This window comes from Rutidosis leptorrhynchoides, chromosome 3 (assembly GCF_046630445.1).
Source record: "Rutidosis leptorrhynchoides isolate AG116_Rl617_1_P2 chromosome 3, CSIRO_AGI_Rlap_v1, whole genome shotgun sequence".
In the NCBI taxonomy this organism is placed as follows: domain Eukaryota; kingdom Viridiplantae; phylum Streptophyta; class Magnoliopsida; order Asterales; family Asteraceae; genus Rutidosis; species Rutidosis leptorrhynchoides.
Genome location: NC_092335.1, coordinates 583,483,481 through 583,555,569, shown reverse-complemented (window position 1 = coordinate 583,555,569; position 72,089 = coordinate 583,483,481). Strand labels below are relative to the sequence as shown.

The following is a 72,089-nucleotide window of genomic DNA, read 5'->3' as shown; positions in this document are numbered from 1 at the left end:
TTAATCTATTGTCCACTAGTACATTGGATGCCTTGTACTTGTGGGGACAATTGTGTCAGAAGGCGTGCTCTCCTTCTTTCCTCTTAGGTAGCTATTTGCTGGAACACACCAATTCGGTTTGGCACTACCATTTGATTTAAACAAATGGAATGTTGTGTTCCCTAGGTATGAATAAAGTATAACACATGTCTGCACATGCGTTTCACTTCTGCATTCCCACGTGGTCTTGTAAGGTCACTTGTCAGCCGCCGACTCCTGTCCTTTTATACGGGCATTTTAGTAAACTGAACACATGAAATGTGTTATGAATAGTATTGAGCTTATTTAAAACTTTGAGTGTTTATGTCACAATATTAGGGTAGACAAAACAGAGAGTAGTTCATGAAGATTATAGTCATGAAGTTTGATAGAAATCATCATTGTTTACAACAAGAATATTGTAATGATGAATATAAGTTGAAAAAATAAAGTTTTATCACTACTGAATAATATGGATAAAATGATTTGATTATAGGAAGCGTATAAACGAAGCTATTGTAAAAGAGTGAATGAGAAATTAAATGTTCGCCTTAACTTTTGACGTAGTCACGATTGATTTCCGGAATTCAAGGGATTAAAGGAATTCTTCGTAATCCATAAGATTTGATTCTCCGGTAATTAAGGAATTTGAAATTTTCTTTGATTAAATGAGGTGAATTGCTTCAATTGTTGTGTTTGGAATTTTGCTATAAATTAGCTTCTTCCGTTTCATTATCTTCACCACTTCAATACTTTCTTCCTCAATTCATACTTCCAAAGATTGTGAGAATGCTCCATCCAGTTCTTATCCTGGATATTTTTCTGACTATCATTTCAGTCATTCTTCTTTTTCATTTACCACCAGAGGAATTTGTTTTCTTCTACTATTACCTTGGGGTTATAGTGTTTTTAATTCTCCTATGTCTTTACGTTGCAATACGTATTGATATACACGGTTTGTAATTTCGGTATCGTTATCGGGCTACATATTTTCCCTTATATGTCGGAGCTCTTTGCCTTTTTATTCTCCTCTCGACTCTAAGTAAAGCGAGTAATGGTCCAGAATTTGTAGGTATGAAGTTTCGAATGGACCTACTGTTCTAAGCGTAATATCACGATTTGATTTGGTAAATTACCAGAATTACTGAGGATAGAACTATCAAGAATATATTTTCTTGATATGTTCAGAGATTAAGTAGAATGTAAGAGTCGTGTAACATGGCAAATGATGATTATAAAGTCTATGAATCATCATCTTCCATTAAAAATTTAGCATGACTTACTGTAATATAATCACGTTGGCCTGACGTCATTATATTATACTAACTCATGCTTCAATTCTCAACACTACTTCAAATCATTCAAAATTTGAATTTAAATTTTACGGAATATAGAAACTTAAACAGTTTTCCTTTATGATGTAATAAAGATATTGCAAAGAGATAATTAATTGCGGACAAGAATCATTATGAAGATATCTTTAGAAATATCGAGGATATTTATAACGAAAGATACGATGATATTTTAGAATTTCTAAAATCGATGGATAATGAAGAAATTCTTCTGTAAGGATTTAGAATGCGTAAAAAGATCTTCTGTGATTTCCTTCAGAAATAGAATCATCTAGATTCTTTGGTTATAGGTTTAGTCCTTGGGATTTATCCTTGGTCTCCTTCATGTTTTGCTCAATCCGTCTTTCAATACCAGATTTTCTTTTGAGCTTTTCCAACACGCAATTCTTTATTATCAAGCTTCTGGTCATTAAGGCCATCTACAGCTTTTGCTGCTTCATCAGCATTCTCAAGGTTAACTGATCTGAATCATTGATTATCAATCCGATATGTTTTCAAGGATTTTGAAGAATGTACAATGTAATATATTAATGTGAATGTTAGATATTTTTTGGGTATTACCTACCCGTTATAATATTTTCACAATCAACAGCTTGTACAAAAGAATTTTTAAATACAATCTTTATGAAAATATCCATACATATATATTTTCTTCAGATGTAATTATGGATTTAATAAGTTAATATAATATTAAACTCATTTGATTTACGGTTGAAACGAGAATAAATAATCTCCAAAACTTTAGAGATTACATAATCGTCGCGGAATATTTCTTTAATGAAGTTATGAATCAATACTTCATCGTTCATTGTTATTAATATACCTCAGTATATGATGTTGATGCTCGTGGATTTCTTGTGAAATTCATAAGGCACAAATGATGTTTTCGAGAAATTTTCGAGTACATCGAAAATAGGAGTGTAAAATCACACATGCATTTGAATAATACACTTAGTTTATTATGAAATGGAGTTTATTGTACTGAAGCAGTGATTAATGATTGTTAAGTCATTAACGAAGGATGTACATCATAGCGTATTAGTGATATGAATTAACCAAGTAGTACATACTAGTTAAGATTCAAACGTAATAGTTTAGTACGAAAAGATTTATTATTGTTCCAAACCATATATATATAAAGTATACATATATAATTCTTCAGAAAGAATGAGTCAATACATCTTAACTCATTATTACTAATATTCCTTAGTATCTATGGGCGTATGATGTCGATGTTTGAGGTACCGATTATGATGTTGAGACGTGGGATGCTGATGTTGTTGTTGGTGAAGCTGATGTTGTTGGTGGTGATGCTGATAGTACTGGTGGTGCTGGTGCTGCTGCTGGTGCTGCTGTTGGTGCTGCTTGTGGTACTTGGTTAGTAAGTGTGAGTCTAGCTACCAAATCGCACAATATTTCCTCCAGGGTTTCTACTTTACGCTCGAGTCTATGGATTTGTTCTACCCATTCCTCTATAAGGTTTGTCAATTCTTGATATTTAGTTCGAAGTCTTCTAACTTCTTCTAATAACCCTTTCTGGTTAGGATTCGGGAGTAGAGGATGAATATTGTCGTTGGTTACATCGAGTCGACCTTCGAGGCAGAAAATCCTTGCGAAAAGAGTGAAAACGGTATTGCGAACAGGTTCGCCGGTAAGCAGATCGAGTACTCCGACGTTTGGTGGTAAGTTTGGCTCGTGATAAGGAGTACCTTCTTCATTTCTCTATAGGGTGAGTATTTCGCGAACCCATCCCCATTTTCTAAAGAAATCACGGTAATTGATCGGTGGGTGTGCTCCTGTCACGCTATCTTTGGAGCTAGAAGAACTTGAGGAATCAGGTGAGAAATCCATATTATGTGTTTGGAATAGGGTTTGATATGAAATGGGTGTTGAATATTGAATGATATATTCGTCTCCTTGAATACGTATATATAGCAGAAAGATTTCCGTAATTTAAGGAGGAAATTTAGGAAAAGTGTTCGACAAGGTCTATTGGGAATAGATATGCTAAGATATGATTTGTCTATACTCCAATAATGGCAGTATGACGTGTCGAGATTATAAAATGATAAGTATGTAATCTAATAATCTTTCGATTAAAGACTTTCAATTCGTATACTGTGATAACCCAATGACATTTCCCGGTTCTCAAACCGATGCATAAAGGCATAAGGCATATAGGTACGTGATATAACAGGGAGTTATATACGTTTGAGTATGAATTATAGGAGTTTCAAAAATCTTGGATAATATTACATGTAATACATATGTAATACACAAAACCAGGATAGATGACTAAGTGAGTTGTTCTTAATAAGTTCACCACTTATTAAGTGCGTAAGTGACTAAGTGTTGTATGATCACTATAGTCAGGTTTGATATTGTGCACCATACCCAAACATCTATGCCACCGCCGAGTCACTTGAATGATCAATTGTTACCGGTTGGCCCAGGAATTCTCGACCAAAATCTAAGTTTGGCATTCGAAATCCACAAGCGTCCCATAGTGGTACCAAGGATCACCCTAGGCCTTAAGTAGCGTTGACATTCAAGTAATTTCACATTATCGTGTATGTTATAATCTTAAGATTTAAGTATAGTTTCTAAGGTATAGTGTAGCATTTATCAATTAAAGGCAACAATTAAAGGCACTATGGTCAAGGAAAGTTGTAGTCCTACATTGCTAAGGTACCTAATTGTATAAGGCACACATAAAATGCAATCCTGGTTCTCTACAACAACCTGCTCTGATACCAATCTGTCACACCCCCAAAATAGGGCCTAGGGTATTTGTGACTAATTATATCAAATCACAGTTATATAAACGAGAACGACTCTATATGAGACGTTTTGAATAAAATATTTATTAATAAAACAGCGGAAGCATTAAAAGTTTTACATCTAATTTAAACTGAAATAATAATAATAATAGTCTTAATGCAAAGTAAATGTAATGAAATGAAGACTCCATGTAGTAGCATTCAATTCATCAGGTAGCAATCATGGCAATCATCTTATTCGTCACCTGAGACAAAACATGCTTAAAGTGTCAACCAAAAAGGTTGGTGAGTTCATTAGTTTATCAAAATCAATCATTTCGGTTATAATAATAGGCCACAAGATTTCAGTTTCATAAATATCCGTACACTAGCAAGTGTATAAAAGCATTCTATAAGTTGTGGGCACCCGGTAACTAGCCTTAACAAGAGTGTGTACCCCTGAGTTATAATAATATTTGCACCAAATCAAGTGCGTTACGTTAACCTCGAAGTACTAAACACCCGTTCTTCTAGTTTAGTAGTGACTAGAACAACATCTGGGTGGGGGTGTAAGACCCGATAGATCTATCTCTAGGATTCGCGCCTACCAGTTCATAAACCAATAGTTAAAGTTACCAAGCTAGGGGATTTTTGATTCTAACCCATGTAGAATTAGTTTTAGTACTTGTACCTATTTCGTAAAACATTTATAAAACATCGCATGTATTCTCAGCCCAAAAATATATATAAAAAGGGAGTAATGAAACTCACGCATATAATTATTGTAAAACAGTTAATAAAACATTTGCATGTAATCTCAGCCCCAAAAATGTAAAGAGTAAAAGGGGAGCAAATGAAACTCACGCAAAATCAGTTTTAGTGTTTGTATTCATTTCATAAAACAGTTATAAAACAGCGCATGTATTCTCAGCCCAAAAATATAAATTGCAAAGCAATTAAAAATGGAGCAAATGAAACTCACGCAAAACCAGTTTTAGTGTTTGTATTCATTTCATAAAACAGTTATAAAACAGCGCATGTATTCTCAGCCCAAAAATATAAATTGCAAAGCAATTAAAAAGGGAGCAAATGAAACTCACCTTAAATAGCAGTTGAAGTATTCCACGCAAGAAAGGAAAGTAAAGCAAGTAAGTGATCGAGATATCAACTAGAAGTAGTTCTTTAAGAGAGAAATGAGAGATTAAGGTGTAAGTTTGAAATGAGAAATGTATGTGGTATTTATGGTTGAAAATTTTAGGTAAAAAAAAATTAAAATAAAATAAGTAAATCTTAAAAGTTAAAATAAGAAAAAGTATTTTGTATTTTTATTAAAAGTAAATCTTAAAAGTTAAAATAAGAAAAAGTAGTTTGTATTTTTATTAAAAGTAAAATCTTAAAAGTTAAAATAAGAAAAGTAGTTTGTATTTTTATTAAAAGTAAAATCTTAAAAGTTAAAATAAGAAAAAGTAGTTTGTATTTTTATTAAAAGTAAATCTTAAAAGTTAAAATAAGAAAAAGTAGTTTGTATTTTTATTAAAAGTAAATCTTAAAAGTTAAAATAAGAAAAAGTAGTTTGTATTTTTATTAAAAGTAAATCTTAAAAGAAAAGTAGTTTGTATTACTTAAAAGAAAAAGTAGTTTGTATTTTTGTATTTATTTATTAAAAGTAGATATAGTTTTGATTTTTTTTTTGTATAAAATTCTAAAAAAAAAAATTGTTTAATATATTTCTAAGAACATTTAACATTTTATTTCTATATTTTTTTAATTATTAAATACGAATTTTATATAAAAATTATTATTATATTTAGTTTTTATAAAAATTAAAATTTATGATTATTAATTTATAGTTTTTATTAGTTTTATAAGCGTTATAATATTATTTATTATTTAGTTAATTATATATTCTATTAACTAAATAGCAAAAGTAATATAAATATTATATATATATATATATATATATATATATATATATATATATATATATATATATATATATATATATATATATATATATATATATATATATATTCATTGATGTAATTATGTTATATTATATATCATAATCTTATTTATAATATTTATAATTATATTATTTATTTTAAGCGTACGTTTATTCGGTCAACGTTAAATTTATTCGTATATAACAACTCTAGGTATTTTAGTAAAATCGGAAGTCGAAAAGTGAGGGTTGTTATAGTGGAGGATTGTAACATCCGTGTTACATCCGTCCCACATCGGTTGGAGAGGGGAACGAAGCATGCCTTATAAGGGTGTGGAGACCTTTCCTAGCATGACGCGTTTTGGGACCACAAGCGCAGCAGATCCCATGAGAACTCTGCAGTTAAGCGTGCTCAGGCAAGAGCACTACCAGGATGGGTGACCTCCTGGGAAAGTGCTCGTCGTGTTTGGTCGCCAAGAAAAATCCATGAGCAACCTACGGGGGAGACAAAGGTACGTCCCTATCTCTGCAAAGCGGACAATATCATGCTACGGGGAACGTTTTACCTGGGGTGTTACAGAATGGTATCAGAGCCAGGCCCCGGACCAAACATGCACAGCGAGGACGCTGTGTCCCATTAGGGGGGAGGATTGTAACATCCGTGTTACATCCGTCCCACATCGGTTGGAGAGGGGAACGAAGCATGCCTTATAAGGGTGTGGAGACCTTTCCTAGCATGACGCGTTTTGGGACCACAAGCGCAGCAGATCCCATGAGAACTCTGTGTTGGTCCCTTAATAACAACAGGAGTATTGTAGGGGGGGGTGAATACAATTCTTTTCTTAATTAACTAGTCAGTTAATCACGTTTAGTATTCTGTAGTAAATAAGATAGCGTCACAGGTAATTTTCAACTGTTATTCTTTATTGATTAAATCAGAAAGAATCACAACTATCCTTGGCGGAAATGATAGTTGGTTGATACAGATTACCTAGATTATAGCTAAGAGATAAACTAAAGCTATTACACGGTTTTGACTCTAACAGATAAACCCACACCACTAGTTTTTACAATAGTGGATACAACAATATATATAGTAGTTCTATTAACCGTGTAATTAATCTATTGTCCACTAGTACATTGGATGCCTTGTACTTGTGGGGACAATTGTGTCAGAAGGCGTGCTCTCCTTCTTTCCTCTTAGGTAGCTATTTGCTGGAACACACCAATTCGGTTTGGCACTACCATTTGATTTAAACAAATGGAATGTTGTGTTCCCTAGGTATGAATAAAGTATAACACATGTCTGCACATGCGTTTCACTTCTGCATTCCCACGTGGTCTTGTAAGGTCACTTGTCAGCCGCCGACTCCTGTCCTTTTCTGTTCAACTTTGTCTTCGACTTCTGTTGAATAGTGCGTTGATGTAGACCACTCTGGGAAACTACCATGCTTGTAATGGAGCATGGCTGTCTTGTGTTGTATGCTAATATCCAGACTTACTGGTCCTTCATATGCTGAGTCACTTGATATTCTTGATTTGCTGGGTGCACATCCTGTGCTGATTCGAAGAATACATTTCTACCTTGTGCTGATAGACTAGGCAGCATACTAAACACTCGACACAGCTATATTAGCTGACTATACATAAACAAACGTGTGCTGGCTGCACATAACACTTTAGTGCAAATAAATATTGTTTTGTCATAATTAAATCCTTAATTATTTTGGGGACTCAACAATCTCCCCCTATTTGATGATGACAAAACCTATGACTTGAAGAGAAAACACTAAAGCCAGCACTTAGGGACCTAGAGAGAGTAGACAGTAAATTCGTCCCTTTAAGTTTGTTTTGGGATCTTTTGATGAGTTATCTATATCTTATAATTTGATATGATTTTGAAGATAAACTCACTTTACTTACATTACATCAGATATATACAATAATTACAAGATAATTCATAATAAAAAGTAAATTACAAAGATACAAATTAAGCACATAGGAGACTATCTATCTTTATCCCTTTCTCTTTCTCTTTCTTCATCAGATAGCTCCTCTTGTTTAATCTTCCAGGCTTCAGGGAACAGGAGAGGTAATTCAGCAGGGTCAAAAATAGGGATGGAAGGAGGTAGAACAATTCGGCTTCTCCCAGTTGGTCCTTCACCAGTAGGTTGCTTCCCTTTAGGCTTTTGAGCAAGAAATTCATCAACATCAACTACTGGTGCATTCCCAAACTTAGTTGCCTTCTTGAACAGCTGTTGGAGTTCAGTCTTAAGAGCACTCTTGATAGCAATCTCGCCTTTACCAATGAAATACTCCAAGATTTCTATCCATTCACTGAATCCAAGAGTTCTTAAGTCATCAAAACTAATCCTTTCTTGAACATTGTTCTCCCTGACAACATTGAAAGCCCTTTTTGTCCCCCTGTTTACCTTGATAATTCTGCAGGGATTAGATCTTCTATTCATCACATTACCATAACTGCTCTTATAGTAAGTATCAGGAAACTCAATATTGTGATCAGGTACTACAGGAGCAGTGGTAGGTACTTTCTCAGCAGTTTCTATCTTATCAAAAACCTTATCCTGTTCTTTGACAATGGCTCTGGCTAGTTTAAGGGACTCAGCCTGTTGCTTTCTGTCAGCAGCCAATCTGTCTTCAATATCCTGAAGCCTTGAACGTTCAGCAAGTTCAGCATCAGCAGCTTCTCTGGCTTCCCTTTCAGCAGCTAAACCCATCAGATAATCATCATAAGAAATGTTCAGGGATCTTACTACTTCAACCATCTTTCTACCCTCTTCAGTACTAAGGGCAGCACAATACTCCCTTATATCCATACCCAGCTGGAGAGCATCTTCAAAATGAATTCTTTCATCAGTAGTGGAGAGCCTGAGACCACTGTTATTCAAGTACACCCTAATGTCAACGCCAAAGGTTAGTGCAGCAATATAGTGTGGCTGATCAAGAGGGTGATGCAGCAGCCTGACTTGATGAATTCTTTCATTAAGTTCAATTTGTCTTTGTTCAAGCAACTCTGGAACAGTGATCTGAAGTCTGTAGGCATCTCTTTCATCTGGGTTCATTTTTCTGATGTTCGGCTCACCATGGGTTACTGAGTCATCTTCCCAAGTGATATGTTTGTCATGAACCCTTGGGGAAGATGGAGGATACATAGATGATTCATAGCTGCCAGATGAACTAACTGGATGCTGATTGACCCGGTTATCCTGTGTTCTGTCAAAGTAAACTTGAATCTGGGGAGGAAGAGGAGATAGAACAAATGTTTGGCCGTCTCTTCCCCAGACTGTGAAGTGAGCAGGATCAACCGTTTCATCACCTACTTGTTTAGCACCCAGCTCAACCGACTTTGCTGGGTCTTCAACACTTGTACTACCCAGCAGCACACTTCTGGCTGGGTCTTCTATCACAGCACTCCTTGCTGTGTCTTCAATGCCAGCTGACTGATTAGTATCAGCTGGCTCAACCACATCAGTACCTTCATCAGCTGCCTCGAATAGGGGTCCTTTCCTCAGGGGCTGATTGTCCCTAGGAGCAGATTTCACCCTGTATTTGTCAATAGGCCTGGGTTCAGCTGATGGTTCTTGTGTCGATACTGGTTGAATAGGAGGCAGGTAAGGAACAATAGCAAGATGCTCCCCCTGTCTAATAGCATCATCATCATTAAGGATGATTGTTTCTGCTGGCTGTGTTTGTTGTGTAGCTGGCTGAGCAGCAGATGCTGGTTGAGGAGTAGAGCTGGGTTCTAACATAGCATCAACCCATTTCATGAAAATATCAGCTCTAACTCCACCAGTTGACTCAGTAGAATCAAGGTAATCCTTCATCTCAGCAGGAGTCATGTTCCTGATTCTTTCTGCTCTCTGTGCATACAGCTTTGCCCTCTGTTTGTCGTATTTGACCATGAACTTGGCATTTCTTTTTCTTGCCTCTTTTCTGTGTTTATCAAAGGCAGTCAGGTCATCATCGACTTCCATTGCTTTTGGACTCAGCCATCTTCTGTGCATAATCTTACGACGTTTAAGTTCAGCAAAGGCCTCAAACTTGGCATTGAAGGCATCATCTAGTTCCTGCTGTCGCTTTTGATGTCTCTCTAACTTCCTCTTCATTTTACGTTCAATAGATTAAGACAGCACAAAAGCTTCAGCTACAGCCATATCAGAAACATCACTGGGCTTACTGCCAGAACCAATATCATCCACTGGTGTGGCAGACACACTGGGTTGAGTACCAGCAGTTGCCTGTGCACCACCAGCTTCAGTATGAGCGTTGCTGGGCTTAGGGCCAGTGTCTTGACCATCACCATCACCATCTCCATCTCTACTGGGTTGTTTAGGAGCCTTTTCATGTTCATGCTCCCCCTCAGACTGTTTTCTCTTTTTAGATTTCTTTTGAGACTTTTTCTCCCCCTTTTTGTCATCAGCACGGGCAGTAGGGTGAATAGAAGGGGAGACAGTAGCATCAAGATCACTGTCTGACTGAGGAGCAGAGAAGGCAAAATTGTTCCACTCAGCAACCTCTGGAGTAAGATGGGCACCAGGATCCACACCAAATTGTCGTAGCAGAAGATTGGAGGATCTAACTTCATTCCTGGCTACACCCATAGCCATTTGTTCAACGATGGCCCGAACATCACCTTGCAAAGCAGCCATTCGTTGCATGTTTTCAACCATCTGAACATAGGCAGCAGCAGGAATCATGTTAGCCATTTGAGCTTCCTGCGATTCCAATCTCTCGTGTAACACCCTGTTCTCCTCATTTAAGAAAGTATTTCTGCGGTTAGCAGCATCCAAATCAGCTTGGAGTCGGGTGATATTTTCACAGTACTCATTGTGAGAGATAATTCGCCTTTGAAGCTCCTCTTCATCTTCGTGGTGCTTTGTGATTGCTTCGACTGCCACATCAGCAAAAGCACACACCTGCTGGAGTTTAAGATCAATAGGAGTTGTAACAGCCTCTCCAGCAGATCTGACAGCAGCAGAGACACTATCAACAATAGCTCTGCGAATAGTTTCCTCCAAATTTGGTGTGATCCCTTGCAGTGTCTTATAGACAGCAAAGGTGGAAATATCAGCAACCTCATCTGCATTGAACTTTAAGTATGCAGAGGTTGAAGGTTGGTCAGCACAAGCTAACAGAGGAGTATCACCGTGGGGTGGTGGAGATGGAAGGTCAGGAGCTGACTCATCATCATGATCACCATCGTTTTTACCTTCGCCCGAAGGCTTAGAACCACTGATATCCTTGTCAGCATTACTATCAGCATTGTCATCAGTAAGATCCACTGGTTTGTCTTTAGAACCAGTCACGTTATCATGAGTGACTGGTTTGCCCTTACCAGTACCTTCATCAGCATCCTCATCAGAAGAAGATGAGGAGGAAGAAGCTGAGGAAGAAGAAGGTACTGGCGAATCAGGGACATTTTGCATAACACACTTACCAGTAGTAGGATCGATGACAAACTTGAGAGGCCTCCATGTACCAGGAAATGGCGAAGCAGCTGGAGCCATACCAAAAACATGATAGTAAGGCTGTTCATTGATTTGCTCCAGCAGGGCTATCCTCTCATAAATTTCTTCTCTAGCTGGTCTATCAAGCTGAGATAATAGCTCAACCATCTCTTCACGAGGTAATCTGCTGGCTGAGACTATCGCAGATTCGGGATCAAAGGTCAGCTGATCGACCAGCATAGCAATCTTGGGAGAGATTGAAGCTCCCTTGAAAATGAAGTTAGGAACAACTTCATCTGGATCTGGTACCTGCACAACATATGGCTTTGTTTCCTCAGTAACAGAAGCCTTAGTCGAATCAGTAGTTGTGTCAGCAGAGGTACCAGCATCCTTAACATCAGCAACCTCAGCAGTTGGTTCAGTAGCAACCAAAATCGGACCAATAGGATGACGAACTGCCGATTCTGTAAGAACTTGATGTTACATAGAAGAAGAATCAGAAGAATCAGCAGGCTCATCAGACATTAATGCAGGGTCTACTCTTGGCTGGGTGACAGGTTCATCAAGAAGAACATCCTTGACAATATTGTCAATAACCTTCTCAAGAACAGGAGGTTCTTCCATGATAACATCTTCCACACCAGCAGCAGCAGAATCAACAGTACTAGCATCAGCACCACCAGTAACAGAATCAGTGGCACCAACACCAGTAGCAGAGGCAGCAATATCACCAGTAGGAATAACAACATCTTTATTTTGCTCCCCCTCTGCCTGTTCATCTACCCTGCTAAGAACTGAAACAATAGAACAAGTTATGTTAGCAACTGTAGAACCAAATAAATTTGACTCAACAATTGCCTCTGTTTTTGGTCTCTGGGGACAGACTTTTGATTTGGTCAGCCCTTCGAATGAGACAGAAGAAGGTGTCTGTAAGTACAGCGGTGACTCTGCTGACTCATTGGCAACACATGTTGACCCAGATAGTGTAAGAGATCTGGCTGGTAATGATGTAGGAGTGCGACTCTTAACAGTATCCGAGTAACATACTGGCTGTGCAGTCACCTGAGCTGGTTCAACACGATGAGGACCCAGCTCAAGCCTGCTTTGGGGGTCAGTTATGTTCTCTGCTGGTTGTACTGTCAGCAGAGAGTATTGCAATAAGTTCATTTCAGAAAAATGTGGAAGTGCCTGGTTAGACGAGTATGGGTTGCTACTCTTCTTGACACCAGTTTTAAAACCAGTCAGCTTGGGAGCCAGGGTTATACCGTTAACTCCCTCAACATTTTTCAAGTCAGCAGTTAAAAAATTTTCAATTAAGTTAGATTGTTCTGCTGTTTGGTCTAGAAACGCACCAGGTTCCATAGCTACATCCTTTGCAGGAGCAGCAGCTGAGACTGGTGCAATCTCCCCTGTGGTTCGCTTGGAGCCAGCTTTAGCACGCTTAGGTTTGCCTGTTACCAAGAAATAGATGAGCAACGGATTCCAACACTAGAAATGGGTAGTCAGTATATAAGACTAGGGCTGTTCTTTATGATTAGAGAGCACTAGATTCTAATACAACTACTGCTTTACCAGTATATGAGACGGTGGCTGTACTAGTTGAGGTAGCTGGCTGCTTCCTTCGCGTTGCTGGCTTTCGCTGAGGACCCTCCCCCTCAGCTGGTGCAGAACCAGAGGCAGTCGATTGGGTGGCTCCACGACGAGCAGCAAGATACTCGTTCATTGCTGGTGTCAACTCAGCATATGGAGCAGCAGGTACATCCTTTGGCATACCCCCTTGTTTTACTGGGACCTCAAATGATTGATCAGCAATTTGCTGATAAGCTTCACCCAGTTCACTTTCAAATACCAGGCTTAAGAATCGTGGAAATGGAATCAAGTTGGTTCTTACTCTAGCAGTCACCATTTCCCTTAGCCTCAAATAAATTTCAAGGGCGTAATCGATGTTCCTGTTGAACAACAACCCATGACCAAGCTTGAGCTCAAAATCTGAGCATTGGTCAAAGCTTCCTGACTTTTGACTCATGCACTGAGTCATCAACCCAAAGAAGTAGTACCACAGAGGTGGCATATGCTTTCTCAACGGTGTATGTGCCACTGGTCCAGCAAACCCAATGGTCTCCAACACCTCCCTTCTTAATTCGTCACTAGTAGGTGAAGCAACAAATGGTCCACCGGGCAATTGAAGAGCACGTCTAATAGCTTCGACGGTGACAGAGCAATTTAGGGTTTCAGTCACCATGCCACGAATACATGGAACGTTGCCGGGAGTGGTGGCAACAGTGGCAGTATACCAAAATCGTGCCAAACAGGCAGCATAGAATCGGGAAGGTACACCGGTGATGGCTCTTGCCAGAGGTGATTGACGGATGTATTCGATGAGGGCCTCATACCCTTTGTTAACCTTCGATTTGGGAATAGAGAGGGCATGTGCAGCATTGCCTCTAGATAGGCGAATCAGTGAGTGATCAGGTGCATTGGGAGCCCTAATCAGGTTGGGGTGGAGATTGAACAGTGGTCCTTGAACGACGTGTTCTTGAACCACCGGTTCCTCCGGTGCCGGTGCCGGTTGTGGGGCAGGTTGTGGTTGCTGTTGTGGTTCGACTGTTTGAGGTTGTTGTTGCTGTTGTTCCTCTTGCTGGCTTGCAGCACGTGGTGATTGCTGTTGTTGTTCTGCCATTGATGAGTGTAGGATGAAGATTTGAAGATTTGAAAAGATTTTGAGAGTAAAAGTGTGTGTGTTTTGAAAAATGAATAACCGAAGGTTATTTTGTAAGATGAAACACACTTTTATCCGTTGTGATTGGGTGAAAAAGTGCAGGAGAGAGAAAATTACTGTCATCTGCAGGCGCGTGGGCAGATGAGACAGACTGGCACGTTTTCAAAGGGAGACAGACGGTTGACATGACATTTATACGGCTTAAACACTCATTACTCCCATACAGCATTAAATGCATCAGATTTTATTTCAAACAAATTGATTTAAAACCTCAAAAATAATTTTTTTTTTTGTATTAAATACAAAATACTTTTGTTACATTTAATATGTCATGAATTTAATTTAAATCATTGGAAGTAAATGAGTTTCCAGTTTTAAGGAATCATTAAATTTGGAGAGCTATTTATTATTTCATTTAAAACATTTAAGTAACCAAAATATAAAAGACCTTGCTGTGCTGGTTGTTTGACATGTAGGCAGTAAGTAAATAAATGTGACTTACTGGTTTGCCCTACACGTTGTAGAGCCAGCACACCAACAAAAGTTGTCTTTTATTTAAAGCTCAAGCATACCCAGCTCAGAGATGAGATAGTTAAAACGTTTCTCATCTAATGGCTTTGTAAATAGATCTGCTAATTGCTGGTCTGTAGAAATAAAATGTAACTCAACATCACCCTTTTGAACATGATCCCTTATGAAATGATACCGAACATCGATGTGCTTAGTCCTTGAGTGCATCACAGGATTGTTGGTGATAGCAATTGCACTGGTGTTGTCACAGTAGATTGGAGTTTTTGTAACATGAACACCATAGTCCTTTAGCTGGCTTTGCATCCACAGTACTTGAGCAGTACAACTACCAGCAGAGACATATTCTGCTTCAGCAGTGGATGTGGACACAGTATTTTGTTTTTTGCTTGTCCAGCTGACTAGCCTACTACCCAGTAACTGGCACCCACCAGTAGTACTTTTCCTGTCTATTTTACACCCTGCAAAGTCAGCATCTGAATACCCAATTAGTTCAAAATCCTGGTCTTTGGGATACCAAAGACCACGTTTAGCAGTACCTTTTAGGTATCTGAATATTCTTTTTACTGCCAGCAAGTGTGACTCTTTAGGATCAGCTTGATATCTGGCACAGAGACATGTGGCGAACATAATATCTGGTCTGCTGGCTGTGAGATAAAGTAGGGATCCAATCATACCTCTATATTCAGTGATATTGACTGGTTCACCATTTGGATCAGCATCTATTTTAATGGATGCTGCCATTGGAGTTCCTATGTCTTTTAAACAGGTCAGACCAAATTTCTTTAACATATCTTTGATATATTTATCTTGACTTATGAATATTCCATCATCAAGTTGTTTGATCTGCAATCCTAAAAAGTATTGCAGATCTCTTTGTAAACTCATTTCATATGCCTTTGACATACGTTTTGAAAAATCTTGACAATGTTTTTCATTTTTAGAACCATAAATAATATCATCCACATATATCTGTACCAACAAGAGATCACCATCTATCTCTTTTGAGAATAGAGTGGTATCAATTGTTCCAACTTTAAAACCTATACCAGTGAGATACACATGAAGTGTCTCATACCATGCTCTTGGAGCCTGTTTAAGGCCATAAAGAGCTTTGTCTAACTTGTAGACATGGTCTGGATATTTACTGCTTACAAAACCAGGAGGCTGTTTGACATAAACTTCTTCTTGCAGCTTCCCATTCAGAAATGCAGATTTAACATCCATCTGAAATACTCTAAAGTTCATCCTAGCAGCATATGCTAAGAACAATCTGATAGCTTCCATCCTAGCCACTGGTGCATAAGTTTCCCCATAATCCAATCCTTCTTCCTGTCTAAACCCTTGAGCAACCAATCTTGCTTTGTTTCTGATAACGACACCATCTTCATCCATCTTGTTTTTAAACACCCACTTAGTACCAATGATCTTCTTTGTCTTATCCTCAGGTTCAGGTACCAATGTCCACACTTTGTTCCTATCAAACTGAGTAATTTCTTCTTGCATTGAACCAACCCAGCTAGGATCTTGAAGTGCTTCCTCAGGACACGTGGGCTCAATGGTAGACACAAAATTAACATGCATACAAAAGTTACTGGTAGCATGCCTCCGTGTTTTAACACCACTCGCAAGATTACCAATAATCTGCTCAATCGGATGCTCCCTTGTCCATTTGGTGTTATGAACAGGTGAGCTGGTTGTAGAACACACAGCATCTTGATCATCAGCTGGTTCAGATGAGTGAGCAGCAACAGAAGGTTGCTGATCAATATCAGTAGAATCAGTACCAGCTTGTGATCTCTCAGAACCAGCAGACCTAGGCTCAAGTTGCAGCACTTCAGTAGAGCCAGTAGGTCCACTTGGTTTAGACACAGATGGAACAGAATGTTCCATTTCATCATCAGAGAACCCAGCAGCATGGATTGGTGAGGGTTGTGCTGCTGGCTCTTCATCATTAAGAGCTTGCTGAGTAGGCTCTTCAAACAGTAACACTTCATCTTCACGATCAGTAGATGAAGCAGAGGCAGTTTCATCGAATGTAACATTAATGGATTCTTCAAAACAACCTCTTCTTTTGTTGTAGACCCTATATGCCTTTGACATGTTGGAATATCCAAGGAATATACCTTCATCAGCTTTAGCATCGAATTTGCCCAGCTGATCCCTATTATTTAGAATGTAACAGGGAGTGCCAAATACATGAAGAAATGAAATTGAGGGTCTTCTTCCTTTGAGAACTTCATAAGCAGTTTTCTGATGTCTTTTCACAATAAGAGATCTATTCTGGGTAAAACAGGCAGTATTCACAGCTTCTGCCCAGTAGGAATTCTTCAACCCAGACTCAGCCAACATAGATCTTGCTGCTTCAATGAGAGTTCTGTTTCTTCTTTCTGCAACACCATTTTGCTGAGGTGTTCTCACAGCAGAGAAATTTTGGGAAAGACCTTTGTCAGCACAAAATTCTTCTAATGTAGCATTTCTGAATTCTGTACCATGATCACTTCTTAGTTGCTTCACCAGTTGCCCATTCAAAAGCTCCATTCTTTTGATAAAATTGATGATTTCATCACCAGCTTCACTCTTTTGCCTTAGAAAGAACACCCAAGTGTATCTCGAGTATTCATCAACAATAACCAGTGTATACTTCTTCCCACTACAGCTGGCCACATTCACTGGACCAAATAGATCCATATGAAGTAAGTGAAATGGTTTCTCAACAGATGAGATTTGCTTTGATTTGAACGAGGCATGGTGATGTTTCCCCTTTTCACAACCAGGACACAATCTGTCCTTCACATAAGACATTGTGGGTAGCCCAGACACCAAACTTCTACTGGATAATTTGTGAATATCTTTGAAGTTGAGATGTGAGAGTCTCTTGTGCCATAACCACTTCAGGTTGTCTGCTGCCTTCGAATAGAAACAAGTATCAGTTGTTGTGACTGCTGTGTTCATGTCAATTTGATACATGTTTTCATGACGTTTTGCAGTCAGCAGTGGCTTCCCTGTCTTATCAAAAATAGTACCAATTTTCTTTCTGAATTGGACTATCTTATTCTTGCTTGTCAGTTGGCTTATGCTGAGTAAGTTATGTTTAAGCCCAACTACATATGCAACATTTGAGAACGTGACATTCCCATTTGTCAAAGTACCAAAACCCTTTGTGTAACCCAACGAATTATCTCCATACGAAACAACTGGACCATCCTTTTCCTGATAGTCCATCAGCAGGGACTTACTTCCGGTCATATGTCTCGAACAACCACTGTCGAGATACCAGATTTGCTTGTTTTGAATGCCCTGCACAATAACTTAGAGATTAGTTCTTTTTGGGAACCCATCCTAGGATGGGTTCTGAAGGAGTCACCTTTGATGACTTCTTCTTTTCTACTGGCTTGCTAGAAGAAGCAGCAGATGGGGTTTGGGTTTGAGTACACTGGTTAGCCAGGTGAGCTTTGCTGCCACATTTGTAGCATTTTCTCACTTTTGGCTTTTGTGGCTGGTCATGCACAGATCTAATAACGGCAGTAGGATCGGGTCGACTTTTAGTTACTGCCTCAATTAGCTGGTCAAGCTTGGCTGTCATTATCTCAGTGATAGACAGCTCATCAGTCGAGTCAATTTTTGCTTTTCCCTTATGGGCAGCTTTCCTTTTGGAACCAGTACCATGACCATGGCGAACTGTCTTTCCTTTATCATTTGACAAGTTAGCGTGGGAAGTTGCTGGCTTGTCTTCTGATGCTGATGAACCAGTAGGTATCTTAACTGCTGCCTTAGATTTGCCAGTATTTCGTTTCACTGGCTTGTCTGCAGCTACTGGGTGACCAGTAGATTGGTCATCAGCTGGCTTAGCACTGGTAGAACTCGAACACGAAGGGGAATCAGTTGGTTTAACTTTTCTCAAATTGTTTTCAGTGATTTCCCTTTTAATACGTCTTTCTTTCGGAGTCATGTAGTGGATGCTTGAGGGGTCAGTAGTCTCATCAATTGAGTTACTGGCTTCTCTTGCTCTAACTTCATCCTCCAAAATTTCTTTCATGGCAAGTGGTGGGGACACAGTAGGTCTAACAAATTTGTTTGTCACAACCTTTTTACCTTCAACTATCTTGGCAAAAGTATTTGGCAAGACAGCTTCAGGATCAGTTTCAAGAATCGGGTCCATGAAAGTAACTTCTGCAATAGCAGCAGCAGCAGCATAGTCACCAGCAAAGAAGGCTTGAACTTGGGCAGGCACCTGCTCGTTAACACATTTAGCTGTGCGTTGAGCAGATGTGCACCATGAAGCAACAACTCTTTTGAGATTGTCCAGCTGGGTCTTGACTTCTGCTGCCTCAACGTGAAGAGTTTCTAAAGCAAAGTTTTGTTTTTCAAGTTTGGAAATTGTATCTTTTAAGATCTTAATTTCATCATTTTTGCCTTTGAGTTTTTCATTTAAAGATTTGTTATTAGATTTCAAACTCTCTTCACGTTTGCAGCTTCTGCATAAATCAATTCTTAGGTAGTCAAACATTTCAGCTTTTTCATCATCAGTATAAGTTCGAAAATTATCAACCTTATACATCATTTCAGTTTTCCATTGAGGAGAATCTCTGTTTTGATCAGCTTCCCTCATATCAGCCAAAAACGTACTACCACCATCATCCTCATCAGACTCCTCGACCTCTTTGGCCATCAAACACAGCTTTTTACCAGTAGCATAACCAGCACCATCATCATCAGTATCACTATCAGAAGATGAGGACGTGCTGGCTTCATCCCAGTCATGATGTTCAGCAACTAGAACCTTTTCTGGCTGTTTACCCTTCTTGTCAGTCTTTGCACTTTCCTTCATCTGAGCTTTCATAGCTTTGTACTTGTTTTTGTACTTATCAGCTTTTGAGAAAGAGTTAGCATGTGACGTGGAAGGTTTCTTGGACATGCATTCAGCAGCAAAATGTCCAACCTTCCCACAATTAAAGCACTCAGATTTAGGACCCTTGACTGACTTGCTGTTGTACCTAGCATTTGGCTTTTTGCTCCCTTTGTATGACTTGCTGGTTCTACTACGATTGAACCTTTTGAACTGCCTAGCCAGCAGAGCCATACCTTCAGCAAACCCTTCTACATCACTTTCATCTGTACTGCTTTCTTCAGACCCAGTACCATTTTCCTCAACACTATCAGCTGACTCTTGTTCTGCCAGTAACTTTTGAACCAGTAAAGCTTTTTGAGCTTTCTTCCATTTAGCAGCAGCAATAAGAGCAGCATCATCATTTTTAGATGATTTTGAAGTGGTGGGGACAGACCTAAAGTTTTCTTTCATGTTAAGTTCAAACTTGGCTTCTGCCTTCTCATGATTCCAAAGGGAACTGTAGAGAGAAGACAGGTTAAAGTTCTTTAGGGTCTGTGTGGTTCTTAATGGGTCAGTAACAGGTTTCCATTTACATGGCAGTGCATCAATGAATTTGTTCACTTGTTCAAATTCAGTGTAGGTTACATTTAAAGTGGTCAGGTCTGCTATCAAAGAGTTAAACCTAATGAAGGTTTGCTTAAGGGTTTCATTCTTATAGGCAAAGAACATTTCATATTCTCTTTTAAGAGCAATCATCCTGTTCTGCCTAACTTCTCCCATACCCTCATAGGTGACATCTAGGTAGTCAAGCATAAGCTTAGCATTTTCTTTTCCCTTGATCAGTTTGAACAGTGGGTTAGGCAAAGTTATGGCTAACAGGGTTCTGATTTTAGGGTCAAGACCAACTCGACGTTTATCCTCATCATCCCATCTAGAGGGAGTGAGAATAACCTCTCTGCCAGGGATGGCAGGAGTGTCAGCTGTTGCTGGTGCACTACCAACTGTCTCAGTGGGAACAAAAGGGCCATCTTTGGCAATTCCAGGCATGAGTGAATCCACAGACTCAAGATGGAGCATGAACCTTGCCTTCCAGGTTTCATACTCATCTTCATCAAACTTAGGTGGTCTGTTAGACGAGCCATTCTCAAGGTAAGCTGAGTTTGAATACGAAGCCATAAGAGAATTCAGATCCAAGATATTAATTATCAAGACTGACGCTCTGATACCAGTTGTTGGTCCCTTAATAACAACAGGAGTATTGTAGAGGGGGGGTGAATACAATTCTTTTCTTAATTAACTAGTCAGTTAATCACGTTTAGTATTCTGTAGTAAATAAGATAGAGTCACAGGTAATTTTCAACTGTTATTCTTTATTGATTAAATCAGAAAGAATCACAACTATCCTTGGCGGAAATGATAGTTGGTTGATACAGATTACCTAGATTATAGCTAAGAGATAAACTAAAGCTATTACACGGTTTTGACTCTAACAGATAAACCCACACCACTAGTTTTTACAATAGTGGATACAACAATATATATAGTAGTTCTATTAACCGTGTAATTAATCTATTGTCCACTAGTACATTGGATGCCTTGTACTTGTGGGGACAATTGTGTCAGAAGGCGTGCTCTCCTTCTTTCCTCTTAGGTAGCTATTTGCTGGAACACACCAATTCGGTTTGGCACTACCATTTGATTTAAACAAATGGAATGTTGTGTTCCCTAGGTATGAATAAAGTATAACACATGTCTGTACATGCGTTTCACTTCTGCATTCCCACGTGGTCTTGTAAGGTCACTTGTCAGCCGCCGACTCCTGTCCTTTTCTGTTCAACTTTGTCTTCGACTTCTGTTGAATAGTGCGTTGATGTAGACCACTCTGGGAAACTACCATGCTTGTAATGGAGCATGGCTGTCTTGTGTTGTATGCTAATATCCAGACTTACTGGTCCTTCATATGCTGAGTCACTTGATATTCTTGATTTGCTGGGTGCACATCCTGTGCTGATTCGAAGAATACATTTCTACCTTGTGCTGATAGACTAGGCAGCATACTAAACACTCGACACAGCTATATTAGTTGACTATACATAAACAAACGTGTGCTGGCTGCACATAACACTTTAGTGCAAATAAATATTGTTTTGTCATAATTAAATCCTTAATTATTTTGGGGACTCAACACTCTGCAGTTAAGCGTGCTCAGGCGAGAGCACTACCAGGATGGGTGACCTCCTGGGAAAGTGCTCGTCGTGTTTGGTCGCCAAGAAAAATCCGTGAGAAACCTACGGGGGAGACAAGGGTACGTCCCTATCTCTGCAAAGCGGACAATATCATGCTACGGGGAACGTTTTACCTGGGGTGTTACAGCAACGAACGAAGGTAATTGCTTATGCGTCTAGACAATTGAAGATTCATGAGCAGAATTATACGACGCATGATTTGGAATTAGGCGCGGTTGTTTTTACATTAAAGACTTGGAGGCACTATTTATATGGGGTCAAAAGTATTATATATACCGACCACAAAAGTCTTCAACACATATTTAATCAGAAACAACTGAACATGAGGCAGCGTAGATGGATTGAGTTATTGAATGATTAAGATTTCGAGATTCGTTACCACCCGGGGAAGGCGAATGTGGTAGCCGACGCTTTGAGTAGAAAGGACAGAGAACCTATACGGGTCGAAGAAAGAAGGGAATTTGAAAAATGAAATACCCAAAGGGTCGGAGAAACACCTTAATATTCGGGAAGACAGAACTCGATATAGAGCTGAAAGAATTTGGGTACCATGGTTTGGAGATGTGAGAGAAAAGGTACTTAAGGAAGCACACATAAAACCAGATATTCAATACATTCCAGAGCAGGAAAGATGTACAAAGATCTCAAGAAACACTTTTGGTGACCGGGTATGAAAGCCGATATTGCTAAATACGTAGGAGAATGTTTGACGTGTTCTAAGGTCAAAGCTGAACATCAGAAACCATCAGGTCTACTTCAGCAACCTGAAATCCCGGAATGGAAATGGGAAAACATTACCGTGGATTTCATTACTAAATTGCCAAGGACTGCAAGTGGTTATGATACTATTTGGGTAATAGTCGATCGACTCACCAAGTCAGCACACTTTCTGCCAATGAGAGAAGATGATAAAATGGCGAAGTTAGCACGAATATACTTGAAGGAAGTTGTGTAAAGACATGGAATACCAGTCTCTATTATCTCTGATAGGGATGGCCGATTTGTTTCAAGATTCTGGCAGACGTTACAACAAGCATTAGGGACTCGTCTAGACATGAGTACTGCCTATCATCCACAAACTGATGGGCAGAGCGAAAGGACGATACAAATGCTTGAAGACATGCTACGAGCATGTGTTGTTGATTTTGGAAACAGTTGGGATCGACACCTACCATTAGCAGAATTTTCCTACAACAAAAGCTACCATTCAAGCATTGAGATGGCGCCGTTTGAAGCACTTTATGGTAGAAAGTGCAGGTCTCCGATTTTGTTGGAGTGAAGTGGGGGATAGATAGATTACGGGTCCGGAGATAATTCAAGAAACTACTGAGAAGATCATCCAAATTCAACAACGGTTGAAAACCGCCCAAAGTCGACAAAAGAGTTACGCGGACATTAAAAGAAAAGACATAGAATTTCAAGTTGGAGAGATGGTCATTCTTAAGGTTTCACATTGAAAAGGCGTTGTTCGATTTAGTAAACGGGGGAAACTAAATCCAAAGTACATTGGACCATTCAAGATTATTGATCGTGTCGGACCAGTAGCTTACCGACTTGAGTTACCACAACAACTCGCGGCCGTACATAACACTTTCCACGTCTCAAATTTGAAGAAATGTTTTGCTAAAGAAGATCTCACTATTCCGTTAGACGAAATTCAAATCAATGAAAAACTTTAATTCATCGAAGAACCCGTCGAAATAATGGATCGTGAGGTAAAAAGACTTAAGCAAAACAAGATACCAATTGTTAAGGTTCGATGGAATGCTCGTAGAGGACCCGATTTCACCTGGGAGCATGAAGACCAGATGAAGAAGAAATACCCGCACTTATTTCCAAAAGATTCGTCAACACCTTCAACAGCTTAAAATTTCGGGATGAAAATTATTTAACGGGTAGGTAATGTAGTGACCCGAACTTTTCCATGTTTATATATATTAAATGAAATTGATATTTACATGATTAAATATTTATAACATGTTAAGCAATCAAACTTGTTAATACTTGATTAATTGAAATGAGTTTCATGTAGACAATTGACCACCCAAGTTGACTGGCGAATCACGAACGTTAAAAATTTGTAAAAACTTCATGATGATATATATATATATATATATATGTATATATATATATAGTTAACTTGAGATTTTGATAAGTAAGTATCTTACTAAGTATATTAACAATGAGTGATATACATAAAAATGAGTTTATTGAGTTAAGAAACTCGAAACGATATATATAACGATTATCGTTATAACAACGTCTTACTAAATACATATGAATCATATTAAGATATTGATATACTATGTTTAACATGATAAAATGATAATTAAACATATCATTAAGTATGTTAACAATGAACTGCATATGTAAAACAAGACTACTAACTTAAAAATTTTGAAACGAGGCATATATGTAACGATTATCGTTGTAGCGTCATTTTAATGTATATATATCATATTAAGATATATTCATACATCATAATATCATGATAATGTAATAATTTAACCCCAAAGGCGAAGTAGGAAGAAAAAAAAAAGAGATTCCTCTGATGGAAGTTGGAAAAGGAGAATGATTGTTGCGATAGTAAGGATGAGGATAAGGATCAGAACTGGATTAAGCATTTTCACAATCGTTTGGATGTATGAACTAAGAAAGAAAGTATAGGAATGATGAAAATAATGGAACGGAAGAATTTAATTTATAATGAAAATATCGGAGTTACATCTCTTTTACATTTCCGTTAAAGATTTCTTATGTGTTTGCACGCCCTTTTGAGACCCACGAATTCCTTTTCTTGACTTAGGAGCAACACATACAAGATTCGCCACTACAAAAAGGATAATGGTAACCTCACCAGAGCAATCGAGACAGATCATTGCATTTAATTAAAGAAATTTAAATTTCCTCAATCTCGACGAAATCAGATCTTATTCAGATTTTAAAGATTTTCCTTAAATTCCTTGAATTCCGGAATTCAACAGTGACTATATCAAGTGTCAAGATGAATCTTTATTTCTCATTTCACTCTTTTGTGATAGCTTCATTCATACTTTTCGAATAATCAATTTGTTTTATTTGTATTACTCAATGATGATAAAACTCTATTATCAACTCATATTCATCATGAAAACATTTTTATGGTTAGCCATGACGACCACGATCAAATTTCGGGACGAAATTTCTTTAACGGGTAGGTACTGTGATGACCCGGCAATTTCCGATCAAATTTAAACTTTAATCTTTATATGTTTCCGATACGATAAGCAAAAATCTGTAATGTTGAGTCTCGAAAGTTTTGAAATCTATATTCATGTAATCAATTACCCTTTGACTATGCTCGACGATTCACGAACAATTATGTGTAATTAAATATGTAGATAAAATATAAATGTATATATTAAATTGAATGAATATAATACCATTCAATCATCTGAATTAAATGTGTAAAGTAATATACAAAATAATTAAGATGTTATTAAAATAAATATATATAGATATATATGTATATGAATTATGTACACAATTAATATTATATGAATGTAGTAATATATATAATATATATAAATATTAAATATTCTAATATGTTGTTTTATAGAATATATATTATCTATGTAGTGATATGTAAAGTTAATTATATTATTTGAAATTACAAGTTAGAATATAAGTGATACATCAATATTACTTTCATTATTATTACTAAGGTTAATAATAATATTAATATTTGTATTATTAATATTATTAATTCTAATACGAGATATAAATATTTATATATATATAATTTGACATGTATAAGTTATATTATTATTCATATTATTATCATTATTAAAAATATTAATTAATAAGATTATTATTATCATTAGTATTAATTAAGTTATGAAATTTATCATTTATTATATTATTTATAGTCTTTTATCAATAATATTATTATCATTAAAAATATAAACATTATCATAATTAATTTAGTATTATGATTATTATCATGAATTTTTTTTTTACCATTATTATTATAATTATTATAGAATAATATAATCTATTTTTATTATCATTAATTATTATCATTTTTATATCAATATTATTTATTTTTACTATTAATAATTATTATTATTATTATAATTAATATAATTATTAATATTAATTGTATATAAATTATATAACATGATGAATCGTACGATCTGGTCACAAGCAGCTATCCAACTGTATCAAATTGGTACTCCTGTTTTCAAATTCGATTCCAGGCTAATGCAAATCACAGAAAGAGTCCAAAATCAGTTTGATGTCCCTGTCCAGTTCCTATATTATTTCTGTTTTATACTCCTGGAACGAATAATCCAATTGAATTAACCTTGACTATAAAACAAATGATAGCTCAATAATATGGACCACTTCAGTCATTTCCTCAGTATCATTGTCGATTAAAATCACTTCAACACTCGTTTGATAAAATTTAAAAGAGAAAATAAAAAGAAACTGGGAAAGAGCTCTGTTCGTGTTCATAATTCCAAAAGGGTCGATTTCGAAATCTATTTCAAAAAGTGTAAATGTAGTTCTGTTAGGAGACCTTCGTTTAATCTATCTGCAAATTTACAAGTCTCAATTTTTAGTATTGGTTATCAATTTTGGAGTCAAAATTCTAAAGTAAAAAGTCAACTGTTTGTTCTACAATCAAATTCAGTTTTTCAGTTATGTTTTAAGTCCAATTGATGCTCCATAAAGTTTCTAGGATTGATTCTCAAACTATTTCGTGAAGGAAGTATTAGTTAAAACGGTTTAAAATCAAAAATTACGTTTTCTTTTTTGATGAACTCGACGAACAGCAACAGCTGCTACTGTTGGATTTTTTTTTCTCTTCATTTTCTTTAATTATCAACAATCTTTCTAATTCTTTGTTGTTCACAAATCTTAAATGAAACAACGATTTTGTTAAATTGATTTTTGAGCATGAACCGGTCGACTAGAGTGTGGGAAGGAGAAGAACACTGATTAAACCGAAATAGGTTATAAATAAATGGGTACGACTTAAAACAGATAACAGGCAACAGAGCCATGGCTTAAGGTGTTAGCGGGTTTGCAGGTGGTCAAGGGTTCGAGTCTCGTTTGGTGCAGTTTTCTTTTTAAAGGGTATACACTTTATTCTCATTTCCATTATTATTATTATTATTATTATTATTATTATTATTATTATTATTATTATTATTATTATTATTATTATTATTATTATTATTATTATTATTATTACTATTACTATTATTATTATTAGATTAAAACTTTGTTAGGATTATAATTACTTTGTGACCTAATTGAATTATTGATATAATTACTATTATTATCTTTATTGATATATAATTATTATTAAGCACTATGAATACAATTGTTATTAATATAACTTAAATTTTGATTACATACAAATATATTTATATGTATAAATATGTACGAAAATGAAAATGAATATGGATATGATTACAAATATGTTTATGTATGAATTGATAAAATATAATAATAAGTATGAATTAGTTTATAGTATGATATAAAAGTAAGTATAATTACAAGTATTGATAAAAGATAAAATTATGAAATTAGAAAAGGGATAAGATATAAACATAAACATGATAATGACTATGATATAATTCATTTTATTATTAGTTTTATATTAATTATTATTATTATTGGTAGTATTATTATCATTGTAGTTATTAAAATAAGAATTAGTAATATTATTATTATTTATAAAATCATTATTTTTATAGTTATTATTATTAGTAATATATTATTATTATAATAAAAAAAAACTTTCATTACTATTACTGATATTATTTTACCAAATAGACATTTTGTATATAAAATGTACTTTTAGTAATATTACATATATGTATTTAATAATCATAATAACATTTTTTATATAAATATTCATATATAACAACTTAAGTATTTTTATATAATACTAACTAAATATATATTAATATAACTATATAGATATTAATCATTTTGAATATATATACAAAATTAAATATATCATGTATAAATTAAGATATAATAAATAAATTTGTTCGGTTACGATTATGTGTATTAATAAATATACAAATGATATAGGTTCGTGAATCCGAGGTCAACCCTGCATTGTTCAATATAGTCATATGTATTTTTACTACAAAATACATTAGGTGAGTTTCATTTGTCTTTTTACCCTTTATATTTTTGGGCTGAATGCGCAATATTTATAAATGTTTTACAAAATAGACACAAGTACGTGAAACTACATTCTATGGTTGAATTATCGAAATCGAATATGCCCCTTTTTATTAAGTCTGGTAATCTAAGAATTAGGGAACAGACACCCTAATTGACGCGAATCCTAAAGATAGATCTATTGGGCCTAACGAACCCCATCCAAAGTACCGGATGCTTTAGTACTTCGAATTCGTTTATATCATGTCCGAAGGATTTCCCGGAATGATAGGGGATATTCTTATATGCATCTTGTTAATGTTGGTTACCAGGTGTTCACCATATTAATGAATTTTATCTCTATGTATGGGATGTGTATTGAAATATGAAATCTTATGGTCTATTAAAATGATGGAAATGATTATTTATGTTAAACTAATGAACTCACCAACCTTTTGGTTGACACTTTAAAGCATGTTTATTCTCAGGTATGAAAGAAATCTTCTGCTGTGCATTTGCTCATTTTAAAGATATTACTTGGAGTCATTCATGGCATATTTCAAAAGACGTTGCATTCGAGTCGTTGAGTTCATCAAGATTATTATTAAGTCAATTATGGTTAGATATGTTATGAAATGGTATGCATGCCGTCAATTTTCGATGTAATGAAAGATTGTCTTTTCAAAAACGAATGCAATGTTTGTAAAATGTATCATATAGAGGTCAAGTACCTCGCGATGTAATCAACTGTTGTGAATCGTTTATAATCGATATGGACTTCGTCCGGATGGATTAGGACGGGTCTCTACAATAACCGAGACTCGTAATCATACAATGTATCTGATAAATCAATCATTGGATATTATCTTTTAATCTCGTCGATAACTATAATAACTTATATTGAAACAAAATACGTTCATGTAAAGTATAATATATCTAATACTTGTTAACGTTTTCAACTAATAAGTATGTATTATATATACATATCAAAAAACACATAAATGTTCGTGAATCGTTGAGCATAGTCAAAGGGTAATTGATTACATGAATATAGATTTCAAAACTTTCGAGACTCAACATTACAGATTTTGCTTATCGTGTCGGAAACATATAAAGATTAAAGTTTAAATTTGATTGGAAATTTTCGGGTCATCACACCCACCATCTCTACCAACAAATATACGGTTGGCTCGGTCAATCCATTGTGCGATGTACGTGGCCTGGGGGCAGTAGTCCTCATATCAACACTTCTTTTCATGCTAAGGTTTGTTTTATGCAAATGATGATGCGTCTGAGCGGGAAGCAAGTGTTCAACGCCTGGAATTGGCTGACCCCATCCAAATTGCCTACAGACCCGATCGGGTAGATGTGTCTCAATAGTAGCCCAGCATATAATAGCCCCACGGTATGACCATAAGGGTCTGTCAGCTGTGCACTGCTCGGGTAGTCAGGCGAATAACTCATCATCATAGGATTGCCATATAAACTGCATCAACATATTATAATACTTAATAAATGTTTTGACTTTAACATAGCTTCTATAGTTTCACACCAAATAAATGTTACCTGTCTAGGCGTTAACGCCGAAAGTAGGGAGCGAACTGTAGACAATACATGTGCTGGTGTATTTTTGTTAGTCCGTTTACCATGCCACCTACATATGAATAACACATACAAATGAATATAGTTACAATAACTAAAGGTTTAAAGTTACAATGATCTCTTACCTAGAACCATAGGGTGCTGGAATAAGTGAAATCTGGTTCGGTGGCAAGTCCTCTGGAATCTTTCGTACATCATTTTTGAGAATTGGCTCAAGGGATGGAATTCGTTCATACACCCACTGTTGTACTAAAAGTAGCGAACCATTAATGGCCTTGGCTTCATAGTTTGTGGCCGCTTTACACAAATTTCTATAAAGATGTGCGAGAACCGCACTACCCCAACTAATACGATTAGCTGGACTCAAGTCCAGGATGGTATGCAAGAAACTCAAAGGGACATCATACGCATTAGAATCAGAAAATAGAACGCCACCCATCATAGCTAAAATATATACTCTAGCCCGTTGTTGGTGAGACTCGATAGTGTCTCCAACTTCTTCATCCAACTCCGTCATTAAAACGGAAATTAATATCCTCCCTCTACGTATACCCCTATCACCAATAGCCTGAGGGGCGATCCCTAAGTAGGTAACAACAAACGGTATCCAATCGCTATCATTTGTTTCATACCAAATACCGGAGAATACATCCCCGTCTATTGGTAAACCAAATAAAACCTGAACGTCTTGCAACGTTACAGTTGCTTCACCTACAAATATTAATATGGATTATATATAGTATTCGGATATATATATATATATATATATATATATATATATATATATATATATATATATATATATATATATATATATATATATATATATAGGGGCAGGATCAATGGGGAAGTAACCAATCGGGGGGAAGCGGGGGGAAGCAATTTTTTTTTTTCGTTTTTTTGAATTTTTTTTCCCGGCATCAAGATCACACGAAAATATGAACATTTAGAAGAGACACTTCGTGATGAATGTTATTATTTAGGCGGGAAAACGATCGACAAAAATAACATTCAAGATAATATTGTTCGTGAAAAATATGAACGTTTTTTTCATATTTTATGAAGTAAAATTTAGCCCGATTTAGGGTTTAGGTTTTAGGGTTTGGTGTTTTGGGTTTATGGACCGTTCGTGTTAAAAACTCAATCTAAATCCTAAATCTAAACCCTAAATCTAAACCCTAAACCCTAAATTTCTAAACCCTAATATCTAAACCCTATAAACCCTAATATCTAAACCCTAATATCTAAACCCCAATAGCTAAAACCTCAAAATACGCTCGAAAAACACGATAATTGTTATATATTACTTCTTCGAGCGTTTTCCCGCCAAAATAAAAACATTTATCACAAAGTGTCTCTACTAAATGTTCATATTTTCATCTCATCTATAATGTTCGTGAACAAAGTTTTTTCAAAAAACGAAAAAAAAAAAATTTGCTTCCCCCCGCCTCCCCCCGATTGGTTACTTCCCCTCTTGATCATACCCCTATATATATATATATATATATATATATATATATATATATATATATATATATATATATATATTCGTAAATACTATTTTAAACAATTATCTAATATTATATATTTATATATATACACACACACACACACACACACACACATATATATATATATATATATATATATATATATATATATATATATATATATATATATATATATAAACTTGACTAAATTAATGATATATATTACGAAGATATAATAATATATATTAAAATAAATAATTAATATATATATATATATATATATATATATATATATATATATATATATATATATATATATATATATATATATATATAAGGTAATGATTTTGTACCAATCGGTAAATGAAACGTATGCGTCTCCAGGCGCCATCTTTCAATCATAGCAGTAACAAGTGACCAATCCAGTCTTTGTTTACCCAATTTACAAACTAAACCCAAACCCACATTATCGAGATACACCTGCACCCGCTCATCAATTCTTTCGTTTGGTAGCCGTGAAATATGCTGCCAAAAGCTCAGATCAGCTCTTCGTGGTTTGATCAACTTCTCCTCGTCAAGCTTCTTTGTAAATACCGCATACGATCTATGATTCCTTTCGGCTTGTAAAAACAATAAAGAACTATCAACCGGCTCCGATCTAGCACGTACTTGGTTTGTTTGAGCCATTTTTTTGTTAAAAATTAAAGGGTTTTCGAATTATTATTTTTTTTTTTTTTTGCTTTGGATCTGTTTTGTGTGTGAGAACCGAAGTTACAGACTTCGGATTTATACAGAAACCAAAACCGAAGTTTCAAACTTCGGTTTCCACGTGTCGTTTTTTTATTCGCCAGTTTTAATTTTTACGGATTATATGTATTTATGGGGGATAAAAATACAGTAAATGCGGTAGCTGGAAGTTAAAGCAAAACCGAAGTTCCAAACTTCGGTTTTGCCACGTCGCCCATCCAGTCACCAATTCAACGGACCAAATGAATATAATAACAAAACCGAACTTCCAAACTTCGGGTTTGACCAAAACCGAACTTTGGAGTTCGGTTTTACCATTTTCGAAACGATTTTGATTCAGTTTCTATTTTTGAAAGTCTGATTAATAAAATTACTATTTAAAAAAAAAAAAAAAATCCTCTTATCTTCCCTTTTAATTTTACTCCTGTTTATTGCCACGTTTTCTTCTTCTTAGCAAGCAACCAGTTGTTTCTACGCATCAGAGTTCACAATCAGCCACATGTCGATGTTATGTTTTAAGGTTGTGTGACTGAGCTCTAAACTTTATGTGTATTTGTATTTGTGTATATATGGCCTTTTTTCATGATTCTTTTCTTCTCATAATCGATCGATTGGAGTTGCGTTTGAAGGTGAGATTACATCGGGTTTTTCTCGTTAATGTCCATGTTTTGTTGAATTTTGCTTTCTCTTAAACTTTATTTTCTAACGCTTTTATACATGATTCTAATCGATCTAATGAATCGCTCATAGAGGGTTTGCCTAGATAGATACAAACGAGTGATTTTGATGTTGAACTTTTACCCAAATCAAGAACCCAGGTTGGTTTAGCTTATATCAACTAGTTACAAATCACATGTTGTTTATTAAATGATGCTCATTAGGAATTAGAAACTGGGTGTTGAAGAGAAGTGGAAATTAGGAAAACAGAAACAATTTTAGGAGGGATATTACAAAGAAGGATTTATGGTTGATGATGAATTGGTGAGTTTACAGATGAGGTTTTCTACCAATGGCAAGTTGCATTCAACATGTTTGATGTAAGTTCTCAACTCATAATTTTTTATCCTAACCACTGTGATTAAAGTTTGAATTCTTCTATCTTTTTGGTGAAACTTTAGCAATAGGTTTGAGTTATTTTTATACGTTTTGTTAGCTGGTAGGTATCTGTATGTACGCATTAGGTTCTTCGAAGTCTGACACTTGTTAACTTCAGCTGACTCGATCACCTGCAGAACTCCTTATCTATTGGGTGTCTTTCCGATTCATATTCGCTGTGTTTTTTCTTTCTCGGTAAGACTCCTATTACTTTCGACCATTATAATTACATCTAGGTTAACTGTTTATAAATTTTAATTCTTTCAATTGCTTGATTGTTGCTCGATATGTTAGTTCCATCCTCTTTCTTTCATGTTTTACCTCTGTACAAATCTTGTAGGTGTGTTTAATCTCAAGTCCAATGGTAAAATGTTAGATATACGTATATATCTTTGGAAAAATGAGAGATACGACGATGAGATATTATGCTCACCTTTGTTGATTCCAGTTGTGAAGTCTTTTTTTTAATTTATTGTTGTTTAGTGGTCTCGATTATGAAAAGCTCTTTTTATACTTTTATAAGTTAATAAGTTAAGTTACTATATGTCTCATCAAAGAAATTGGATTATACTTGTCATTTGTTTCACTTCGTATCTATTCACAGAATACACAATTGTGCATGTTCAAATAGGTGGTTTAATGAGCAGGAGAAAGAAGGACTGTATAAAGCCATTAAGTTCACATCGATCAATTTGTATAAATGTAGGTAAAACACTTTTTGTAGTATTTACTTTACAGACGTTAATGTTCTTTCAGGAATGAAGCTGGGTGAGATATTTTTCCTTTTTGAGAAGAAGGTAATAATGCAGCTTACATCTTTTATATATATTCCTTCCTTTCCTAATTAATCTAATCTAATTATCATTCCGTCTATTTTGTAGCATGTTATCCATTGGTAGCATATATTAGCGATCTGCACATATTGAAACAAATGAACAGAACTTCTCCAAATGATAAAGAAGAAGCTTTATGTTACTCTTCAAACTATTAGCGTATTTGTCGTAGCCTATAACATGGAACTTATTGGTTGATTTATATCTAAAACAGAATCATGTGTGATATATCTCTTTTCAGGGCCATGTTTATATTATTAGTATGGTGATGAGTTTCATTTGTAAAATTTGCTCATAGACAGGTTATAGGCTGGAATGGTCGAGGTTGCTTACTACCATGTTTTAACTATTGTGGACTGGGATGTGCGTATGCACAACCACAAGACTTACTAGTATATATATATATATATATATATATATATATATATATATATATATATATATATATATATATATATATATATATATATATATATATATATATATATATATATACCCAAAACACCAAACCCTAAACCCAAAACACCAAACCCTAAACCCTAAACTCTAAATCGGGCTAAATTTTACTTCACAAAACATGAAAAAAAAACGTTCATATTATTCACGAACAATATTATCTTGAATGTTATTTTTGTCGATCGTTTTCCCGCTTAAATAATAACATTCATCACGAAGTGTCTCTTCTAAATGTTCATATTTTCGTGTGACCTTGATGCCGGAAAAAAAAATTTCAAAAAAAACGAAAAAAAAAAAAAAAATTTGCTTCCCCCCGCTTCCCCCCGATTGGTTACTTCCCCATTGATCCTGGCCCTATATATATATATGGAGAGAATCCAGTGAGAACTTTTTTAGTGTGAGAACTCTAAGAACTCCAAAATACACCCAAATACACTTAAATTCGAGCAAAAATGGGGAATTCGAGCAAAAATACAAAACACGGACGAACAAAAATTTCATAGTCGAGCAAAAAAAAAATTCGAAAAAAATTGTAGAACACGCTTTTGTTAGAATATCAAAATTTTTGTTCGACTACCTATGTGTTCTACATTTTTGCGTTCGAATTTCAAAAATGTAGAACACATTTTTGTTAGAATATCACAATTTTTGTTCAAATATCAAATTTTTGTTCGTCCTTCTTTTTTTTTGTTCGACTTTCTCCATTTTTGCTCGACTATCATGTTTTTTGCTCGTTCGTGTCCTATTTTTTGCTCGAATATGGAGTTTTTTTCTCGAATTTTCCATTTTTGCTCGAATTTCAGTGTATTTTTGAGTTCTCAGGGTTCTCACACCAAAAAAGTTCTCATTTGATCCCTCTACTATATATATATATATATATATATATATATATATATATATATATATATATATATATATATATATATATATATATATATATATAGGATATAGTGAGAACTTTTTTAGTGTGAGAACTCTAGGAACTCAAAAATACACTCCAAATACACTGAAATTCGAGCAAAAAAGGTGGCGGGCGAGCAAAAACAAGGGAAGTAGAGCAAAAAACACGCGGGCGAGCAAAAAAAAAACAGGCGGGCGAGCAAAATAAAGGGAAGTCGAGCAAAAAAGGGCGCGGCCGAACAATTTTGGGGTTGTTCGAATTTTCATTTTTGTTCGGTTCTACACAAAATTGTTCGGTTCTACAAAACCAAAATTTGTTCTAATTGTAATTTCTTGTTCGAAATCAACATTTTTTGTTCGAGCACATGATTTTTCGTTCGAACCGAGCATTTTTTGTTCGAACTTGGTAAAAATTGTTTGAACACAGTTCAATTTTTAGTTCAAATTTTGGTAAAAAAAATTGTTCGAATTGTAGAATCAGGATGAAGGTGCAAAAATTGAAGATTTAAAGCTTAATTAAATGCATACCAACCTTAATTAGGTCGAGCGTGTTTGAAGTAGCACAATCTTTCGTAGTTAGATGCATCATATCTCAAACTTAGATGCAACCCATTTCTAGGAACACTCAGTTTGTTCAAATTGTGCCTCTTTTGTTCGACCTAAACATAGATGCATAGATATGCATCTCGAAGAAAATAACAAAATTGGTAACTTTGACTAACAACTAGGGGTGTTCGCGGTCCGGTTTGGTCCGTTTTCGACTAAATCTCAAACCAAACCGGCATCCACGGTTTCAACATATATGAAACCAGACTAGACCAAGAAAGTTGTCTTACTGCCCAGTTTGGTCCAGTTTGGTCCGGTCCGGTTTGACAGTTTTAAGTTCTATTTTTCTTTCTTTGTTATCCATATTACAGTAGCATAACAAACACTCAATATTAGAAGATTTAATAGACAGTGAGTGAAAAATACAATACAGTAGCATGCCACATCCTATTTGACCCGTTTCACCTGTTATTGAAATCGACCCAACAACCATTCTTAAGTCCGTGTTTTTCTAAATTAACAAAATAACAAACGCAACCTGTTACATTCTTGCAATGTAGGCTCATCTGACTAAATAATTAGTTACGTATAGCTTTAATTCCATACTTGGTAGTTGTTATAAAATAAGGCATGTGTAAATTTATTAAAACATAAACTGATAACTCTATATTCATGGATTCACTGTATTATTGGTTAGTCCGGTCCGGTCCGGTTTAACCGGTCGGTAGCCTAGCGAAACCGTAAACCGAACCGAGTTTCACGGTTTGGAGATTTTCAAACCGGCGACCGGCCGCCAATTGTAGCGACCCCGACAAATCGTCAAGTGACGGCGTCGTCTACATGGGTCCCATTACCTGGTCATAAGTCTTTATGACAACGTTTGACCAAAATATTTCGCCTTCATTTCAACATAAAGATTGTTTCCAAAGTTTAAAAGAATTGTTCAACCAAAAGTTAAGTTACAAGGTTATAAGTACAAATGAAATCTAGGCGACACGGTTTAAAGTAAAGTCATAAGACGCTCCATGAAATGCATGTATACTCGACATCCAATGCAAGTATCAAATAATGAGCGGAAGCATGTATCACATATCGTGCAAGACCTGAGAAAAACATAGAAATCTGTCAACGAAAACGTTGGTGAAATCATAGGTTTAAGTAAGTAAGTGAGTAAAAGTAAGTAAGTCGAACCACAAGGTTTGCAAAGTTGAAATAATAGTAATACATTCTAAAAGTTAATATTCACGAGCACCCAATTATCAAAGCTTAACATTCCATCCATTGTATACCCCATCCATAGTGCTAGAACAAACACTGATTCTCGAAAATATATTTCATCCGTAGACGGTAGCGAACCGTCAAAGATGAGGGTTGTCAACCCATATGGCCATATAACATAAGTTCCCGCTTACACCCGTCAAGTGTAACTAATGATAATCGAATTGAGGATTTTTGTTCTAAACTCGTATGTAGAATGTTTGTTTTCCCGTTCTTGTGTTCACTTAATTCAAAAGAATCGTTTATGTTTTCTCATCCCAAATATAAGTTCAAAAAGAGTAAAAGTGGGACTATGATCTCACCTTGAGCGCAAGAGTTAATAAAGTACTTCAACGAGTAAACGCGTGCAAAGACAAAGCTAATCTCGACCTAAACAAGTAGGTTGTATCAATAACGATAGTCACGAAGGGTCAAAGTTGTTCAATTAGTCCTATGGCTCGACACGACTCGATTATGTAGCATGTGAAGAAAATTGTCAAGTTTCATGCAAGATACAAGTATAGAATCATGTTAGAAAGATTGCATAATTAATTGGTTAAGTTTGACAAAAAGTCAAACTTGGTCGGGTCAAAGTCAACGAAAAAGTCAACATGTTCGGGTCGGGTCCCGGACTATTTTTCTATGCTAATTATTCATATACAAGTATATTAGAACAAGTTTCATGTGAATCGGAGGTCGGTAGCTAGTCAAACATTTCACGTGAAATGGGACAAAGAGGTCAGAATCTGACCAGGCCAATCCGCGCGCCGCGCGGGGATGGGGCGCGCCGCGCCACCATCTGGGCAGAGAATTCTGGTCAGTTTTTCAAAGTATGCACGAACCAAAACCTTTTCCAACCCAACTCTTGACCCGCAAACACTTATAATGCCTATCATATATCGTTGGAAAGGTATTTTGACGAGGAATACAACTAAGCACTTATGGTCCAACAATAACATCATTTACAATAGCCGAAATCTCATCAAGCGAACAATAAAAGTCCATTTTCAAAGTTTCAAGTTCATCAATTGCATTTTGAGTTTCGGGAAACCAATTCACACATATGATATGCCGTTTTGAAGGTAATGAAGCATACATTACTACTAGACACTAACAATTAACATTCCATGACATTCAAGCATCCAAAAATTCATGTCAAGAACTATCAAACCCTAGTCAAACATCTCAAAATCAATAATCATGTTTTTGAAGTTTTCTTAATCAACCTACACATCAATTTGAAGCTAATGATGCTAGTAACACATTTAATACATGAACTTTAACAATTAAACAACTTTTAATCATCCAAAATCAAAGATTAAGCAAGCAATTTTCATATTCAAGCTAGTTACACCAAAAACAACAAATCGAGCATACAAATTACATACACGACATCACAATGAGCCATAGACACTAATTAACACACTTTTAAGTCAAGAACACAAATTTAAAGAAATCTAGTGTTTTAGAAATGTTACCCAAAATCGAAGTAGTTAGCATCAAATCGAAGAGGATGATGAGAGGATCAAGAATATGTAATTTATTTGGTTGCTAGCTCCCTAATCCGGATTTAGATGATGAATTTATGTTAGAAAGTTGAGAGGATTTGGAAGTATCAAAAGGAGAAAGAGAGAGATGAATGAGAGGAGGAGGTTGAAGGTTTGACTAGTTGACCTAGTCAAATCTTTGGCCTATTTGCAAGTTTGGTCCCTCTAGTTTCAAAGCGGGTGCGGGAAATAACCAAACGAATATTTAAAACGCTCGAGTAAACGGGTGACGTTATAATTAAATAACGAGGATATTATGAATGTTAGTTAACGAAAGATGCCAAATTAAATGACGAAAGATATTATTTAAAAAAAAAGACGGTGTTAAAATAAATTTAACGGAAAAACGCGGGATGTTACATTATCCACACCTCAAAAGAAATTTCGTCCCGAAATTTAGTTGGAAGTAATAGTCGATGTCTCTTACTCGAGACCTAGTGTAGTAACTCTACGAATGATTGAAGGTACTTTCTTGGACATTCCACGAATCCGGATAGTCGGGGTGTTACGTTGTATTAGGCTTGGTTTTACGATCCACAAGTTCAGCCGGTTTTTCCTATGAGGAGGAGTTTGTCATCAATAGTTGGTGCATCTAGAAGGATTGCACGTTCCTGTTCCGCAGGACACGTTTCTAAGTTTGTTACACGAAATGTAGGGTAAACGGAAACTTAATTGAGTCGGAAGTTCTAAACGATAGGAAGCGGTTCCAATACGCCCCAAGGTTTCAAAAGGTTCAATATTGCGGATATAGCCTTTCTCGATTTCCCAAAATGGATTACACCTTTCCAAGGTGCGGTTTCTCAATATTACGCGGTTACACACTGGGATTTGTGAGGTTTTCATCTAAGTTTGGTATGACTCTTTTGGGCGACTACGGGTCGTCTCGAGCCCTTCTCGGACTTGGATTATCTCAATTGTTGTTTCTTGGATGAGTTAAGATTCGGTGTTTTGTTTGCCACATGCTTTGGTCCAACGAATAGGGGTATGACATTAGCGGTCATATAGGGTTTCGGAAAGTGCGTGTGAACACACGAGTGGTAACTACTGTTGTAAGAGGGATCTACTAAAAGCGACCATGCAAGTTTGAAACATGTCTTTCGAAGACGTAAATCGTTCGTTTGTTTGGTTCGTCTGTTTGTGGGTGGTACGCGGTACTCATGTCTAAGCGGGTCTCCAAGGTTTCTTGTAAAACTAGAGGCGAAACGAGTATTTCGATACGGGATAATTGACAAAGATACTCCGCGTTGGAATAGAATCTCTTAAGATATGTTTGAACAAGTCAGTTAGGGTTCAAAAAATGTTCGTTAGGACTATTCACCCTCGTGGTGAATACTAATGTAATATGAGGAATTTCTCTATCCATGGAGAAATGTTACAAGGAGTTTCTTTAAACGGAAATGCGAGCGATAAAGATAGGAGTGAAATGAGGACTTAGAATAGGATGAGCTTGCATCTCGAGGTTGCCATAACGGGCCTCTAGTTGTCAAAAGTTGAAGTCTGAAAGAGAAACGAGATAGTACACATAGTTGTATAGTTCGGGGTTGAATGATAGTTGGCCGATTATCAGAAACACAAGGGCGTTAAGTCAAAGAAGAGTGAAGTATCGTTGGATTGTGTGTTATCTTAATTTTCAGTAATATCAGACGGTAACGGTGAAATAACAGAGGTATGTAGTGTGGTACGTGATGACGAGAATATTGATCGGATCCACAATTTAGTATTCGAATTCTTCGTGCAAAATAACGAATTTCCGTTCCGTTGATTTCTAGTCGAGGGAGTATGCCTTTCGGCGTCCAAGTAGAAATATTTCCATATTTGAGTCCCATCTGGTGTTGTACGAATTTAGCTAGAAATGTTGGTGTGAAGAATCACGCTCAAGGTTCGATCGCGGAGAGATTAAAGTCGTGTAACACGAGAAAAGTCAGAAATGAATTTTCGGTAAGAACCGGTGAGATCTAAGATTTTTACGAATACAAGTCTGAGTTGGGAGAGTTCCCTGATTACATGTGGCTTGATTTCGAGATTGATTGTAATGCCTTGACCATTAACATCATAGTCTAGAAAATTGGACTTAGTTGAATAAGTTAAGATGTCATCTATAAATACGATAACAGATTTGTCTAGATAAGTTTGCATACGTGGTTTAGGAGGTTCATGAATACGGATGGAGTCCTAAATAAATCGACGGTACTAAGAGAGATTTACAACTAACGTTGCGAGTTCGGAAGATGGCTTAGGAGACATCGTCTCCCTTAACCCCCAATTGATGATAACCGGAACGGAGGTCGTTTTGGAATACACACGGGATTCATGCAAGTAATCATGAGGTCATGGATGCGAGGGAGAGGGTATCGGTTTCCAACCGAAAATTACTCAGTTCACAATAATCTATACAAGATGATGGGGAAAACATTTTCTTTTTAATGAATAGGTTCCGAGCTCCCTAATTCTATAGGTGTCAAGTCAAAAGTCTTAACGTATATCCTCCAATAAAATTTATAGGCACACAATATTTTCCGTTGGTCACTTAAATTGCCTAAGTAGTGTCTAGGGGAAAAAGGTGAAGTGCAAAGAGTATGAGTCAGAGCCTTGATTATAAAACGTCTAACGGTAACCGAATCGAATAAACATGAAACGTGAGAATTTCGAGAAGAAACATACCCGTGACTAGTCTATCGTCGTCTCCGGCATCCTAGGCGTTGATGTTGAAAGTTTAACGGCGTGCGTTGGGGTTGATTTTCTTATTTGGGCATTCATTCCTAAAATGACCCGTTTGGCCACATGCGTAGCAAGTGACCGACTTTTGTGTGTTGGGTCCCTTTCGAGGGACGGGGGTGGCACTTCCACAATGTTTGTCGATGTGACCACTTCCTTGGCGCCGGTGGCGAAACCTGCCACATCCTTCAAAGTGATGCTTGTGGCATTCGTTACAAAAAGGTAGTTTTCCGGCATACCCTTTCTTGTCGCCGGGGAAAAAGGGCTCTTTGGTGAAGTTGTTATTGTTGCGGTTGCTTGATTGGGAGGCTTCCCATTTTCTTTTGTTGTTACTCGGGTGGTTCTCGACCATTGGTGCCGGTGCTTCCATTTCATTCGCCGTTTCTAAAGTTTGGCGGGCCTTGGTTAAAGCCTCTTGTATGTTAGTGGGTTGGGATGCCATTACCCCGTGTTGAATGCTCTTAGGGAGGCCATCCATGTAAAGTTCGACTCTTAGGGATTCGGGAGTCATGAGATTTGGACACATTGAGACTAGTTCGGTGAACCGTTGATTATAAGTTTCGAGGTCGTTCCCGACCGTTTTTAAATTCCTTAGACCCTGTTCGAGCCTTCGAGTCTCGTCGCGCAGAAAATATTCGGTGATCATTCTTTCTCTTAATTCGGTCCATGAGAGTGTGTGGGCTTCATCGATACCCACCGATTGTACGTACTTGTTCCACCACGAAAGAGCAATGCCAGTGAAAGTGAGGGTGGAAAACTTGACCTTATCTTGGTCTCGACAACCGCTTGTGTTAAAAACGGTCTCCATTTGTTCAAACCATCGGGTGAGAACAACCGGTCCTCCGGTTCCATCGAAGGTGGGAGGGTTGTACTTCATGAAGTTCTTGTAGGAGCAACCTTCGCTTGAATTACCGGCTCCACGATTGGTGTTGTTGGAAAAGTGATCGGCCACGGCCGTACCCACGGCGGTGGTTATCATTCGTTGAAGAGCTTGTTCTAGAGTTTCGAGAGGGGTATTGTGTTGACCTTGGTGAGCCATTGTTCCTTCATGACACAAGAATATCGTTGATTAGTATTCTTAACAATACTAACTGTGATATGGAATAAGGATAGAGAGAAAATTTTTCCTTGACTCGCCTTAAATTCTTTATGTCATAATGTCGGAACGTCCATGTGAATCACCGTAATATAATCCCGGAAATTATATTACCCTGATTCTCATGTGCATTTAACATTACTTCATAAAGTCAAGGTGGCGCGTCAACAAAATTTATCAACGTAAGATCAAGATCGAATACGAGTTAGATATGATAGAAGACTTCGAGTATAAATGCACAAATAGTCAAGTAATTCCTACTTCAGTCTATATGCCGGTTGTAGTCTAGATTCACCTATGTACCCTATGACTCAGGGTGGACACAAATGAACTCTAAATCCCTACAACCAAGGCTCTGATACCACTTGTAGCGACCCCGACAAATCGTCAAGTGACGGCGTCGTCTACATGGGTCCCATTACCTGGTCATAAGTCTTTATGACAACGTTTGACCAAAATATGTCGCCTTCATTTCAACATAAAGATTGTTTCCAAAGTTTAAAAGAATTGTTCAACCAAAAGTTAAGTTACAAGGTTATAAGTACAAATGAAATCTAGGCGACACGGTTTAAAGTAAAGTCATAAGACGCTCCATGAAATGCATGTATACTCGATATCCAATGCAAGTATCAAATAATGAGCGAAAGCATGTATCACATATCGTGCAAGACCTGAGAAAAACATAGAAATCTGTCAACGAAAATGTTGGTGAAATCATAGGTTTAAGTAAGTAAGTGAGTAAAAGTAAGTAAGTCGAACCACAAGGTTTGCAAAGTTGAAATAATAGTAATACATTCTAAAAGTTAATATTCACGAGCACCCAATTATCAAAGCTTAACATTCCATCCATTGTATACCCCATCCATAGTGCTAGAACAAACACTGATTCTCGAAAATATATTTCATCCGTAGACGGTAGCGAACCGTCAAAGATGAGGGTTGTCAACCCATATGGCCATATAACATAAGCTCCCGCTTACACCCGTCAAGTGTAACTAATGATAATCGAATTGAGGATTTTTGTTCTAAACTCGTATGTAGAATGTTTGTTTTCCCGTTCTTGTGTTCACTTAATTCAAAAGAATCGTTTATGTTTTCTCATCCCAAATATAAGTTCAAAAAGAGTAAAAGTGGGACTATGATCTCACCTTGAGCGCAAGAGTTAATAAAGTACTTCAACGAGTAAACGCGTGCAAAGACAAAGCTAATCTCGACCTAAACAAGTAGGTTGTATCAATAACGATAGTCACGAAGGGTCAAAGTTGTTCAATTAGTCCTATGGCTCGACACGACTCGATTATGTAGCATGTGAAGAAAATTGTCAAGTTTCATGCAAGATACAAGTATAGAATCATGTTAGAAAGATTGCATAATTAATTGGTTAAGTTTGAAAAAAAGTCAAACTTGGTCGGGTCAAAGTCAACGAAAAAGTCAACATGTTCGGGTCGGGTCCCGGACTATTTTTCTATGCTAATTATTCATATACAAGTATATTAGAACAAGTTTCATGTGAATCGGAGGTCGGTAGCTAGTCAAACATTTCACGTGAAATGGGACAAAGAGGTCAGAATCTGACCAGGCCAATCCGCGCGCCGCGCGGGGATGGGGCGCGCCGCGCCACCATCTGGGCAGAGAATTCTGGTCAGTTTTTCAAAGTATGCACGAACCAAAACCTTTTCCAACCCAACTCTTGACCCGCAAACACTTATAATGCCTATCATATATCGTTGGAAAGGTATTTTGACGAGGAATACAACTAAGCACTTATGGTACAACAATAACATCATTTACAATAGCCGAAATCTCATCAAGCGAACAATAAAAGTCCATTTTCAAAGTTTCAAGTTCATCAATTGCATTTTGAGTTTCGGGAAACCAATTCACACATATGATATGCCATTTTGAAGGTAATGAAGCATACATTACTACTAGACACTAACAATTAACATTCCATGACATTTAAGCATCCAAAAATTCATGTCAAGAACTATCAAACCCTAGTCAAACATCTCAAAATCAATAATCATGTTTTTGAAGTTTTCTTAATCAACCTACACATCAATTTGAAGCTAATGATGCTAGTAACACATTTAATACATGAACTTTAACAATTAAACAACTTTTAATCATCCAAAATCAAAGATTAAGCAAGCAATTTTCATATTCAAGCTAGTTACACCAAAAACAACAAATCGAGCATACAAATTACATACACGACATCACAATGAGCCATAGACACTAATTAACACACTTTTAAGTCAAGAACACAAATTTAAAGAAATCTAGTGTTTTAGAAATGTTACCCAAAATCGAAGTAGTTAGCATCAAATCGAAGAGGATGATGAGAGGATCAAGAATATGTAATTTATTTGGTTGCTAGCTCCCTAATCCGGATTTAGATGATGAATTTATGTTAGAAAGTTGAGAGGATTTGGAAGTATCAAAAGGAGAAAGAGAGAGATGAATGAGAGGAGGAGGTTGAAGGTTTGACTAGTTGACCTAGTCAAATCTTTGGCCTCTTTGCAAGTTTGGTCCCTCTAGTTTCAAAGCGGGTGTGGGAAATAACCAAACGAATATTTAAAACGCTCGAGTAAACGGGTGACGTTATAATTAAATAACGAGGATATTATGAACGTTAGTTAACGAAAGATGCCAAATTAAATGACGAAAGATATTATTTAAAAAAAAAGACGGTGTTAAAATAAATTTAACGGAAAAACGCGGGATGTTACACCAATATTTAAAACCGGACCGAACCAACTAAATCGATACGGTCCGGTCGGTTTTCAAGGTTTGGCGATTTTGTGAACACCCTTACTAACAACAACTTTTACAGTAATAGCAGACTCATCTTCTACATATTTGAAGCTAGACTTCACTGAATTTGTAAATTTGTTTATTTCCACTAATTTCTTTCAAATATAGATGAATTTAAAAAAAAAACTTGGAACTTTCTTTAGCTCTTTTTATCACTATTCAACCTTAAAGTATACCTTTTCTTTATGGGGTATCTTTCAAAAATGTCATTCCTTCAACTCAAAGTCAAACTGATTCACTAGATATTGTTCATGTGGGTAGAGAAAAAAGAAGAAAAATAAACCTTCAAAGCTCCTGTAATAATTGAGTTGCAACCGAGAGAATATACATCAGGCCAAATTGAAAAGCCCCAAATTAAAAAGCCCTAATTTGGAGGTGCTATTAGAGAAGGAGGGTTATAAATGATTTTAGGACTTGCCCAATTCTCTTCATGCTGCCCGCACATTTTTTTATTTTTTGGTTCGAACAGACTCAATTTTGTTCACATGTGTCATCAAATTGTTCGACTATATAGTTCTCACAGTGCTCAATTAAAAATAGTTCGCATTTGATTCATATATATATATATATATATATATATATATATATATATATATATATATATATATATATATATATATATATATATATATATATATATATATATTTAATCAAGAGGGAAGCACTTTTTTGGGGGGAAGTGGGGGGAAGTAATTTTTTTTTTGTTTTTTAAAAAAACTTTGTTCGCGAACATTATAGATTAGATGAAAATATGAACATTTAAAAAAAACACTTTGTGATGAATGTCATTATTTTGGCGGGAAAGCGCTCGAAGAAAAAAATAGAAACATTCAATGCATTGAATGTTTTGCTGCTGAGTTTTTTTTTTAGGGGTTAGAAATTAGGGTTTAGAAATTATGGGCTTATAAATTAGGGTTTAGCTATTAGGGTTTAGAAATTAGGCTTTTGGGTTTAGAAATTAGGGTTTAGGGTTTAGAAATTAGGGTTTAGATTGAATATTTTAACACGAACGGTTTAGAGTTTAGGGTTTAGGGTTTAGGGTTGAGGGTTTACGGGTCGTAAACCCTCAACCCTAAATCCTAAACCCTAAACTCTAAATCGGGCTAAATTCGAAAAAAACACTTCACACAAGATGAAAACAAAATGATACAAATAAACTCAGCAGCAAAACATTCATTGCATTGAATATTTTTATTTTTTTCTTCGAGCGTTTTCTCGCCAAAATAATGACATTCATCACTAAATGTCTTTTTTAAATGTTCATATTTTCATCTAATCTATAATGTTTGTGAACAAAGTTTTTTCAAAAAACGGAAAAAAAAAATTGCTTCCCCCTTCTCCCATAAAAGTGCTTCCCTCTTGATTATGACCATATATATATATATATATATATATATATATATATATATATATATATATATATATATATATATATATATATATATATAGGGAAGGAATCCCCTGAGAACTCCAATCTTGTGAGAACCTGAGAACTCATAGTCGAGGAAAAAAGTACGGCCGAACAATTTTGTTGAACAAGGACGAACAATTTTGTTGTATTAGAACAAATTTGAGCTGCATCTTTATTTTGTAGAACAAATAATTGTAGAACAACAAATTGTAGAACATGTTCGAATTAGTCAAAAATTGCTCGAATTCATCTATTTTTGTTGGGCTCTAGTGTTTTTGTTCGAATATCACCATATTCTACAAGCACAAAATCAAATTTGGTTCTACATTTTTGTTCTACACACTTTCACCTGTTTTTTTTTTTTTTTTTTTCAAAAATCAACATTTTTTTTTTTTAATTTAGCCCGATTTAGAGTTTAGGGTTTAGGGTTTTCGGGTTTACTCCATAAACCCTCAACCCTAAACCCTAAACCCTAAACTCTAAACCTTTCGTGTAAAAAACTCATTCTAAACCCTAAATCTAAATCCTAAACCCTAAAATCTAAACCCTAAATCCTAAAATCTAAACCCTAAATCTAAACCCTAACTTAATTTGATGAAATTGATGTAGAACAAGTGTAGAACAGCATGTTCTACATGCTGTTCTACATCATGTTCTACATAAAAGCAAACAATGCATCTAAACCCTAAAAATAAAAATTGCTCGACTATGGCAATTTTTTGTTCGGCCGCCTAATTTTTTTTGCTCGAATACCTAGTTCTCAGGGTTCTCATTCCTAAAATGTTCTCATTTGATCCCTCTACTATATATATATATATATATATATATATATATATATATATATATATATATATATATATATATATATATATATATATATATATATATATATATATGGGCAGGATCAATGGAGAAGTAACCAAGTGGGGGGAATATTATTATTTAGGTGGGAAAACGATTGACAAAAATAACATTCAAGATAATATTGATCGTGAAAAATGTTAACGCTTTTTTTCATGTTTTGTGAAGTAAAATTTAGCCCGATTTAGGGTTTAGGGTTTAAGGTTTGGTGTTTTGGGTTTAGTCCCTAAACCCAAAACCCCAAACCTTAAACCCTAAACCCTAAACTCTAAACCGTTCGTGTTAAAAACTCAATCTAAATCCTAAATCTAAACCCTAAACCCTAAATTTCTAAACCCTAATATCTAAACCCTAATATCTAAACCCTAACATACGCTCGAAAAACACGATAATTGTTATATATTACTTCTTCGAGCGTTTTCTCGCCAAAATAAAAACATTTATCATAAAGTGTTTTTATTAAATGTTCATATTTTCATCCAATCTATAATATTCGTGAACAAAGTTTTTTCAAAAAACGAAAATAAAAAATAAAATTTGATTCCCCCCGCTTCCCCCGATTGGTTACTTCACCCTTTCTAATGAGCCTCATTCATACGAATGAGCCTTTGAACATTACCAGTCACATATGCTTCTGTAACTGGCCACTTTCATGTGCATACATCAACTAGCAACTAGGTGTACAATAAAAAAAACATTTGTAATTTATTCATCCACGACCATGCAATAAATATGCATCACTTAATTATACCATTATCGATCGACTGGCAAATAATATCAAAGAAAAAATATGGGCCAAGCAAAAATAATTATAATATCCTACCTTTTTTATCACCGTATGTTTAATTTGGGTGGCAATTTGGTGAATAAGTTGATTGATTTGGGTCAAACATGTCAACATTTTGATAGGTCGATTTTGAATGAAATGAGCTGGTCAATTTTAGTACAAGTATGACTTCAATAAAATAGAACAATTTGAGTTGATTAATTATAAACTACTTGATTGATTGCCCCCGAGAATTTGATAGGGAGAAAACCTAGAAGAATGGCCTTAATTAACTCAAACCAGACTTGCAGAAACGTACATGTTGCAATTCATATTAGAAATTCTACGTTAGCAAAGTTCAATTTTACTGAATTATAATTTAAAAAAAAAAAAAAAAACCATTTAAGAATCAAATTGTTTGATGCATTTGGAGCAAGAACCGAAAGCAGAAAGTTCATTCAAAAAAAAAAGGACATGATTAAACTAAAATAGAACATCAGGGATTTAAAAAAAAAGTACATCAAGTGCTTAGCTTTAAAATCTTCAGTTGATGCTCAAGCCCTTTACTCAAAGTAGAAGATATCATTGAAGCTTTAAGCATTCTTATTCCCTGCAAACAAAAAGATACCATTAATAAACAAAATCGTTATCATGTACGTAAGCATGATCATGTAGTTATACATCAAACGAAAAATAAACTCATGGTTTATGTCATACCTCTTTCAAGCCAATGCTAACCTTGTGTCTCTCAATGTCCTTAAGAGGAACATTACACTTGCTTAATATGTTCATAGGTGAAATAGTTGAGGATGAGGTTATGACCAAGTCATCCGTTAACATGAACATCCCACTACACTTTAACAATTCTTTGCCAACTCTTGGATCGTTTAGATCCATAGTCAGACCCGGGAATGAATATGACAAGAACGAATCGGAATTTACCTTATCATTGTCACTGCTATTTTTATCTAAACGAATTCTAGGAAATTCACTGCAAGATAAAAGAAAAAACTGATTTTTTGTAGAATATTGCTGTCCGAAATGAGTTTTTAGTAAGATATCCTTCATATATATTGCCCTAAAATATGTCACATTGATATCCGATATGCTTTTATAAAGATTGTCCATACAGACTAGAGAAGAGTTACCACTCATTAGTTGACCGATTACAGTTCCTAAGGAGATAGCAAAGAAGCCAGAAATAAAATCAACAAAATCTCCTTCTGCTTCTCCAAATAAAAACTTTTTGGTTGACTTTTGCAAAAAAACATGCAAGAACAATTTAGGTTCTTCTATTTCATCGAACGATGTACAATGATCAAAGATACCATGTTGAGATATAATTAGATCTCGAGACGGATATAAAACTAGATACGTTAGCGGAGAATTGCATGACAATGACAATCCAAGAAGATCGATAATCTAAAATAAACAATAAGAAACATTTATTTACCTTATATACTAAACCCCATACGGGTTTTGTTCGTTTTGACCCCAACCCCCCACAAAAAATGCCAAAACGACAATAGTGGAAAAGGAGGAGAAAAAAATCAAACAGCCCCTCAGCTTTTTCCCAACTTTCAAATCCAACCCCTCTTTCAGGGGTTAAACATAAACCCCATACGGGTTTTGTTCGTTTTGACCCCAACCCCCCACAAAAAATGCCAAAACCACAATAGTGGAAAAGGAGGAGAAAAAAACCAAATAGCCCCTCAGCTTTTTCCCAACTTTCAAATCCAACCCCTCTTTCAGGGGTTAAACATGAAACTTAATATTTTAATTAAAAATCTTAATTAAACTTCACCCATATTTTTAACGGGACATATCTTTCCGCTCGTCTCGCGTTAAATTTTTTCGAACACAACGGGACTAACTATACGCGAAACGGACACTTCTAAAAAAAACGCTAAATATCTCGGATATATTTAATACATACACACACCTAGGTACTATCTATTCTGTAAATACATAACGCTCCGTTAACTATGAATGCGCAACCCAGAAGCCCCGCAGCATCGCGCGGGCCCATTTTGCTAGTTTAGATGTATTAGAAAAGTTAAAAACATATGTATGAATGGAATAAATCAATATATGTTACCTGTTGATAACCAAGATCAACTGTTTTCTCCTCTATATGACTTGAATCGGTAACTTCAAGATCTATGAGCAATTGAATGCAACAACCAGGTGTATACGGCATAACCCGAAGATCATCGGTAACAATAAAAGTAGAAACATCAGAAACAAATACACCACCTCCATCACAAGTATCAATATCCTTAAAAGGGATTTCTCGATTTATTTTTGCGCCACAAGTATCACACCTAGCATTACAAACATTACTGAACTTTGTATTGTATTGAATACAATACGAACTTTGACATACAAAGTACTTTTTAGACTCCGTGTCATCAATATTAACTTTAAGCTTTCTGCAAAGATCGTAAGATGGACTTCTGGGATTCAAAATAGAATACTTGCATTCTTCGTTGAAGAAGAAACAATCGGGAAGATTGACTAAACTTTGGTACAAATTGTTTATGCTCTTAAATGCTTCCATATTTCTTTTATAGGATTGTTTATTTAACAGTCGCACAATTGAGGCCAAGGGCAATGTCATGAAGCTGAACAGAACATCAACAAAAGTGTGATCAGCTTCAGCATACACCACTTTATTTTTCTGTTTGTCCACTGTTACTTTTATTGATATTTTGGATTCATTTGACATTGTAGAAGCGATGATTTTGAAATTGAAACAAGAGAGATGTATGTGATACTTTTACGGAGATTTTAGAATGATGTGTTTAGTACAAGACTCAAAGATTGCTATTTAACTGTTTGAATGAATTCAATTCAACTATTTCAAGTAGATGAAAAAGCATGTAATTAATGTATTAATTACTACTACGTAATTTATCGCTTTTATAGGTGATGACTGTTAGTATTAAATTCTATGGTTTCTTTTGATACGTTGAAACTTGCAGGCGACTTCTTGGTAACCATGTACTAACTGCATGCGAATCCCAATGACTACGTACCCTAGTTGGCTTCAAATTAAAGGATTGTATTTCAAGCGATTTTAACTTTTGAGCTGGAAAGAGAATGTGATACATCTGTCAAATTAAATACCTATATATACTAAATACTATGTTTTGAGTCCGTGCATTTGTACGGCTACTCAAAAAACTGTTTCAAATGAATCAATTATTTTACGACGCTTAATGTTCATTTTCAGAACCAATCGTTTGAAATGAAGTTGATTTTGTTTTTTCCAAGCATTTTTTACTTTTTCAAGCTTTATAAAAGGAATGTGGTTAAAGCTTAAACTCGTTTCAGTTTATATACGGAGTAGTATTAATTAATTCTATTTAAGTAATAATATTAAATTAATAAATATTATTTAGCTCCTTAATTTTTGGATAATTATGAAAGAGACATGTGGATTTTACACTTGTCACAATTAGCTACAATTAAGGTGCTAATGACATGTCATGTTTTTTAAATTCTCTTTTATATAAATAATATATATATATATATATATATATATATATATATATATATATATATATATATATATATATATATATATATATATATATATATATATATATATATATATAGGGCAGGATCAATGGAGAAGTAACCAATCGGGAGAAGCGGGAAGCAAATTTTTTTTTCGTTTTTTTGAATTTTTTTTCCGGCATCAAGATCACACGAAAATATGAATATTTAGAAAAGATACTTCGTGATAATTGTTATTATTTAGGCGGGAAAACGATCGACAACAATAACATTCAAGATAATATTGTTCGTGAAGAATGTGAACGTTTTTTTTTCCATGTTTTGAGAAGTAAAATTTAGCCCGATTTAGAGTTTAGGGTTTAGGGTTTTGGTGTTTTTTTAAACCCAAAACACCAAACCCTAAACCCTAAACTCTAAACCGTTCGTGTTAAAAGCTCAATCTAAATCCTAAATCTAAACCCTAAATCTAAACCCTAAACCCTAAATTTCTAAACCCTAATATCTAAACCCTATAAACCCTAATATCTAAAACCTCAACATACGCTCGAAAAACACGATAATTGTTATATATATTACTTCTTCGAGCGTTTTTTCGCCAAAATAAAAACATTTATCACAAAGTGTCTTTACTAAATGTTCATATTTTCATCCAATCTATAATGTTCGTGAACAAAGTTTTTTCAAAAAACGAAGAAAAAAAATTAGTAGAGACACTTTGTGGTAGGATCAAGAGGGAAGTAACCAATCGGGGGGAAGCGGGGGGAAGCAAAAACTTTTTTTCGTTTTTTGAATAAACTTTGTTCACGAACATTATAGATGGGATGAAAATATGAACATTTAGTAGAGACACTTTGTGATAAATGTTTTTATTTTGGCGGGAAAACGCTCGTAGAAGTAATATATAACAATTATCGTGTTTTTCGAGCGTATGTTGAGGTTTTAGCTATTGGGGTTTAGATATTAGGGTTTATAGGGTTTAGATATTAGGGTTTAGAAATTTAGGGTTTAGGGTTTAGATTTAGGGTTTAGATTTAGGATTTAGATTGAGTTTTTAACACGAACGGTTTAGAGTTTAGGGTTTAAGGTTTAGGGTTTAGGGTTTGGTGTTTTGAGTTTATGGAATAAACCCTAAACCCTAAACTCTAAATCGGGCTAAATTTTACTTCACAAAACATGAAGAAAAAAAACGTTCATATTCTTCACGAACAATATTATCTTGAATGTTATTTTTGTCGATCATTTTCCCGCCTAAATAATAACATTCATCACGAAGTGTCTCTTCTAAATGTTCATATTTTCATGTGATCTTGATGCCAGAAAAAAAAATTTCAAAAATAACGAAATAAAAATTTTTTTTGCTTCCCCCCGCTCCCCCGATTAGTTACTTCCCCATTGATACTGCCCCTATATATATATATATATATATATATATATATATATATATATATATATATATATATATATATATATATATAGTACTACCCGAGTTTTTAAGGGATGAGGGTAATTTGAAAAAATATTTAAGGGAGTTATGTCCTTTCAAAATTATTTATAATGTAGTGACTCGAACTTTTCTATGTTTATATATATATATTAAATGAAATTGTTATTTACATGATTAAGTGTTTCCAACATATTAAGCAATCAAACTTTTTAAGACTTGATTAATTGAAATAGGTTTCATATAGACAATTGACCACCCAAGTTAACCGGTAATTCACGAACGTTAAAACTTGTAAAAACTATATGATGACATATATATGGTTATATATATAGTTAACATGATATTATGATAAGTAAACATATCATTAAGTATATTAATAATGAACTACATATGTAAAAACAAGACTACTAACTTAATGATTTTGAAACGAGACATATATGTAACGATTATCGTTGTAACGACATTTAATGTATATATATCATATTAAGAGATATTCGTACATCATAATATCATGATAATATAATAATTTAAAATCTCATTTGATATTATAAACATTGGATTAACAACATTTAACAAGATCGTTAACCTAAAGGTTTCAAAACAACACTTACATGTAACGACTAACGATGACTTAACGACTTAGTTAAAATGCATATACATGTAGTGTTTTAATATGTATTCATACACTTTTGAAAGACTTCAATACACTTATCAAAATACTTCTACTTAACAAAAATGCTTACAATTACATCCTCGTTCAGTTTCATCAACAATTCTACTCGTATGCACCCGTATTCGTACTCGTACAATACACAGCTTTTAGATGTATGTACTATTGGTATATACACTCCAACGATCAGCTCTTAGCAGCCCATGTGAGTCACCTAACACATGTGGGAACCATCATTTGGCAACTAGCATGAAATATCTCATAAAATTACAAAAATATGAGTAATCATTCATGACTTATTTACATGAAAACAAAATTACATATCCTTTATATCTAATCCATACACCAACGACCAAAAACACCTACAAACACTTTCATTCTTCAATTTTTTTCATCTAATTGATCTCTCTCAAGTTCTATCTTCAAGTTCTAAGTGTTCTTCATAAATTCTACAAGTTCTAGTTTCATAAAATCAAGAATACTTCCAAGTTTGCTAGCTTACTTCCAATCTTGTAGAGTGATCATCCAACCTCAAGAAATCTTTCTTATTTACAGTAAGATATCTTTCTAATATAAGGTAATACTCATATTCAAACTTTAATTCAATTTCTATAACTATAACAATCTTATTTCGAGTGGAAATCTTACTTGAAATTGTTTTCGTGTCATGATTCTGCTTCAAGAACTTTCAAGCCATCCAAGGATCCTTTGAAGCTAGATCCATTTTTATCATTTACAGTAGGTTTATCCAAGGAACTTGAGGTAGTAATGATGTTCATAACATCATTCAATTCATACATAAAAAGCTGTCTTATTCAACGTTATAAACTTGTAATCACTAGAACATAGTTTAGTTAATTCTAAACTTGTTCGCAAATAAAGTTAATCCTTCTAACTAGACTTTTAAAATCAACTAAACAAATGTTCTATATCTATATGATATGCTAACTTAATGATTTAAAACCCAGAAACACGATAAACACCATAAAACTGGATATACGCCGTCGTAGTAAAACCGGGGGCTGTTTTGGTTGGGATAATTAAAAGCTAAGAAGAACTTTGATTTAAAAGCTATACTTATGGAAAAATGATTTTTCTTATGAACATGAAACTATATCCAAAAATCATGGTTAAACTCAAAGTGAAAGTATGTTTTTCAAAATGGTCATCAAGATGTCGTTCTTTCGACGGAAATGACTACCTTTTTTAAAAATGACTTGTAACTTGTATTTCCGACTATAAACTTATACTTTTTCTATTTAGATTCATAAAGTTAAGTTCAATACGAAACCGTGGCCACTAGAATCACTTAAAATGGATTAGAAACGAAGAAATTGCGAGTAAAACAAGATTGATAAAAACTACTCATTTTACCTACGTGAAAGTTAGTAATAAATCTATTCCAACCATAACATAATCAACTTATATTGTATATTATGTAATCTTGAGATACCATAGACACGTATACAATGTTTCGACCTATCATGTCGACCCATCTATATATATTGCGGAACAACCATAGACACTCTATATGTGAATGTTGGAGTTAGCTATACAGGGTTGAGGTTGATTCCAAAATATATATATAGTTTGAGTTGTGATCAATACTGAGATACGTATACACTGGATCATGGATTGATTCAAGATAATATTTATCGATTTATTTCTGTACATCTAACTGTGGACAACTAGTTGTAGGTTACTAACGAGGACAGCTGACTTAATAAACTTAAAACATCAAAATGTATTAAAAGTATTGTAAATATATTTTGAACATACTTTGATATATATGTATATATTGTTATAGGTTCGTGAATCAACCAGTGGCCAAGTCTTACTTCCCGACGAAGTAAAAATCTGTGAAAGTGAGTTTTAGTCCCACTTTTAAAATCTAATATTTTTGGGATGAGAATACATGCAGGTTTTATAAATGATTTACAAAATAGACACAAGTACGTGAAACTACATTCTATGGTTGAATTATCGAAATCAAATATGCCCCTTTTTATTAAGTCTGGTAATCTAAGAATTAGGGAACAGACACCCTAATTGACGCGAATCCTAAAGATAGATCTATTGGGCCTAACAAACCCCATCCAAAGTACCGGATGCTTTAGTACTTCATTATTTATATCATATCCGAAGGGTGTCCCGAAATGATGGGGGTATTCTTATATATGCATCTTGTTAATGTCGGTTACCAGGTGTTCACCATATGAATGATTTTTATCTCTATGTATGGGATGTATATTGAAATATGAAATCTTGTGGTCTATTGTTACGATTTGATATATATAGGTTAAACCTATAACTCACTAACATTTTTGTTGACCTTTAAAGCATGTTTATTCTCAGGTGAATACTAAGAGCTTCCGCTGTTGCATAATTAAATAAGGACAAGATTTGGAGTCCATGTTTGTATGATACTGTGTAAAAACTGCATTCAAGAAACTGATTTCGATGTAACATATTTGTATTGTAAACCATTATGTAATGGTCGTGTGTAAACAGGATATTTTAGATTATCATTATTTGATAATCTACGTAAAGCTTTTTAAACCTTTATTTATGAAATAAAGGTTATGGTTTGTTTTAAAAATGCATGCAGTCTTTGAAAAACGTCTCATATAGAGGTCAAAACCTCGCAACGAAATCAATTAATATGGAACGTTTTTAATCAATAAGAACGGGACATTTCAGTTGGTATCAGAGCATTGGTCTTAGAGAACCAGAATTTTTCATTAGTGTGTCTTATCGAGTTTATTAGGATGCATTAGTGAGTCTGGACTTCGACCGTGTTTACTTGAAAAATGATTGCTTAACAAATTTTGTTGGAAACTATATATTTTTAACATGTGAATATTATGTGATATATTAATCTCTTAACGCGTTTGATATTATGTGATAGATTTCTACCTCTAGAACAAGTCACATTGACTCACCTAATAATAATGAAGAGTTAAATATAAATTGGAATGATTCGTGGACTGATTCACAAGTTCCCGAAGAGGAACCGGAAGAAGAATCGAAACCGGAAGAAGAATTGGAACCGGAGGAGGAGGAACCGGAAGAAGAAATAGAACCGGTGGGGGAAATAATAAAACGGTTAAGTAAAAAAAAATCCCCAACCAACCAACCAAGGTTAATTATGGTCAACGGTGTTTCCGCCAAGGAAGCAAAATATTGGGAGGATTACCAATTCTCTGATGAATCGGATCCCGACGAGGATTCCGATGATGTTATAGAAATTACCCCAACTGAATTTAAAAAGGAAAAAGAGAACAATAAGGGAAAGGGCATAAAAATAGAGAAATCTGATTCCAACCCCGATGAACTTTATATGTATCGTCAACACCCGTATTTCTTAAGTTGTAACAATAACCCGAGAACCTCTAAACCACCAGGTTTTTCTAGACCAATGTGGAAAACGACGGCTCGTATTAGGGGAACATCATTTATCCCTAAAAACTTAGCAAAAAGAACCAAGTTCGAAAAAGAAGAAACGAGTGAGTCGGAATAAGATAGTTGTATTTGTGCGGTGTAATATATGTAATATAGTGTGCTTATGCTTTACGATATATGTAAAAAATTGCTTGTATTAATAAGTATCTTTTATGAATCTAACTCTTGTCTATTTTACAGTATAAAAACACAAAATGGATAGACAACCCAATATTTTAGAAGACTTACCCGGAGACATGATTGATGAAATCTTGTCTAAAGTCGGTCAGAATTCCTCGGCACAACTATTTATGGCAAAATTAGTTTGTAAGACATTCGAAGAACGTTCCAAGAATGCCTTGGTTTATAAAAGGCTTTCGTTTGAAACATGGGGGATATTACATTGGGAAACCCATAAGTTACGATGTGTTTACTTTGACGCATATATTGCGGGGAACCCAAAGGCTATTTTACGCAACGGGTTAAGAAATTATTTTGACTCAATATATCTGAATATACGACTTCGTGATTTAGAAAAAGCGGCTAACATGAAACATAAAGAAGCATGTTATGCTTATGGGTTAGTAATGTTCGCTTCTCACCAAAGTGAGAACAAGAACATCAGGCTACAACTATTAAACAAAACATTCCCACAAGTGACGGAGTCGGTAATTGGGGTAAGAAATGAGGTTTTTAGGTTATTACGAGACTGTTGGTCATTACGTAACATTCATCCTTTTGACGACGTTACAACACGTTGTCATACTATCGGTCACAACGCTTACGTTCCACAAGACCAAGGATGGGAAGTGGTATTAGTAAAACTAGAATGCATGACTTGTTTCTGGACGTATGAATTACGTGTCTTTGTTATCTTTGCTGAACGCCTTATTTATTAACTAGAATTATCTTCGCAACTACTTTGTATCAAAGTTTTATGTGCTATATTTTATGCTATATGTAAAATAGCGGTATTGTAAGTTTGCAAGTTATTGTATAAAGGTTTGAATATGATATTTTTTTTGTGATTAGTTTTTCATATAGAATTGTAGTAGTTGAAATAGTATGTTAGCTACTAAGTATGAACTTAACGGGTAGGTACTACCCGAATTAAAGAGTATAAAATGCTAATATGAAGAAAGAGCTTTTATAAATAAGTTCATATTACGCTACGAAATACTATTGACTACTCTTGATATTCTATATGATTAACTCGTTTCATTTGACTATTTTGAAGAAAATGGCACCGACTACTCGACACACCTTGAATATGAGCGAAGAAGAATTTCATGCCTTTCTTGCTTCAAACATAGCCGCAGTACAGGCTGCGCTACATACCAACAATAACCTTGGATCTAGCAGTACAGGAAATCGTGTATGATGCACCTACAAAGAATTCACTGCCTACAAAGCTTTGGAATTTGATGGAACCGAAGGACCGATTGGATTGAAACGGTGGACTGAGAAGGTCAAATCGGTGTTTGCCATAAGTAAGTGTACTGAAGAGGACAAAGTGAAGTACGCTACGCATACCTTCACAGGTTCTACATTAACATGGTGGAATACCTATCTAGAGCAAGTGGGACAAGATGATGCTTACGCACTACCGTGGTCTGCATTCAAGCACTTGATGGACGAGAAGTACCGTCCCAGAACCGAGGTCAATAAGCTCAAGACAGAACTTAGAGGGTTACGAACCCAAGGATTTGATATTACCACGTACGAAAGACGATTCACAGAATTGTGCCTATTGTGTCCGGGAGCGTTCGAAGATGAGGAAGAGAAGATCGACGCATTTGTGAAAGGAATACCGGAAAGAATCCAAGAAGATATAAGTTCACACGAGCCCGCCTCCATACAACAGGCATGTAGAATGGCTCACAAACTAGTGAACCAGATTGAGGAAAGAATTAAAGAACAGACGGCTGAAGAGGCCAATGTGAAGCAAGTCAAAAGAAAGTGGGAGGAAAACGGTGATAAGAATCACCAATACAACAACAACAGCAATTACAACAATAATCGCAACAACTATCCCAACAATCGCAACATCAATCGCAACTACAACAAACGGCCCAACAACAATAACAACAATAACAACAACAACGACAACAACAACAACAGCAACTACAACAATCATCCCAATAACAATAACAACCACAACAACAACAACAATCAGAAGCAGCTATGCCAAAGGTGTGAAAAGTATCACTCGGGGTTCTGCACCAAATTTTGTAACAAGTGTAAAAGAAATGGTCATAGCGCGGCGAAGTGTGAGGTCTACGGACTAGGGGTTAACAGAACGAAAGGAATAAATGGTGTCGGAACGAGTAATGGCGGAGCAAGTAGTGTCGGAGCAAGTTATGCCAATGTAGTTTGTTATAAATGTGGAAAACTGGGCCATATTATTAGAAATTGCCCGAACCAGGAGAACACAAATGGACAAGGCCGCGGAAGAGTTTTCAATATTAATGCGGCAGAGGCACACGAAGACTCGGAGCTTGTTACGGGTACGTTTCTTATTGACAATAAATCTGCTTACGTTTTATTTGATTCGGGTGCGGATAGAAGCTATATGAGTAGAGATTTTTGTGCTAAATTAAGTTGTCCATTGACGCCTTTGGATAGTAAATTTTTACTCGAATTAGCAAATGGTAAATTAATTTCAGCAGATAATATATGTCGGAATTGAGAAATTAAACTGGTTAGCGAAACATTTAAGATTGACTTGATACCAGTAGAGTTAGGGAGTTTTGATGTGATAATCGGTATGGACTGGTTGAAAGAAGTGAAAGCAGAGATCGTTTGTTACAAAAATGCAATTCGCATTATACGAGAAAAAGAAAAACCCTTAATGGTGTACGGAGAAAAGGGCAACACGAAGCTACATCTTATTAGTAATTTGAAGGCACAAAAACTAATAAGAAAAGGTTGCTATGTTGTTCTCTCACACGTCGAGAAAGTACAAACTGAAGAAAAGAGCATCAATGATGTTCCCGTCGCAAAAGAATTTCCCGATGTATTTCTGAAAGAATTACCGGGATTACCCCCATATCGATCCGTTGAATTTCAAATAGATCTTGTACCAGGAGCTGCACCAATAGCTCGTGCTCCTTACAGACTCGCACCCAGCGAGATGAAAGAACTGCAAAGCCAATTACAAGAACTTTTAGAGCGTGGTTTCATTCGACCAAGCACATCACCGTGGGGAGCTCCTGTTTTGTTTGTCAAGAAGAAAGATGGTACATTCAGGTTGTGTATCGACTACCAAGATTTGAACAAACTTACCATCAAGAACCGCTACCCACTACCGAGAATCGATGACTTATTTGATCAACTACAAGGCTCGTCTGTTTATTCAAAGATTGACTTACGTTCCGATTATCATCAAATGCGGGTGAAAGAAGATGATATTCCAAAGACTGCTTTCAGAACACGTTACGGTCATTACGAGTTTATGGTCATGCCGTTTGGTTTAACTAATGCACCAGCTGTGTTCATGGACCTTATGAACCGAGTGTGTGGACCATACCTTGACAAGTTTGTCATTGTTTTCATTGATGACATACTTATTTACTCAAAGAATAACCAAGAACACGGTGAACATTTGAGAAAGGTGTTAGAAGTATTGAGGAAGGAAGAATTGTACGCTAAGTTTTCAAAGTGTGCATTTTGGTTGGAAGAAGTTCAATTCCTCGGTCACATAGTGAACAAAAAAGGTACTAAGGTGGATCCGGCAAAGATAGAAACTGTTGAAAAGTGGGAAACCCCGAAAACTCCGAAACACATACGCCAGTTTTTAGGACTAGCTGGTTACTACAAAAGGTTCATCCAAGACTTTTCCAGAATAGCAAAACCCTTGACTGCATTAACGCATAAAGGGAATAAATTTGAATGGAAGGATGAACAAGAGAAAGCGTTTCAGTTATTGAAGAAAAAGATAACTACGACACCTATATTGTCGTTGCCTGAAGGAAATGATGATTTTGTGATTTATTGTGACGCATCAAAGCAAGGTCTCGGTTGTGTATTAATGCAACGAACGAAGGTGATTGCTTATGCGTCTAGACAATTGATTATTCATGAACAAAATTATACGACGCATGATTTGGAATTAGGCGCGGTTGTTTTTGCATTAAATACTTGGAGGCACTACTTATATGGGGTCAAAAGTATTATATATACCGACCACAAAAGTCTTCAACATATATTTAATCAGAAACAACTGAATATGAGGTAGCGTAGGTGGATTGAATTATTGAATGATTACGACTTTGAGATTCGTTACCACTCGGGGAAGGCAAATGTGGTAGCCGACACCTTGAGCAGGAAGGATAGAGAACCCATTCGAGTAAAATCTATGAATATAATGATTCACAATAACCTTACTACTCAAATAAAAGAGGCGCAACAAGGAGTTTTAAAAGAGGGAAATTTAAAGGATGAAATACCCAAAGGATCGGAGAAGCATCTTAATATTCGGGAAGACGGAACCCGGTATAGGGCTGAAAGGATTTGGGTACCAAAATTTGGAGATATGAGAGAAATGGTACTTAGAGAAGCTCATAAAACCAGATACTCAATACATCCTGGAACGGGGAAGATGTACAAGGATCTCAAGAAATATTTTTGGTGGCCGGGTATGAAAGCCGATGTTGCTAAATACGTAGGAGAATGTTTGACATGTTCTAAGGTCAAAGCTGAGCATCAGAAACCATCAGGTCTACTTCAACAACCCGAAATCCCGGAATGGAAATGGGAAAACATTACCATGGATTTCATCACTAAATTGCCAAGGACTGCAAGTGGTTTTGATACTATTTGGGTAATAGTTGATCGTCTCACCAAATCAGCGCATTTCCTGCCAATAAGAGAAGATGACAAGATGGAGAAGTTAGCACGACTGTATTTGAAGGAAGTCGTCTCCAGACATGGAATACCAATCTCTATTATCTCTGATAGGGATGGCAGATTTATTTCAAGATTCTGGCAGACATTACAGCAAGCATTAGGAACTCGTCTAGACATGAGTACTGCCTATCATCCACAAACTGATGGGCAGAGCGAAAGGACGATATAAACGCTTGAAGACATGCTACGAGCATGTGTTATTGATTTCGGAAACAGTTGGGATCGACATCTACCATTAGCAGAATTTTTCTACAACAACAGCTACCATTCAAGCATTGAGATGGCGCCGTTTGAAGCACTTTATGGTAGAAAGTGCAGGTCTCCGATTTGTTGGAGTGAAGTGGGGGATAGACAGATTACGGGTCCGGAGATTATACAAGAAACTACCGAGAAGATCATCCAAATTCAACAACGGTTGAAAACTGCCCAAAGTCGACAAAAGAGCTACGCTGACATTAAAAGAAAAGATATAGAATTTGAAATTGGAGAGATGGTCATGCTTAAAGTTGCACCTTGGAAAGGCGTTGTTCGATTTGGTAAACGAGGGAAATTAAATCCAAGGTATATTGGACTATTCAAGATTATTGATCGTGTCGGACCAGTAGCTTACCGACTTGAGTTACCACAACAACTCGCGGCTGTACATAACACTTTCCACGTCTCGAATTTGAAGAAATGTTTTGCTAAAGAAGATCTCACTATTCCGTTAGATGAAATCCAAATCAACGAAAAACTTCAATTCATCAAAGAACCCGTCGAAATAATGGATCGTGAGGTTAAAAGACTTAAGCAAAACAAGATACCAATTGTTAAGGTTCGATGGAATGCTCGTAGAGGACCCGAGTTCACCTGGGAATAAGAAGATTAGATGAAAAATAAATACCCGCATTTATTTCCAGAAGATACGTCAACACCTCCAACTGCTTAAAATTTTGGGACGAAATTTATTTAACTGTAGATACTGTAGTGACCCGAAATTTTCTATGTTTATATATATATTAAATGAAATTGTTATTTACATGATTAAGTGTTTCCAACATATTAATCAATCAAACTTTTTAAGACTTGATTAATTGAAATAGGTTTCATATAGACAATTGACCACCCAAGTTGACCGGTGATTCACGAACGTTAAAACTTGTAAAAACTATATGATGACATATATATGGTTATATATATAGTTAAAATGATATTATGATAATTAAATATATCATTAAGTATATTAATAATGAACTACATATGTAAAAACAAGACTACTAACTTAATGATTTTGAAACGAGACATATATGTAACGATTATCGTTGTAACGACATTTAATGTATATATATCATATTAAGAGATATTCGTACATCATAATATCATGATAATATAATAATTTAAAATCTCATTTGATATTATAAACATTGGGTTAATAACATTTAACAAGATCGTTAACCTAAAGGTTTCAAAACAACACTTACATGTAACGACTAACGATGACTTAACGACTCAGTTAAAATGTATATACATGTAGTGTTTTAATATGTATTCATACACTTTTGAAAGACTTCAATACACTTATCGAAATACTTCTACTTAATAAAAATGCTTACAATTACATCCTCGTTCAGTTTCATCAACAATTCTACTCGTATGCACCCGTATTCGTACTCGTACAATACACAGCTTTTAGATGTATGTACTATTGGTATATACACTCCAATGATCAGCTCTTAGCAGCCCATGTGAGTCACCTAACACATGTGGGAACCATCATTTGGCAACTAGCATGAAATATCTCATAAAATTACAAAAATATGAGTAATCATTCATGACTTATTTACATGAAAACAAAATTACATATCCTTTATATCTAATCCATACACCAACGACCAAAAACACCTACAAACACTTTCATTCTTCAATTTTCTTCATCTAATTGATCTCTCTCAAGTTCTATCTTCAAGTTCTAAGTGTTCTTCATAAATTCTACAAGTTCTAGTTTCATAAAATCAAGAATACTTCCAAGTTTGCTAGCTTACTTCCAATCTTGTAGAGTGATCATCCAACCTCAAGAAATCTTTCTTATTTATAGTAAGATATCTTTCTAATATAAGGTAATACTCATATTCAAACTTTAATTTAATTTCTATAACTATAACAATCTTATTTCGAGTGGAAATCTTACTAGAAATTGTTTTCGTGTCATGATTCTGCTTCAAGAACTTTCAAGCCATCCAAGGATCCTTTGAAGCTAGATCCATTTTTCTCATTTCCATTAGGTTTATCCAAGGAACTTGAGGTAGTAATGATGTTCATAACATCATTCGATTCATACATAAAAAGCTGTCTTATTCAACGTTATAAACTTGTAATCACTAGAACATAGTTTAGTTAATTCTAAACTTGTTCGCAAATAAAGTTAATCCTTCTAACTAGACTTTTAAAATCAACTAAACAAATGTTCTATATCTATATTATATGCTAACTTAATGATTTAAAATCCGAAAACACGATAAACACCATAAAACTGGATATACGCCGTCGTAGTAAAACCGGGGCTGTTTTGGTTGGGATAATTAAAAGCTAAGAAGAACTTTGATTTAAAAGCTATACTTCTGGAAAAATGATTTTTCTTATGAACATGAAACTATATCCAAAAATCATGGTTAAACTTAAAGTGAAAGTATGTTTTTCAAAATGGTCATCAAGATGTCGTTCTTTCGACGGAAATGACTACCTTTTTTAAAAATAACTTGTAACTTGTATTTCTGACTGTAAACTTATACTTTTTCTATTTAGATTCATAAAGTTAAGTTCAATACGAAACCGTGGCCACTAGAATCACTCAAAATGGATTAGAAACGAAGAAATGGCGAGTAAAACAAGATTGATAAAAACTACTCATTTTACCTACGTGAAAGTTAGTAATAAATCTATTCCAACATAACCTAATCAACTTATATTTTATATTTTGTAATCTTGAGATACCATAGACACGTATACAATGTTTCGACCTATCATATCTGAAATGTCCCGTTCTTATTGATTAAAAACGTTCCATATTAATTGATTTCGTTGCGAGGTTTTGACCTCTATATGAGACGTTTTTCAAAGACTGCATTCATTTTTAAAACAAACCATAACCTTTATTTCATAAATAAATGTTTAAAAAGCTTTACGTAGATTATCAAATAATGATAATCTAAAATATCCTGTTTACACACGACCATTACATAATGGTTTACAATACAAATATGTTACATCGAAATCAGTTTCTTGAATGCAGTTTTTACACAATATCATACAAACATGGACTCCAAATCTTGTCCTTATTTTAGTATGCAACAGCGGAAGCTCTTAGTATTCACCTGAGAATAAACATGCTTTAAACGTCAACAAAAATGTTGGTGAGTTATAGGTTTAACCTATATGTATCAAATCGTAACAATAGACCACAAGATTTCATATTTCAATACACATCCCATACATAGAGATAAAAATCATTCATATGGTGAACACCTGGTAACCGACATTAACAAGATGCATATATATAAGAATATCCCCATCATTCCGGGACACCCTTCGGATATGATATAAATTTCGAAGTACTAAAGCATCCGGTACTTTGGATGGGGTTTGTTAGGCCCAATAGATCTATCTTTAGGATTCGCGTCAATTAGGGTGTCTGTTCCCTAATTCTTAGATTACCAGACTTAATAAAAAAAAGGGGCATATTCGATTTCGATAATTCAACCATAGAATGTAGTTTCACGTACTTGTGTCTATTTTGTAAATCATTTATAAAACCTGCATGTATTCTCATCCCAAAAATATTAGATTTTAAAAGTGGGATTATAACTCACTTTCACAGATTTTTACTTCGTCGGGAAGTAAGACTTGGCCACTGGTTGATTCACGAACCTATAACAATATATACATATATATCAAAGTATGTTTAAAATATATTTACAACACTTTTAATATATTTTGATGTTTTAAGTTTATTAAGTCAGCTGTCCTCGTTAGTAACCTACAACTAGTTGTCCACAGTTAGATGTACAGAAATAAATCGATAAATATTATCTTGAATCAATCCACGACCCAGTGTATACGTATCTCAGTATTGATCACAACTCAAACTATATATATTTTGGAATCAACCTCAACCCTGTATAGCTAACTCCAACATTCACATATAGAGTGTCTATGGTTGTTCCGAAATATATATAGATGTGTCGACATGATAGGTCGAAACATTGTATACATGTCTATGGTATCTCAAGATTACATAATATACAATACAAGTTGATTAAGTTATGGTTGGAATAGATTTGTTACCAATTTTCACGTAGCTAAAATGAGAAAATTATCCAATCTTGTTTTACCCATAACTTCTTCATTTTAAATCCGTTTTGAGTGAATCAAATTGCTATGGTTTTATATTGAACTCTATTTTATGAATCTAAATAGAAAAAGTATAGGTTTATAGTCGGAAAAATAAGTTACAAGTCGTTTTTGTAAAGGTAGTCATTTCAGTCGAAAGAACGACGTCTAGATGACCATTTTAGAAAACATACTTCCACTTTGAGTTTAACAATAATTTTTGGATATAGTTTCATGTTCATAATAAAAATCATTTTCTCAGAATAACAACTTTTAAATCAAAGTTTATCATAGTTTTTAATTAACTAACCCAAAACAGCCCGCGGTGTTACTACGACGGCGTAAATCCGGTTTTACGGTGTTTTTCGTGTTTCCAGGTTTTAAATCATTAAGTTAGCATATCATATAGATATAGAACATGTGTGTAGTTAATTTTAAAAGTCAAGTTAGAAGGATTAACTTTTGTTTGCGAACAAGTTTAGAATTAACTAAACTATGTTCTAGTGATTACGAGTTTAAACCTTCGAATAAGATAGTTTTATATATATGAATCGAATGATGTTATGAACATCATTATTACCTCAAGTTTAGTAGGTAAATCTACCGGAAGTGATAAGAAATGATCTAGCTTCAAAGGATCTTGGATGGCTTGAAAGTTCTTGAAGTAGGATCATGACACAAAAACAAGTTCAAGCAAGATTTTTACTCGAATTAAGATAGTTTATAGTTATAGAAATTGAATCAAAGTTTGAATATGAATATTACCTTGAATAAGAAAGATAACCTACTGTATATAACAAAGGTTTCTTGATCTTAGATGATTACTTGGAATGGATTAGAAAGCTTGGAAGTAAATTAGTAAACTTGAAGGGATTTTTGAAGTGTTCTTGAAGTGTTCTTCCTATGATGATTATAGCTTGATTCTTGAAGTGATTTTTGATGAAGATGATGATTAACTACTGGAAAAATACGTTCATAATAGTGTGTGTATGTGTGTGTGTTGAGAGAGAATTAGAAAGAGAATTGGAAGTGAAATGGAGTGAATGATGAGTGGTAATTGGTGAGTGGTGAGTGGGGTTAAAAAGAGTTCTAGTTAGTTGACTAGCTCATAGTAGAAGTTAAAATTTATTAGTCATACATGACATAATCAAGAGTGGAATCCCATGCTAGTTCCTATTGGTATATACTCATAGTAAGTACGTTTTGAAGCTGTGTATAATACGGGTAAGAATACGACTAGAATTCTTGATGAAAGAAAAGAATGGAAAAGTAACTGTAACCATTTTCGTTAAGTATGAGTGTTTTGATATATGTCTTGAAGTCTTCCAAAAGTATTTTAATACATCTAAATACACTACATGTATATACATTTTAACTGAGTCATTAAGTCATCGTTAGTCGTTACATGTAAGTGTTGTTTTGAAACCTTTAAGTTAACGATCTCAATTAATGTTGTTAACCCATTGTTTATTATATCTAATGAGATGTTAAATTATTATATTATCATGATATTATGATATATTAATATATCTTAATATGATATATATACATTTAAATGTCGTTACAACGATAATCGTTACATATATGTCTCGTTTCGAAATCCTTAAGTTAGTAGTCTTGTTTATATGTATATAACTCATTGTTAATATACTTATGGAGATACTTACTTATCATAATCTCATGTTAACCATATGTATATCCATATATTAAAGGTATTTCGTATGCCCGAGAGACATATTAAATTAACGTGGCCACTATGTTATGATCCAAGTCGGGTCATACCCAATAACAAGCTTACCAACACTTTATATGTATTTATTTTAACGATTGGATCATTGATTAAATACGCGACACTTGAATTTTAAGGAAAAGGTTTCTTAAATAATATTACTTGATATGTTTATATAAGTTATGGAACAACTTATATAACAAGGATTTAATTATTTATAGGTTAAATAATTAATTAAGTTATGTTACATTTTATAAAATTGGTTTTATAAAATATACATAACAAATAATATACATGTTTATATAATGTGTTTTATAAAATTAAGTTTTATAAAAACTGATTTTATAAAATCAGTTTTTTTATATAAATGTATATTATAACATGGTAATGTGAGTGGCATGGGAGTTGCAATAAGCATGCATTTGTTTATTAATTACTACCCATGCTTAACCAAGTTCAAGACTTAGGATTCACAACTCACACATGCATTCAAACATATCAAAGAAAAGCAACAATCTCTCTCAATTTACTGCTGCAGAACCGTGGGGTTTGAGGTACAAGGAGAGGTTCTTATTTTGTTCTTTCAAGTTCATTTCAAGTGTAATTAAAATCCTAACCAAAGCTAAGGTGTTGGTGCACAAGTTTGGGGTATAGCTACTTGAGGTTTCATTCTTTTGGAGCTCCATTAATCATCATCTACTTGCTCATCTAAAACAGCCCTCAAACAAGTTTGATGAGGTATAACTCTTACTTCCTTGTTGCTATATGTAAGCATATGTTCATGACTTGATATTTACATGGAATTCAATTTAAATGGTTAAACATATAAACTTGTTTTCTTAATTATCATGCTTCCGCTTGCTTTAATATTCATAAATTGGTTTTGTGATTATGCAAACTTTAAGAACATGTTGTTATGTTGAATTCCATCAATGGTATCTGTAGTGACCCGAACTTTTCCATGTTTATATATATTAATTGAGATTGATATTTACATGATTAAATGTTTCCAACATGTTAAGCAATCAAACTTGTTAAGACTTGATTAATTGAAATATGTTTCATATAGACAATTGACCACCCAAGTTGACCGGCGATTCACGAACGTTAAAACTTGTAAAAACGACTTGAAGATATATATATGGATATACATATGGTTAACATGAGATTATGATAAGTAAGTATCTCCATAAGTATATTAACAATGAGTTATATACATATAAACAAGACTACTAACTTAAGGATTTCGAAACGAGACATATATGTAACGATTATCGTTGTAACGACATTTAAATGTATATATATCATATTAAGATATATTAATATATCATAATATCATGATAATATAATAATTTAACATCTCATTAGATATAATAAACAATGGGTTAACAACATTAATTGAGATCGTTAACTTAAAGGTTTCAAAACAACACTTACATGTAACGACTAACGATGACTTAACGACTCCGTTAAAATGTATATACATGTAGTGTATTTAGATGTATTAAAATACTTTTGGAAGAATTCAAGACATATATCAAAACACTCATACTTAACGAAAATGGTTACAGTTACTTTCCCATTCTTTTCTTTCATCAAGAATTCTAGTCGTATTCTTACCCGTATTATACACAGCTTCAAAACGTACTTACTATGGGTATATACCAATAGGAACTAGCATGGGATTCCACTCTTGATTATGTCATGTATGACTAATCAATTTTAACTTCTACCATGAGCTAGTCAACTAACTAGAACTCCTTTTAACCCCACTCACCACTCACCAATTAACACTCATCATTCACTCCATTTCACTTCCAAATCTCTTTCTAATTCTCTCTCAACACACCCACACTATTATGAACGTATTTTTCCAGTAGTTAATCATCATCTTCATCAAAAATCACTTCAAGAATCAAGCTATAATCATCATAGGAAGAACACTTCAAGAATACTTCAAAAATCCCTTCAAGTTTACTAATTTACTTCCAAGCTTTCTAATCCATTCCAAGTAATCATCTAAGATCAAGAAACCTTTGTTATAAATAGTAGGTTATCTTTCTTATTCAAGGTAATATTCATATGCAAACTTTGATTCAATTTCTATAACTATAAACTATCTTAATTCGAGCAAAAATCTTACTTGAACTTGTTTTTGTGTCATGATCCTACTTCAAGAACTTTCAAGTCATCCAAGATCCTTTGAAGCTAGATCATTTCTTGTCACTTCCAGTAGGTTTACCTACTAAACTTGAGGTAGTAATGATGTTCATAACATCATTCGATTCATATATATAAAACTATCTTATTCGAAGGTTTAAACTCGTAATCACTAGAACATAGTTTAGTTAATTCTAAACTTGTTCGCAAACAAAAGTTAATCCTTCTAACTTGACTTTTAAAATTAACTAAACACATGTTCTATATCTATATGATATGCTAACTTAATGATTTAAAACCTGGAAACACGAAAAACACCGTAAAACCGGATTTACGCCGTCGTAGTAACACCGCGGGCTGTTTTGGGTTAGTTAATTAAAAACTATGATAAACTTTGGTTTAAAAGTTGTTGTTCTGAGAAAATGATTTTTATTATGAACATGAAACTATATCCAAAAATTATGGTTAAACTCAAAGTGGAAGTATGTTTTCTAAAATGGTCATCTAGACGTCGTTCTTTCGACTGAAATGACTACCTTTACAAAAATGACTTGTAACTTATTTTTCCGACTATAAACCTATACTTTTTCTGTTTAGATTCATAAAATACAGTTCAATATGAAACCATAGCAATTTGATTCATTCAAAACGGATTTAAAATGAAGAAGTTATGGGTAAAACAAGATTGGATAATTTTTCTCATTTTAGCTACGTGAAAATTGGTAACAAATCTATTCCAACCATAACTTAATCAACTTGTATTGTATATTATGTAATCTTGAGATACCATAGACACGTATACAATGTTTCGACCTATCATGTCGACACATCTATATATATTTCGGAACAACCATAGACACTCTATATGTGAATGTTGGAGTTAGCTATACAGGGTTGAGGTTGATTTCAAAATATATATAGTTTGAGTTGTGATCAATACTGAGATACGTATACACTGGGTCGTGGATTGATTCAAGATAATATTTATTGATTTATTTCTGTACATCTAACTGTGGACAACTAGTTGTAGGTTACTAACGAGGACAGCTGACTTAATAAACTTAAAACATCAAAATATATTAAAAGTGTTGTAAATATATTTTGAACATACTTTAATATATATGTATATATTGTTATAGGTTCGTGAATCAACAGTGGCCAAGTCTTACTTCTCGACGAAGTAAAAATCTGTGAAAGTGAGTTATAGTCCCACTTTTAAAATCTAATATTTTTGGGATGAGAATACATGCAGGTTTTATAAATGATTTACAAAATAGACACAAGTACGTGAAACTACATTCTATGGTTGAATTATCGAAATCGAATATGCCCCTTTTTATTAAGTCTGGTAATCTAAGAATTAGGGAACAGACACCCTAATTGACGCGAATCCTAAAGATAGATCTATTGGGCTTAACAAACCCCATCCAAAGTACCGGATGCTTTAGTACTTCGAAATTTATATCATATCCGAAGGGTGTCCCGGAATGATGGGGATATTCTTATATATGCATCTTGTAAATGTCGGTTACCAGGTGTTCACCATATGAATGATTTTTATCTCTATGTATGGGATATGTATTGAAATATGAAATCTTGTGGTCTATTATTATGATTTGATATATATAGGTTAAACCTATAACTCACCAACATTTTTGTTGACGATTTAAAGCATGTTTATTC

The 72,089-nt window shown here is 34.9% G+C and overlaps 2 protein-coding genes and 1 long non-coding RNA gene across 4 annotated transcripts; 1 reads left to right on the top strand and 2 right to left on the bottom strand.

Annotated features, from left to right (window-relative positions):
- Window positions 1-29,475: 29,475 nt before the first annotated feature.
- Window positions 29,476-31,807, bottom strand: LOC139902148 (serine/threonine-protein phosphatase 7 long form homolog). The gene is made up of 4 exons (XM_071884800.1): window positions 31,474-31,807; window positions 29,756-30,341; window positions 29,595-29,682; window positions 29,476-29,514 (listed from the first exon to the last, which is right to left on the bottom strand). The coding sequence occupies exons 1-4, from the start codon at window positions 31,805-31,807 to the stop codon at window positions 29,476-29,478; spliced, it is 1,047 nt and encodes a 348-aa protein (XP_071740901.1).
- Window positions 31,808-32,361: 554 nt separating this feature from the next.
- On the top strand, window positions 32,362-34,034 carry LOC139898716 (uncharacterized). Of its 2 annotated transcripts, none has more exons than XR_011777116.1 (4): window positions 32,362-32,904; window positions 33,100-33,157; window positions 33,303-33,759; window positions 33,844-34,034. It is a non-coding gene; the product is annotated as an uncharacterized lncRNA (long non-coding RNA). The 2 variants fall into 2 exon arrangements; XR_011777117.1 differs by having other exon boundaries at window positions 33,021-33,157; window positions 33,594-33,759.
- A 14,653-nt stretch (window positions 34,035-48,687) lies between these two features.
- LOC139902147 (uncharacterized) lies at window positions 48,688-50,895 on the bottom strand. Its single transcript, XM_071884799.1, has 3 exons — window positions 50,266-50,895; window positions 48,885-49,589; window positions 48,688-48,777 (listed from the first exon to the last, which is right to left on the bottom strand). Exons 1-3 carry the CDS (start codon window positions 50,893-50,895, stop codon window positions 48,688-48,690), a joined length of 1,425 nt encoding a protein of 474 aa, XP_071740900.1.
- Window positions 50,896-72,089: the final 21,194 nt, after the last annotated feature.

Coding starts and splice junctions, on each gene's coding strand:
- LOC139902148 (XM_071884800.1), bottom strand. CDS start 31,807: ATGGCTCAAACAAACCAAGTACGTGCTAGATCGGAGCCGGTTGATAGT. Junction 29,683..29,755: donor CCAGCACCCTATGGTTCTAG/GTAAGAGATCAT, acceptor ATTCATATGTAG/GTGGCATGGTAAACGGACTA. Junction 29,515..29,594: donor CGGCGTTAACGCCTAGACAG/GTAACATTTATT, acceptor ATGTTGATGCAG/TTTATATGGCAATCCTATGA.
- LOC139902147 (XM_071884799.1), bottom strand. CDS start 50,895: ATGTCAAATGAATCCAAAATATCAATAAAAGTAACAGTGGACAAACAG. Junction 49,590..50,265: donor TTGATCTTGGTTATCAACAG/GTAACATATATT, acceptor TGTTTATTTTAG/ATTATCGATCTTCTTGGATT. Junction 48,778..48,884: donor TTAGCATTGGCTTGAAAGAG/GTATGACATAAA, acceptor TTTTGTTTGCAG/GGAATAAGAATGCTTAAAGC.